The sequence below is a fragment of the Bubalus kerabau genome, chromosome 1, assembly GCF_029407905.1.
Source record: "Bubalus kerabau isolate K-KA32 ecotype Philippines breed swamp buffalo chromosome 1, PCC_UOA_SB_1v2, whole genome shotgun sequence".
NCBI lineage: Eukaryota > Metazoa > Chordata > Mammalia > Artiodactyla > Bovidae > Bubalus > Bubalus kerabau.
In genome coordinates this window covers 48,498,745-48,568,685 of record NC_073624.1, presented here as the reverse complement: position 1 = coordinate 48,568,685, position 69,941 = coordinate 48,498,745, and the positions used below count along the sequence as shown (strand labels likewise).

General features: G+C 50.9%; 2 protein-coding genes across 2 annotated transcripts; both read left to right on the top strand.

Annotated features, from left to right (window-relative positions):
- The first annotated feature begins 20,280 nt into the window (after window positions 1-20,280).
- HMOX1 (heme oxygenase 1) lies at window positions 20,281-27,472 on the top strand. The gene is made up of 5 exons (XM_055574579.1): window positions 20,281-20,489; window positions 21,647-21,767; window positions 23,926-24,417; window positions 25,673-25,772; window positions 26,740-27,472. The coding sequence occupies exons 1-5, from the start codon at window positions 20,464-20,466 to the stop codon at window positions 26,868-26,870; spliced, it is 870 nt and encodes a 289-aa protein (XP_055430554.1). The 5' UTR covers window positions 20,281-20,463; the 3' UTR covers window positions 26,871-27,472.
- Window positions 27,473-29,893: 2,421 nt separating this feature from the next.
- Window positions 29,894-48,307, top strand: MCM5 (minichromosome maintenance complex component 5). The gene is made up of 17 exons (XM_055574568.1): window positions 29,894-29,980; window positions 30,202-30,376; window positions 31,741-31,867; window positions 31,962-32,090; window positions 34,543-34,715; window positions 35,567-35,722; window positions 37,601-37,767; window positions 38,154-38,325; window positions 39,312-39,423; window positions 40,501-40,644; window positions 40,969-41,034; window positions 41,267-41,443; window positions 42,077-42,189; window positions 43,885-44,013; window positions 44,988-45,130; window positions 46,968-47,095; window positions 48,045-48,307. Exons 2-17 carry the CDS (start codon window positions 30,210-30,212, stop codon window positions 48,144-48,146), a joined length of 2,205 nt encoding a protein of 734 aa, XP_055430543.1. The 5' UTR covers window positions 29,894-29,980; window positions 30,202-30,209; the 3' UTR covers window positions 48,147-48,307.
- Window positions 48,308-69,941: the final 21,634 nt, after the last annotated feature.

Here is a 69,941-nt window from a genome sequence, read left to right as displayed (position 1 = left end):
ACTTCTTTTTTTTTTCTTTTTTTCGGTACAAAGCTACAGGCCTCCAGTCTACGTGAAACCTGGCCCAGCCCTAAAGGCCCGCAGGGCTGGCCCACGATGATTCATCCTGAAGATGTCACCTAGCTGAAATGATGACGGCGGCACAGGACGATTCTGGCTCCTGACCACTCAGCACCTGGAATGCTGTGGGGTGCAGGCTGTGGCCTCCTGGAAATTTGGGGTGACGCAGGACAGCCTGGGGATGTGCTGAAGGACAGGAGGCGGGAATTGCCATCTCTGAAATCTTATCTAAGTTCAACCCCACCTGACCCCCCAGGAATCACAGGCCCACAAAACAATCAAAAAACCAGATGGAGACCAGAGGAAATGAAACACCCAGCTAACTCAGGGGGAACTGCCAGCTCACACACTGGCAGTTTGTAGGCCTTGTCAACTCTTATAGGGGGATTTTTTTTCAACTGGGTTTTTTGTCAATGTTCCCCCCACACACACACAAAAAAGTGAAAATTCTCATTCATCTTTGAAAAATTAATACATAAATGAGGATGTCTCTCATGATGAGCTGGCTGGAGCTGAGTTCCATCTCGCTTTGGATGAGGCAATCATCCCAACCCCTTAGCTTCCCTTACTCACACCGCCTCTGGGCCCCTGGAGGCCTCTGAGTTCAGGTTTTCTCATCTAATCCAAAATCTCTGTGTCACAGAGGAGTTCAATGAAGCCCAAAAGGTGAGTGACTTTCCCAATAAGTAACTCATCTGGGACCAGAAAGATCTAGAATCTAAGGGGTGCCGTCCAGGGCCCACCCCAATCCTCTAAAGAACCTCCCTACAGGCTCTGCTGATGCGCAGCCACATGGGCCCACCTGTGTGGGGAGGGGAGCAGGTGGTTCATTGGGAAGACTGAGGAGATGGCCAGTCAGGTGCCTTGTCCAGTCAGAAACGTGCCCTTCTGTGGGGACACAGACGAATGCAACACGGTCCTTGCCCCCTCACCACACCCCCTGTCTCCATCTCTCCTCACCAGGTTCTTCCTCTGTAACATGGGAGTCCTCCTTGTGGCAGGCAGAATTGAGGTCCCATCCCCTGAGTGTGTGGGAAGCTGCAGGTGTGAAGGTTGAAAGGCACTTGGGGAGGAGCATGGGAGAGAAGTGGGCTGATGAGGACGAAGAGGGAGGAGAGACAAGGCGGCCACCAGGAGGAGAGGCCCTGGGAAAAGGGTGTCGATGCTTATAGGGGTATCAGGATGGACCAGGTGACGCTGAGGTAAGAAACAATCCCACCTCTCAGCCACTCCACTGTTTTACTTATTTTCCCCCAATTTTATTTAGATATAATTGACAGACATTTGTATTAAAGGTGTACAATGTGATCATTTTATACACACACACACACACACACACATATAGAATGGATAAACAACAAGGTCCTACTGTATAACACAGAGAATTATACTCAATATCCTATGATAAACCATAAAGGAAAGCAATATTTAAAAAAGAATGTGTATATATATTAATATATATCTGAATCACTTTGCTGTGTAGCAGAAATTAACACAACCCTGTAAGTCAACTATATTGCAATAAAAAATATTAAAACTAAAAAAAAATAGCTTAAAGGAATGGGGTGATTTTTTAATTTGTCTTAGCCAGGTCTTAGTTGCAGCACATGGGATCCAATTCCCTGATGAAGGGTCAAACTTGGGTCTTCTGCTTTGGAAACGAAGAGTCTTAGCCACTGAACCACCAGGGAAGTCCCAGAATGAGGTGATTGAGGGAAAAAATAGTTGACCCATCATGTGGAAAAGCTTCTTTTAAAAACTTTTTTTAATGTCATTTTTTATTAAAAATAAAATAGTTAAAAATTAAAAAAAAAAAACACATCCACAGAAATAATTACTTTTTACTGAGCAATTGCAACAAGTCAGGCACAATGCTGAATATCTGACATGGATAACTTCATTTCACACAAGCTAAGAGGTAGACACTATTAGTATCCTCATTTTACAGATTAAAAAAAAACCCAGGTGCAAAGACATAAAAGACTTGCCTAGATCACGCAGCTTATCACTAATGGAATTCATAACTGGTAATATAGTCTAGATATGTTTAAGCACCAGGCTTTATAAGGAAGTAATAGCATCATTTATAGTAATAAATCCTATTTTCCTTTGCTTAGTGAGCATCTCCCTCTTGACACAAAGGCACTTTTCCTGAAAGTCCTATGTAATCAATCATAGACCTAGTAAAGGCAAATTAAGAATCTGATAATAAGATGTATCTAAACTCTGCCACCAGCTAGCCAGGTCTCAGTGTCCTTATTTTACCTTATGGATTTAACAAGACCACATGGTATTTTTGCCAATGCCCAAAATTATTCAGTTCAGTTCAGTTCAGTCACTCAGTCGTGTCCAACTCTTTGTGACGCCATAAATTGCAGCACGCCAGGCCTCCCTGTCCATCACCAACTCCCAGACTTCACTCAAACTCAGGTCCATCGAGTTGGTGATGCCATCCAGCCATCTCATCCTCTGTCGTCCCCTTCTCCTCCTGCCCCCAATCCCTCCCAGCATCAGTCTTTTCCAATGAGTCAACTCTTCACATGAGGTGGCCAAAATATTGGAGTTTCAGCTTCAGCATCAGTCCTTCCAATGAACACCCAGGACTGATCTTTAGGATGGACTGGTTGGATCTCCTTGCAGTCCAAGGGACTCTCAAGAGTCTTCTCCAACACCACAGTTCAAAAGCATCAGTTCTTTGGCGCTCAGCTTTCTTCACAGTCCAACTCCCACATCCATACATGACTACTGGAAAAACCATAGCCTTGACTAGACGGACCTTTGTTGGCAAAGTAATGTCTCTGCTTTTGAATATGCTATCTAGGTTGGTCATCACTTTCCTTCCAAGGAGTAAGCGTCTTTTAACTTCATGGCTGCAGTCACCATCTGCAGTGATTTGGGAGCCCCCCAAAATAAAGTCTGACACTGTTTCCACTGTTTCCCCATCTATTTCCCATGAAGTGATGGGACCAGATGCCATGATCTTCGTTTTCTGAATGTTGAGTTTTAAGCCAACTTTTTCACTCTCCTCTTTCACCTTCATCAAGAGGCTTTTTAGTTCCTCTTCACTTTCTGCCATAAGGGTGGTGCCATCTGCATATCTGAGGTTATTGATATTTCTCCCGGCAATCTTGATTCCAGCTTGTGCTTCCTCCAGCCCAGCGTTTCTCATGATGTACTCTGCATATAAGTTAAATAAGCAGGGTGACAATATACAGCCTTGATGTATTCCTTTTCTTATTTGGAACCAACCTGTTGTTCCATGTCCAGGTCTAACTGTTGCTTCCTGACCTGCACACAGGTTTCTCAAGAGGCAGATCAGGTGGTCTGGTATTCCCATCTCTCTCAGAATTTTCCAGTTTATTGTGATCCACACAGTCAAAGGCTTTGGCATAGTCAATAAAGCAGAAGTAGATGTTTTTCTGGAACTCTCTTGCTTTTTCGATGATCCAGCAGATGTTGGTAATTTGATCTCTGGTTCCTCTGCCTTTTCTAAAACCAGCTTGAACATCTGGAAGTTCACGGTTCACGTATTGCTGAAGCCTGGCTTGGAGAATTTTGAGCATTACTTTACTAGCATGTGAGATAAATACGATTGTTCAGTAGTTTGAGCATTCTTTGGCATTGCCTTTCTTTGGGATTGGAATGAAAACTGACCTTTTCTAGTCCCGTGGCCACTGCTGAGTTTTCCAAATTTGCTGGCATATTGAGTGCAGCACTTTCACAGCATCATCTTTCAGGATTTGAAATAGCCCAGCTGGAATTCCATCACCTCCACTAGCTTTGTTCGTAGTGATGCTTTCTAAGGCCCACTTGACTTCACATTCCAGGATGTCTGGCTCTAGGTCAGTGATCACACCATCGTGATTATCTGGGTCATGAAGATCTTTTTTGTATGGTTCTTCTGTGTATTCTTGCCACCTCTTCTTAATATCTTCTGCTTCTGTTAGGTCCATATCATTTGTGTCCTTTATCGAACCCATCTTTGCATGAAATGTTCCCTCGGTATCTCTAATTTTCTTGCCAGAATCTAATCAGGAGAAAAAAGACAAATCTAAAACATGAAGCATACATTTTCAAGGCAACTGACCTGACTCTTCAAAACAATTCTTTGTGAGTTAATGTCACAAAAGACACTAAAAAGACAACCAAGAGGAAGACGTGGACCTTGACTGGGTTAGAAGGGAGGAAGCTGTCATTTAAAGAACTGTTTTGGGGGCTTCCTGGGGAAATGGAATGTGGACAGACGAAGGACGTCACAGAGTCAGTGGTCACTTTATTGTGATAATGATACTGTGAGCCCTTGCTCTCACAGATAAAGGGTCATGATCTTCAGTTTACTTATAAACAGTGCTGGAAAAAGGTACAGGCATACCTCTTTTCACTGGGATTGCAGATACTGCATTTTTTTTTTTTTTTTTTCAAATTGAAGGTTTGTGTCAACCCTGTGTTGTCAAGTGATGGTTAGCATTTTTTAGAAAGAAAGTGTTTTTTTCATTGAAGTATAGTTGATTTACAATATTGTGTTAATTTCTTAGCTGTACAGCAGAGTGAATATATATATATCTTATATATATATTTTATATATATTATATATTTTTTGTAAAGCTAAGAAATTAGCATTATAAATATACACATATATACATTCCTTTTGAAATATTCTTTTCCATTATGGTTTATCACAGGATTTAAAAAAATTTTTTTATTGTGGTAAAAGTCACATAATATAAAACATACTGTTTAATCATATTTAACTGTACAGTTCAGTGGCACTAAGTACATTCACACTGTTGTGAAACTCTTGCCATCATCATCTCCTTCCTAAACTAAAACTCTGTCCCCATTAAACACTAACTTCCCACCCCTGGCCCCCTGCATCTACCGATGTACTTTCTGACTCTATGAATGTAACTATTCTAGGAATCTTGTGGAAGTGGAATCAAACAGTATTTGTCTGCAACTAACGTCTATGGGCTTCAGTGGTGGCTCAGATGGTAAAGAATCTGCCTGCAAGCCCAGGTCAGGAAGATCCCCTGGAGAAGGAAATTCTCCAGAATTCTTGCCTGGAGAATCCACTGGACAGAGAAGCCTGTCAGGCTATATAGCCCATGGCATTGCAAAGAGTCGGACACGACTGAGCGACTGAACTGAACTGAACTGAAGCGACTAACACTTTCTTTCAATTTCAGTGTCTATTGAAGTGCAATTTTTTGGTCTTTATTGAATTTGCTATGATATTGCTTCTGTTTTATGTTTTTGGCCATGTAAGATTTCAGCTCCCCAACCAGGGACTGAACCCACACCCCCTGCAGTGGAAGGTGAAGTCTTAACCACTAGACCACCAGGGAAGTCCTGGAGTGCATTTTTAAGGTTAACTGAATTTATGTCGTAAAGACAGATTGTACCTTCTTCTTTTTCCCCTGTGCTACACAGCAGCTTCTCATTAGTGATCTATTTTATACATAGTAGTGTACATATGTCAGTATCATAGGATATCGAATGTAGTTCTCTGTGCTGTACAGTAGGGCCTGGCCATTTATCCATTCTCTGTGTATAAGCTTACATTTGCTAACACCAACCTCTCTCTCCATCTCTCCTGCACACCTTCTCCCTCCTTGGCAACAGTCCATTTTCTCTGTGAGTCTCTTTCTGTTTCATAGATAGGTTTATTTGTGTCATATTTTAGATTCCACATATAAGTGGTATCCTATGGTATTTGTCTTTCTCTGACTTATTTCACTTAGTGTGATATGGAAAGAATTTTCAAATTAAGGTATATACATCTTTTTTTTTTTTAAGACATAATGCTATGGCACACTTAGGTTACGGTACAGTATAAATATAACCTTGATATGCACTGTGCGAGCTTGCATGCTAAGTCACTTCAGTCATGTCCAACTGTTTGTGATCCTATAGATTGTATCCCGCCAGGCTCCTCTGTCCATGGAACTCTCCAGGCAAGAATACTGGAGTGGGTTGCCATGCCCTCCTCCAGGGGATCCTCCCAACCCAGAGATTAAACCCATGTCTCGTACGTCTTCTGCGTTGGCATGCAGGGTTTTTGTCACTAGCAGCACCGGGGAAGCCCCTGATATGCACTGGGAAAACCCGAAAAAATTATGTGACTCCCTTGATTGCAATCTTTCCCTTACGGTAGTGATCCGGATCCAAACCTGCAAAGATCTCCCAAGTTCTGCTGTAGAAGAGAAAAGGAGGGAGAGAAAGAAAAGCAGCAAAGTGTCACCAGTGTGTGACCTCAGGGAAGGGTATGCTGTTCTGTTCAGCTTCTTAAGAGGTCTGAAATGCTTCCACAATGAAAGGGGAGAAAGAGGGTATTCCCTGGCAGTCCAGAGGTTAAGACTTCACCTCCCATTGCAGGGGGTGCTGGTTTGATCACCTAGTTCGGGAACTAAGGCCCCAAGGTTCCACATGCCTCTTGGCCAAAAAACCAAAACTTTAAACAGAAGCAATATTATAAAGACTTAAAAAACTTAATAAAGACTTAAAAAAAATAGACTTAAAAAATTTTTTTTAAGGGAGAAAGGGATTTTCCTGGTGGTCCAGTGGTTAAGAATCCACCTTCCAATGCTGGGAACACAAGTTCGATAACAGACCAGGGAGCAGAGATCCCACATGCCACAACACAACTAAGCCTGCACGCCACAACTCGAGAGAAGCCTTCTTGCCACAACTGAAGAAGCCTGAGCACAGCAGCAAAGATTTGGCATGCTGCAACTAAGACAGAACAAAGCCAAATACATTTTAAAAAAATTTCAAGGGGGAGCGTGGGGAGAGAAGAGGTAGAGGAAGGTGGAACTGGACAAGTCTGATCTCTCAGGGTCCCTTGGGTTTTAGAGTCTGGGACCCTGTGTTCATTTGCTAAGGATGCCAGGACCGTGGTTCATAGACTGGCTGGCAACACACATTCATTCTCCCAGTTCGGAAGGCTGGAAGGGCATGTTGGCAGGGCTGGTTTCCTCTGAGGCCTCTCCCTTGGCTTGCAGGTGACCCTTCCTTTTGCGTGCCCCTAGGGCTATGTGTATCTCTTCTTTTCCTAGGAGGACGCCAGTCACAGTGATTACAGCTACCCTACAGGCGTCGTGTTAACTTCATCTCCAAACACAGTCATCTTCTGAGTACTGGGGGTTAGGGCTTCAACATATGAGTTTTGGAGGGACACAACATTCCCCAAGTGCTACCAAGTCCAGGCTCATACTGCTCACCACACAACAGGCCAGTACATCAAGAAGCAAGTTGCTGGGGCAAGGAATAGTGACTTTCCTTGAAAATCCAGCACACGAGATGGTGTCCCAAAGAACCTTCTTAGCCTAGTTATAATTCAGGTGTCTTTCTTTCCTTATTTATTCTGACTGTGCTGGGTCTTGCAGCATTCAGACTTTTCTCTTGATGTGGAAAGTGGGGGCTACTCTAGTTGCAGTGTGGACTTGTCCCTGTGCTTCACGGCAGGGCCTTGTCGTTTACTTGTTTTATATAAGGAAATACTTTGCCTAAAGATATTCCTTTTGTTGATATTCACAATGCTAGGTAACCCAGCCTGTACCTCCCTGACACCCCAACTTCTTGGATTATGTGGAAGCACCCTGTTTTCTAATTTTCAAATGCAAAGCTCCCAGCGCCGCCCCCCACCAAGGCACTGCTTGTTGGGGGAGCTCACAGTCCCCCTACTCACCCTTCTTGCCTTCCTTTCCTGCTTCTGAGACTGCAATCTCTTTTCTTCTCCTTCATTCCTACCAAGACCTGTGCCTGAACCTGTGCCTGAGGATCTGGGGTGGTGGTAGAGAATTACAGGGCACACAGCACGGGCAGTGCCTTAAAGTTGCATATTTGCTGCCTCTGCCCACAAGCCCAGTGGCCACTCACCACTTTCTCACCCTAAACCTCAGTGTGGCAGCAGGACTGTTTTCTGACTTTCGTGGGCTGACATTCCAGCTGAGGCTGAAGGACCTTCTCAGAAGCCCCTCCCTCTTCACTCTTTCTCCTTCTGTTTCACCTTTTCCTTTTCAGACCCTGTGGGATGGGTGTGAGGCAGGCAAAGTGTGCTCAAAAATCAAAAAGGCAAATTTCTGATATGAATTATGCCCCTCCTCTAGGATGTGAAATCCACTAAGGTTATTTTTGTTTGTTTTAAATACTCATCTTTCCCTTCTGACGAAAAGAAGAGAGGGAGGGACGGAGGCAGGGAGGAAGAAAGAGAAAAGAAACAGAAAGCAACCCAAAGGTTTATTGTAGGTGCTCGCTATTTAGATTAACTATATTTTGAAGGAATGAATATGCCCACTCAGTGGATTTTTGTGTAGCCTTTGAAATGAGGCTTATAAACGGGTTGTGGTAATTTGAGAAAGCAGTTAATTAAAGGGGGAGGCACAAAATAGACATTATCACAACATACAGAATTTGCATAGAAAAAGGCTGTAAAGAAAGACACCTACTTCTTAAACTGTGGTCACTGTTTTTTACCTTTCATCATATTGTATATTTACTCCTTTGTGAGTATGCTACACTTTGCCTAGCATATTAACTCTAATTTGCTCCAAGTGTGAGATTATAAATTTCAGTGAGCCAAGTGGCTGTGCAGCGCTTTCAGATGCTGCTGTAGTTGTGTCCGACTCTTTTGCGACCCAATGGACTGTAGCTCCCCCAGCCTCCTCTGTCCATGGGATTTCCCAGCAAGTATACTGGAGACAGTTGCCATTTCCTTCTCTAGGGGATCTTCCCCACCCAGGGATCGAAACTGCATCTCCTGCAATGGCAGGCGGCTTTTGCAGGCACTGAACCACCAGGGAAGCTCAGTACTTTCATAACTGATAGGTAAAAACAGATTCTTTAAAAAATGTATTTATTTAAAATCCAAAGATGATAACAGATTCATGAAATGGCATTAAGTGAGGGGAGTTTATCTTTGTTCCTCAGTTGTTTTTTTTTTTTTTAATTTTATTTTATTTTTAGACTTTACATAACTGTATTAGTTTTGCCAAATATCAAAATGAATCCGCCACAGGTATACACGTGTTCCTCAGTTTTAAGATGAAGGAACTGAAGACCCAGAGAGACAACCAAGTGTTTACTGAACTGGGCAGAAGGAAATCGCTGATCACTCATTTGTGCCAACCCCACCTTCCCAGGGCTCCAGCAGTTCCCACGCTGCTGGAGGCAGTGAATGGCCAAGTAACTGGCTCCAGGTCATTTGTTAAGGTGCCCTGTGAACCCCTGCCATTCTGAGCTCATTTAAGCCTCCCAGTAGCCAGCCCTGTGCGGTTGGCGCTGGTGTTAGCTGAGCTCAGGAAGGTGAGGAGGTAAGGAGGGGTCAGGGGGTCAAGGGCAGAACGCTGTCCCCTTCCTGCTGACGGCCTGGGCGCCAGCGCACGTGACCGGGCTCCGCCTGCCCTGCTGAGCAATCCTTTCCTAGCACGTCTTGCTGAGTCACGGTCCCCAGCAGCTTTTCGCTGAGTCACGGTCCCGAGATCTGTTTTCGCCGAGTCACGGTTTCCAACTGTTCCCGCCTTAATCCCTGCGGGCAAAGTCCCAGTTTCTAGGAAGGCGGCGGCGACTCCCTGATCACGCCGGTCATGGCTGACGGCTGAGTCGCCCCCAGCGACCCTCTTCCCCTTCCCCCCTCCCGCGGCTCCCCAGCCCGCATCCCTCCCATCCCTGTTTTAGGAAACTTAACAGTTCCCTGCGGCCAGGAACAGCGCTGGGGGCTTCATACTTTAGATTGCTGAGACCAGTGGGGGTGGGCGGGATGATCCTCTTTAAGAGATGGGGATCTAGTCAAAAGCTGGATCGTCTGCGAAACTGCTGGTCCAGATCATGGCCAGACAAGGTCATGGAATACAGGAAGGCAGAGGGCAAAGAAACAGGACGACTAAATGCAAGGGTTAGAACCTGGACTGAGGGAAAGGGCAGTTAAGGACCTTTGGGGCACTTGCTGAAATTTGAACATAAGCTTCAATATAATGAATGTGTGTGAAAGTCAAATTTCCTGATGTTTATAATTGGATCGCAGCTTACCAGAGACAGTCTTCTGGATATACTACATGCTAAATGAGCCAGGAAAAAAAAAATTCATAGATGTATGTCAAAAAGAGCATATATATAATGGAAAGAGAGGGAGAATGAATGGTTAAACAAAAGGGACCAAATTCTAACCTAACAACTAGTGAATCTCAGTGAAAACATACAGGAATTCTCTGTAGTATTTCTGCAACTTCTGTGTATTTGGAATTACTTCAAAGATGATTTTTTGAGAAAAAAGATGAGAAATCTGATGTTCAAAACTCCCAACTGAGAGCAAAGTTTGTCAGGTATTAGTGAGCCTGACCCTATTCAGAACCATCCAGAAATTTTAGACAGGAAAAAGGCTCTTGGGGGCCCTGAAAGGGGAACTAGATGCCACTCTCAGACCAAACAACAGCTAACACTCAATGCAGGCTTCCTGTGCCAGGCCCAGCTTCGAGCTTCTTACAGATCTTGACCTGATTTAATTCTCACCACATCCCCTTGAGCTGATGCTGTTATGACTCCTTGTTTTGCCAGACAAGGAAATAAAAGCTTAGTGTTGAAATATATATACATGATAAGTCATGAATCCCAGATGTGACTGTAGTCCTTTGTGGAAGTGCTGTGATCAGATTGAACCGGGTCCAACCAGGTCTTGGAGCCATAGTCAGGCTCCGTATGGGCCAAGCTTTTTAGCAGTCTGAGCTCCCTAACACTGGACTGCTGCCTGGTCTGGCTGTGGTCTTCAGTCCCTGGACCTGTGTTAATGGATACTGGGCAATGCTAGAAAAAGATATTAGTCTTTCTTCATTGCTCACCACCTCAGGCCCAGGATTTCTAGACAGTTCATTATTGTAGAACTTCAGTATGCTTCACAGCCAGACACACCTGGCCTCCCTCCCAGGTGAGCTATGTGACCACTGGCAGGAAATTTAACCCTGCTAAGCCTCCTTCATTTAATATGAAAAGATCATTTAATAGCTTAAATATAATGAATTTAATATGAAGGGACTGGATATAGGGAGTGTCATGATCCTTGCTATCTTCCAGGATCTTACAGTCAGGATAGAGGCTACTGGGGGACAGGGACCTCAGCCAGGGACCCATAAGGCAAGGGGAAGAACTTCAGGAAAAGTCTGAGCCAAGTTGGTTTGTTTTACAGCTTTATTGAGATGTAACTGATATACAATAAACTCTATATATTAAAGGATGCAAACTGATGAATTTTGACATGAGTATACTGGGAAGCTATCTCCACAATCAATGTAATGAACTTATTCATCACTCCCAAAAGTTTCCTCACGGTTCTTTGTTATCCTCCCCTCCAACAAGAGAACTGCTGATTATATTAGTTTACACTTCCCGGAATTTTATGTATTTCTATATACACTTCATATATAATTTATATATAAGTGTTAGTCACTCATTCATGTCGACTTTGCAACCCTATGGACATAGCCTGCCAGGTTCCTCTGTCCATGGGATTCTCCACACAAGAATACTGGAGTGGGTTGCCATTTTTCTTCTCCAGGGGATCTTCCCGACCCAAGGGTTGAACCCAGGTCTCCTGCATTGCAGGCAGATTCTTTGCCATCTGAGCCACCAGGAATGGCCTATTTATATATAATTTTATATAAATGAAATTATACAGTAAGTACTCTTTTAGGGGAAGGTCTGACTTCTTTTCCTCAGCAGAATCCTTTTGAGATTTTTTCATGTTGTATGGATCAGTGGTGGCTCATTCTGTTTCATTGCTGATTATCCAGTGCATGTTCGTACCACAGTTTGTTTACCCATTTACCTGCAGATGGGCTGTTTTCAGTTTGGGGTTTTGCAGATAAAGCTACTGTGATTATTCATGTACAGGTATGGACATATGCATTCATTTCTTGCAAAAAAATACCTAGGAATGGAATGGCTGGGTTGAATGGCAGGTGTATCTTTAGGCTCTTAAGAAACTGCCAAACTGTTTTTCCAAGTGGTTGTACTGTAAAGGAGGAAGAAAACCTTTCCCTCTACCCTCCTAAGTTCTCCAGCTGGGGCCCGGAAATTAAACTGAGGGAAGATAAATTGACAAGAGAAGCAGACTGTGTTAAAACGCAGAGGGTTCCTTTATGTGGGAGAAACACTGTGCTGAATTAGTCAAAAGATCCTTAGAACTGAGGCTTATGTAGCATCTTAACAGAATAAGGGTGTAGAGAGGTGACAAGATAGAGAAAAAAGAGTTTAGGCTTTGGGGGCAGTAGGAGGGTAAGCATATGGGGGAAACTCGTGGAAGATAAGGGTTAATTTGGAAAGGTTTGTTATGCCAGTTCTTTTGCATGCCATCCCTAGGCTAAGAGTCTAGAGTTGTCTAAGCCTGCTTTCAGACAAATCAGGGGGAAAGCAGAGAAGTGGTTTTCTGACATTTGTTGTTTCTCAGTTGTCTTCAGCTCAAAATAACCCTTATACCAAAGTAGCATAACCCTTATACCAGAGTGTGGTGGGGCACACTCTGGCTTTTGGCCTCTGGCAAGTACCATTTCATGTTCCCACCAGCAGTAAACGTTCTCCTTTGTCTGCATTTTCAATAGCAGGAAGAGTCAGCCCTTAATTTTAGCCATTCGAATAGGTTTATAGTGGTATGTCATACCGGTTTTAACTTGCGTTTCCCTAATGACCTGAGATGCTGGAGAAGACTCCTGAGACTCCCTAGGACTGCAAGGTGATCAAACTAGTCAATCCTAAAGGAAATCAACCCTAAATACTCATTGGAAGAACTGATGCTGAAGCTGAAGCTCCAATACTTTGGCCACCTGATGTGAAGAGCCAACTTACTGGAAAAGACCCTGATGCTGGGAAAGATTGAGGGCAGGAGGAGAAGAAGGCAGCAGAGGATGAGATGGTTGGCATCATCAATTCAATGCACATGAACTTGGGCAAACTCCGGGAAGTGGTGAGGGACAGGGAAGCCTGTTGTGCTGCTATCTGAGGGGCTAAGAAGAGTTGGACATGACTTGGCAACTGGACAACAACAACAAAATGACCTATGAACTTCAATGTCTTTTCATGTGCTTAGTCAGCATCCATCTATTTTCTCCGGTGAATTATTTGCTGAAACTTTCTACCCATTTAAAAGATTCACTTATTTGCCTTGTTATTGAATCATATTGATTCTTTACATATTCTATAGACAAGTCCTTTGTTGAATGTATTTTTGCAAATATTTTCTTCTATTTTATTAAATAGAATAGGTGTCTATTAAAAGACACCTCTTTCTTTTTTGCATCACAGTATCTTTTTTTTTTTTTTTTTTAGTATTTATTTCTTTATTTGGCTGCGCTGGGTCTTAGTTGTGGCAGGCAGGGTCTAGTTCCTCACCAGGGATGGAACCCCAGCCCCCTACACTCGGTGTGAACAGAGTCTTAGCCACTCTAACACCAGGCAAGTCCCAGTCACAGTGTCTTTTAAAAAGCAAAAGTTTTAAATTTTAATGAAGTCCTATTGGTTTTTTTAAAAATATTTTCTGCTCTTTTCTTTTGGTTGTATTGGAGAAATCTTTGCCAAGTCTAAGGTCAGTACGTTTTTCCTTTATGCTTTATTCTATATGCTTTATAGGTTTACCTCTTTCTTGGAGGTCTATTTCTGGGCTGAGTCTTGAAAGGTGAGTAGCCAAGCAAAAGCACCAGAGAGAACATTCTAGGCAAGAGGGACCACTTGAGCAAAGGCCCAGAGGGATGGGAGCTTCTGTAGTTCAGGAGTAGTCAGGTATCCCTGAAACTAGCACACAGGGTGTAAGGGAACGAGAGGGGTGGGATCCCTCCTACTGAAGACGTGGCCTGGGCTGAGGGCAGAGGGCTAGACTGAAAGGCTTGCACTTTATCCCAAGGGCTACGTGGAGCTAATCACGAGTGTTAACCAGGGAAGTGCTGCCAGCACCTCAGTTGCCTTATCAGCCAAATCAGGAGCAGGAAGAGGAGAAGAAGAGATAAGGAATAAACAAGTGTTTCATCTTGCGCCAGGGCAGGCCCTCTTCTCCTGCTCTTTCATGGGGTACCCAGTTCTCCCAGAAGGGAAATGATAATCAACTCCTATTAAATGCTAACATTTCCTGGTGACTGTCTTCCTGCTTCTGGGAGCTCTCCCTCCCCCCTCCTTTTCTGCTTTGTTTTTATTGATATTAAGGTACAGTTACCTTACAGTGTTGTGTCAGTTTCAAGTGGACAGCAAAGTGATTCAGTTATACATTTCTATAAGGAGCCCTTTTATTAGCCATGTTCATCTTTTGTCTGTTACAAGAAGTCCAAACGTTTTTCTCCCATTCTGTCTCTGGGGTGTCAATCTTGTTTATCAGGCCTCTTGCAACCTAGAAAGATTCAGTGTTTTGCAGTCCAGACTGAGGATGGTTTTCATGATTTGGGGCTCGTCTACCTTGCGGAGACCAAGGCTGGGCTCCATGTAGCCTGCACACCACCATGGCATTCCCCGTTCCACCCCATCCCCCTACACTCCCTGGGTTAAGGACTTGCTTGTTCTCTTGGATCCGTGCGGAGCATGGATGCGGTCTGGCTACCCCTGCTTGAGGACACCCAGGCGAGAGTCCACTGATTCTCCTGGAAAACCGGTCCAGCTGAAGCTAAAGATTTCTCACCCCCAACCCTGTGTTCCCCCAGCCTCCGCGGAGGCCTCGCCTCGGTTTTTCACTTTCGTGCCTGAGGAGCCGAAGCCCTGGCCCCTCCCTACTGCCCATACCGCTTCCGTTTTCCAGGCGGGCGGAGGGGTGGCGCCTTCGGAAAGCTGAGTCTCGGTTTCCACGTTCCCCTCGTGCCGTTTCTGCTGTGTCATGGTTGGGAGGGGGACTGGCGGAGACAGGAAAGGCAGATTTTGCTGAGTCACCCCAGCTGCTTCCTCAGCCTCCAGCTGGATGCTTAGGTAAGGGCGGTCTTCCCTGCTGGCAGGAGGAAGTGAAACTTCTAGAAAAGGGTAGACGCTTCCCATTTCACTCAAGTTTTTGCACCGCGTTTGCAAAGCCCTGTCCCATACATCTCAAAAGGGATGTGGCCAAGGTTGAGCTGCTGAAGGTCTCCCATCACAGCCAACTGATCATTCCATCTTCCCAGCTGGTTGAACTCAAACTTTGGAGTTAATCCTTGACAGCTCCTCTTACTCACATCCCACTTCCTATTCTAATCCTAACATGTAAAGCTCTGCCTTTACAATATGCATGCCCTAGGCCACTTACCTCTCTGTTCTTTGCAAGCCAGCATCATCTCTCCTTTGATTTGTGTGGTCAGTTACCTTCTGCCAATGTCCTGTGTCACCCAGAGCAGCCAGTGATTGATCCCAGGAAAACCCAGTGAGACCCCAGCACTCCTCCCTTCCCAGCCCTTGGGTCTCCCCTACTTACAAAGGTCCTACCAATAGCCTGCAGGCCTCACAGGCTACATGTCTCTCCTGCTCCCATCTTCCACCTGCCCCTCCCGTTCTCTGCTGCAGCCACGCTGACCTCCAGGCTGCTGCCTGTCCCTGCCAGGTCTGGGCCACCTGGGGTCTCAACTCTGACTTTTTCCTGTGGCCCCAAACAATGATCCTCCCACACCTCCCAGCCTGTGGAGCCCACCTTGACCTGACTGACTTAGCATCACAATCACTGATTGCTTCCCATACTTTACATCTCTCTGACATCTCCAGCCAGGGAAAGTTCTGTGCTTGCAAGGGTTTATGTGGCTAGACTGGGCCCATCTAGACTGGGGCCTTCCAGAGACTCTGCAGTGATTTCCCTACTTTGAGATCTGTGACCTTAATTACATGTGCAAAGGGTGATTGAGGAGGAGATAGGCTTCAGGTTAGACATTTACAACTGGCCTCCTGCAAAGGGTAATGACCCTATTCAATGATAACAGAACATATTCACAGGTTGTAAGGATTAGGCAAGGACATCCTTGAGGGGCCATGATTCTGCTTACCACAGATAAATGCTTACCTCCTGGGTATGGGGAGGATGAAATGGGACCCTGCTTGGGAGAAAGCTTGGCTCAGAGCAAACTCCAGTGTTTCTTTCCCATTTCCATCTACATATGGCTTTGCTGCTCCCTACCCCCTTTATGGACAATTTCCCTGGGCCCAGACTTCATGAGGACACTGAGCACCCATGTTCTGTCAAAGTGGGCTTCTAGCCTCTTCAGCTTTGTACCTCCAGCTCCACACATAATAAAACTGGCCCATTTCAGCTGCTCAAGTATTTGACTCTGCAAGGGAATCCAGAGAGAGGGTGGTGGGTTCTCTGATGGAATTAAGCTTTATTTGGGGGGCAGGGAACTCCCAAGCAGTTCAGTGGTAAAAAAAAATCTGCTTGAAGTGCAGGAGACGCAGGTTCGATCCCTGGGTCGGGAAGATCCCCGAGATGAGGAAATGGCAACCCACTTCAGTATTCTTGCCTGGGAAATCCCATGGACAGAGGAGCCTGGTGGGCTCCAGTCCATGGGGTCACAAAGAGTTGGACATGGCTTAGTGACTAAAGAACAACAACAACACTTTAATGGTGGAATGCTAGGCATCACGCAGGGAGATGGCAGGAAGGATCTCTCTGTCCACTCCGTCCTGCTTCCCGAAGCTGTCGTGGCAAATATCACAAACACAGTGGTTTGAAACAACACAGATTTATTCTCTGGAGTTCCTGAGGTCAGAAGTCCTGAAATGGGTGGGCAGGGTTGCATCCCTTTTGGAATTCTAGGGGAGAATCTACTTCCTCAACTTTTCCAGCTTTTGGAGGGTACCAGCTTTCCTCGGCTCGTGGCCCCTAATTCCATCTTCAAAGTTAGCAGCACAGCATCTTCCAATATCTCTGTCCTGCTTCCCTCATCACATCACCTTCTGTATCTGTAACCTCCCAGCCTCTCTCTTATAAGGACTTTTCTGATCATATTAGGATAATCCTCTCATTTCAAGATGCTTAACTTAATCCCATCTGCAAAATCCTTTTTGCCATGTAAAATAAGGAACATATTCAGATGTTCTGGGGATTAGGATGTAGACATGGTGGGGGGCATTATTTAGCCTACCACAGGAGGAGAAATAGCATTTAAATCATTCCAGTTGTTTGAGAACAGAGAAGAGGAAGTCAGGAAGCTGAATCAGCATGGGGAAAGGCCACAGGCTCAACAGTGGGACAGAAGATACCAGATCAGCCCTATCCAGCCCCCTCCGCCCTGGGGTTGTCTGTGTGTGTTTGTGTGTGAGTGTTGGCGGGGTGGCGGGGGGGTCTGTTCTGGCTAAGTCAGGGGCTCCCACGGAAGAAGCTGTAGTGAGGAGTGAGCCTGGACTTGGAGCCAGGACCCCTGGGCCACTGAAGGCTCTGTGTGGGGCACAGCCTGGAGAAGTCACTCTCCTCTTGGATCCTCTGCTCCCCCATGTTAAGTATGAGAATGGCAGATCATATGAGCTTTACCTTCTGGGCTTTCTGAATGGACAGGCTGACGGCAAGCATTCAGACTTTCCCACTCTTATCCTGTAAACTCTTGGAGGATAGACTGGCCTCCCATAAAAGGGCATGTGATATGGGGGTCAGAAGTATGGATTCTGGCTTCCAAGTGCTGTGCTTTGAATCCTGGCTTGGCTATTACTAGCTATGTGACTTGGGAAAACGACTTTACCGCTTTGTACCTTAGTATTTACATGGACAAAACAGAGATGAAAATCACAGGGCTTTTGCCAGGATTAAATGCAGTCTTGCACATAAGGGTTCTGTACACAGTAAGTGATCAGTAAAGTCGGACTAAGATCTAAACTTGTAGCTTGATTCCAACTCTTTCTGGCAACCTAGCTGTATGATCATGTTTACCAGAAAGAGATCTTGTGGCATATATTCATTCATTCAATGTTGATTGTCTGCTACTTACCAGGCACAGTTCCAGACTCTGGAGATTCACAAAACAACCCCTGTCGTCCTGGAGCTTACATTCTAATGGAGATATCTGTTTCTAATAATCCTTCTTTCTAGAAAGTTCCTGGCAACTCTTTTTTGAAATCTGCTAGCAGCTCCAGTTCTAGTCCTTACCTCTGTGAATCTTGTGAACCGGGGCGGTAACTGCCATCCTCTGTAGAATGAGCCTTTCAAGGACAACCATGGAGGTGACTTCTGGGCTCTAGCGGGAAAAACCATGGTTTGTTTTTTGGCTTGTCTCGCCTTCTACTGGATTCTGAGACATGACACCCTACCTTGAACTTTTGAAATCTTTGTGTTAGACTGCCTGGATTCAATCCTTATCTTCACCTCTCTGCCACAGTTTCCTCATTTGTAAGATGGGGACAATAATAGTAACAGCCTTATGGAGTTATTACAAGGATTTAATCTGTTAATGGAGAAGGCAATGGCACCCCACTCCAGTACTCTTGCCTGGAAAATCCCATGGATGGAGGAGCCTGATAGGCTGCAGTCCATGGGGTTGCTAAGAGTCGGATATGACTGAGTGACTTCAATTTCACTTTTCACTTTCATTCATTGGAGAAGGAAATGGCAACCCACTCCAGTGTTCTTGCCTGGAGAATCCCAGGGATGGGGGAGCCTGGTGGGCTGCTGTCTATGGGGTCGCACAGAGTCAGACACGACTGAAGTGACTTAGCAGTAGCAGTAGCAATCTGTTAATACATGTGTTTAGTATAGTATCTGACGCACAGGAAGGGCTCAATGAATATTAGCTATTAGTATTGTTATCATTGTTCATTGAAGCAGAAGGTCGATATATAATTTATACCAAGAGCTAGATTCTTTGGCATAGCCCCCCTCTCTAGAAGACTGAGCAGCCCCCATGTCTCTAGATTGATTTGGTGGCTGAAGTTCAGGTCAGTGATCCTGGAAGAGGATGGATCATGGGCCAGAGCTCTGATCTTGGGTCAGATGGACACACTGACCTCCAGTACCTGCTTGGTTCTTCCAGACTGTCTGCAAGCATCAGAGACTTCTACTTACCCCCAGGAAGGACCGCCTCAGCCGCTGTAGTCCCCCAATCCAAGACTCTGTGCTTGATGGCTGGGCTGGCCGTCCTCAAGCTTGTACTCACATTCTTTCAGAAGTGGAGCACTTGCTACCTCTTTTCCAAACAACATCCTTGTCCCGAGTCAAAGTTAAACTTTGTTTTGTTAATCTAGAATCCAGAATTGCAACTTTGGGAAGAGACTTTGGTATTGTCATTTGCATTGTCATCTGGGCTTGCCCAGTGACCTGCTTCCCCTGATCCTAAGTGATCAATCTCATGCCGTATCAATTCCATAGTTGATCACAGGACCAGCTCTGTTCCAGGCCCGGGTGGGTACCACATGTGCGCTTAGTCACTCAGTCATGTCTGATTCTTTGCAACCCCATGGACTGTAGGCCGCCAGGCTCCTCTGTCCATGGGGATTCTCCAGACAAGAATACTAGAGTGAGTTGCCATGGCAATCTTCCCAACCCAGAGATTGAACCCAGGTCTCCCACATTGCAGGCGGATTCTTTATCATTTGAGTCATGAGGATGAGATAACTCAGACTCAATGAGCCCCTACGAAGGTGAGCAGGGAGGTGGTCTGGATGACCAACATCATTGTCCAGCTGGGAACGAAGTGCTAAGAGGGCCTGAAGGAGACAGGCAGAGACTTGAAGTTTGGGTCCCGTTTTCCTGCTTTATGTGTATCCTTGGTCATGTCACTTAATCCCTGCCCCCACCCACCCCCTAGCCTCATTTTCTCTGTCTGTAAAATAGTAGAGATCTACCTCATAGGGTAACTGTAGGGATGAACCATGAAAACAGTACCGTCTTTAGCACTTAGTAGGTGCTCAAGAAAGAAAAAATGGCCAAAAGGAACATGAGGAAGACCCTCAGGCTGCCAGCTGAGGGTCCCAGAAGGAGGTGATAATTAGGGAGCAGGCTGGTGCGGGGGACTGCAGACAGGGTCTGGGGACGGTGAGTCCTTGACATTGCCCTGCAGCCTCCTGCTCTAAGAAGCCCTGCCTCCCAGCTCTCGGGAACCATTCAGATTCCTGGGGTATTCAAGTACCATTTCTGGGCTGGAGGCTCTGAAAGGGGCAAAATCACACTGCTGCACCGATTTCCAGAAGTTTTTTTTTACGTCTTGTTTTAAATAGATTGTTTTCCAAGGGTCATATGACCGCTCCTCCTCCGCCCCCAGGGGCGGGCGGGGCGGCGGCTCCCGCGGGTGTTGCAACTTCGGGCCTCAAAGTGGGGAAAGGCCGGCGGGCGGCGGCCACGTGACTCGCCCCGGCGATAAATAGACGGCGAAGCTGGGACTCGGCACCGTAGCCCTCCCACCTCCTCGATCCAGTTCTGGGACGTCGGAGCCGGAGTTCTCGGAGCCGGAGTTCTCTCAGCCAGAGTTCTCGGAGCCAGCATCGACCCCACACCTACGCAGCCGCAGGATGGAGCGCCCGCAGCCCGACAGCAGGCAAGTGCGGGGCGGGGGACCGGCCTCTCCCGGGCAGGGCAGCTCCCTCTTCTCGCAGAGCTCCCGAGACCGAGCCGGGAAGCAGAAAGCGACCTCGCTGAACGGGCGACGGTCACTTGGGGCTTTGGTGTTAGGAGGAGCTGGGTGCCAATCCCGCTCGGTGGGGCAGCTGGAGAGATGAAAGGTGATTGACATGCCTGGCTCCCTGTGGATGACCCGATGGGAGTGTTGTCTTGGGACCGACTTTGGTTTTGGTTTTGTGCGAGTGCGAGTGCTTGGAGGTAGCGGTCTGCTTAATCCGGTATCCCCGCGACTGTTTGAGCCTGGGTGACAAAGCCTGGCTTTCTTACTGGGGACTCCTCTTGGCCGCATCCACCTCTGGCTAGCTGTCGAATTAAGGAGCACATCACCCCGGCTACTGAGCCCGCGCTTGCAGTATGAGAGTGGCATAGTAGAGGAGGCACAGCAAGCAAGCCAAGGTCTCCTGACTAGCTGGAATTTGGCCCTGGGTTTGTCCACCTCTGAGTCTGGCCCCTCCCATCTTCCAAGAATTTGACCAGCATGTACAGAACAGGGGGTGATGTTCCTGAAGGAGTGCTGGCCAGAAAGGAGAAATGACACTCGTGTGGGAGGTGGATGCAGAGGCAGAAATACTCCCCAAAAGGGACTGTTTCTTTGAGTAAAGCTGAGTTTTACTTGAGCTTTTTCATTACTTAGCTGCGAGCAGAATATTACAATGGATCATGAGATCTGTATCTGAAACCTCAACAAAGTTAATGAGTTAAATCTTGGGTCTAAAAGCCAGTGGAAGCAATTGCAGGTGAATTGAGTGTTCACCCTGCCCACCGATGCTGCTCCCTTCTCTTCTCTATTGAGAATAATTGGCCAGACTTTTCCTGTTGGTTTGCGGGACCCATGTTACAGTGTTTTAATAACTGAAAAGTGTGGCTGGGGTTGCATCTTAAAGGTAGTTGGGAAAGTGGCTGTGTATTAGATGGGAACCTGGGTTTCCGCAGAGAAGCCTGATAAAAGTGGAAATCTCTTTTTTAAGTCCTGCACACAGGCAGGGGTACCCCTCAGAAGCTCACGCTGGAAGAGACTGTGCCCAGAGCCCTGTCCTCGACTCCCTTGTTCACCTCTGTACCTTCTCTCTGCAGCATGCCCCAGGATTTGTCAGAGGCCCTGAAGGAGGCCACCAAGGAGGTTCACACCCAGGCGGAGAATGCAGAGTTCATGAAGAACTTTCAGAAGGGTGAGCTGACCCAAGAAGGTTTTAAGGTATGTGGACTGGAGGTACCAGCCTTGGCAGGGGTACTTTGGGTGGGAGTGCACCCAAAGCGCAGAGCAGTGGTGTTAGTGGGGATGGCTGCTTGGGATGCAGAGGGACCCGATGAGCATGTTCAAGGGAGTCATTTTACAGGTCATGACACTGAGGCTCAGAGTGGAAATGACTTACCCAGGGTCACACAGCAGATTTCACAGCCTGCAATGTGGTATTGTGGAGGGGCTGGGGCAGTGGTACTCTTTAAGTGACCACCTAGTGCCTGCTTGGCATTTTACTCACTTAATTTTAATTAGTGCTTCAGCTTTGATAAGGAAGATGAGGAAGGGAAGGCTCAGAGAGGTTAAGTAACTAACAGAAGGTCACACAGCCTGTAAGAAAATGGGAGAGGCCAAAATCGAGCCAAGGCTGGTTATCTTATCTGCCTCTGAAGGTAAGAGGGGGAGTATGGGTTCGAGCTTGAGTACTTCCATTCCCTAATAGTAAGACTATGGGCATCATCTAATCTCCCCAAGGTACCTTTTCCTCACCTGTGAAATGAGACTTTTCAACAGCAGGGTTTTCTTTTTTTTGGACCACACTGCACAGCATGTGGGCTCTTCGTTTTCCAACCAAGGAGTGAACCCATGCTCCCAGCAGTGGAAGCACAGAGTCCTAACCACTGGACCAAGGGGAATACCTAGCATGATTTCCTTAAGTGCCCATTGTATTTGAGGCATGAATTTTTGCTATTACTCAGCACAGTTGTGAAATTCATGCATGTAGAAGGAAAGCATGTGACAAGAGAACCCGGCAGGTGCTGGGTGTCAGGAGAGGCTTGTTTGGGTTGAACAGTGGGGGTGGGGAGCTGTGGCTCCCCACTCCTGACATCCTGCCTTTGGCTATTGGGAGATGCCCCCTACTTCCAGCAGGAGAGGTGCTTCAGTGAAGGGCAATTTAACATGCAGCCCTAAGGGGCTCACAGCCCTGGGCTGTGTCCTGTGGGTGTGAGTTTAGCCCTTACTCCTTCATTCTGCCCCCACCCCCCTGAAAAAGCTGATGTACAGTTGCTGTAATGGGAGTGGGGAGGTGGCCGCTGGAGTACCCCATACCCAGCCACTGTATGCTTTGGAGCTTCCTTCTTGGCCCCTGAGTTCAGAGTCAGCACAAAGATCCAGGAGAGGACCCAGTGCTCGCTCAGATTGTGCTGATGGAGGTAGCGTTTTTTATCACCACGGTCCAGCTTCAGTGCTGGCTACCAGGTCGCGCCTAGCGCTTTACCTCTGCCATCCTCCCTGAGCTGCACACCTGCCCCATCAGTCTGTGGTCAGATTACCCTTCTTTGCAAGGAAGGGAACCAAGGCTTGTCTAGTGCAGAGTCACTCAGGCCCCAGATTGCCTAGAGAGGGAGAGTGGTTTTATCCACCGTCACCCAGCTGAGGACTGGCCGAGCAGAGTTAGGGCCAGGTCGGTCACAGTTGAAAACCCAGGCTGCTCTGTACCAGGCTGCTTGGGTTTCTGCCCTGGTGAGAGACAGTGCTCCCATGAATGATTAAAGGCTCAGAAATCACCTGAAAACCTCAGCCGGAACATCTAAACTTTGTCCTCTTTCAAACTCAAATTAATGTGTAATGGGAGTTACCCGAGCCAAGGGGCACTGGGCTGTCCCCCAGCCAGCTTTCAGAGGTGATGGGGTTCAGAGGGGTCTTCTGGGGAGAGCTGTGCCCTGCAGATGGATCCCCAGAGGTCAAAAGCCAGGAAGAGGTGCCTGGTGTCTCCTGTAAGCACTTTCATTCAGTTACTTCCTCCAGAAAGCCATGCCTGTGCTTGGCTCCATTTCTGTTTCTTACTAGCTTTGTGACTTCTGTGTCTCATACCCTCTCTGAGCCTTAGTGTCTTTCCTGTAAAATGGGCATAGCCATTCCTTTGTTAGATTTTTCCAAGGATGAAATGAGGATTCGTATTTTTTCCAGTGTGATAAAAAGGTTTCTAGGCTCAGACAGTACACAATGAAAATTTTCTCCTGTGACACTTTCTCTGGCTGCCACATGGGGAGGGTTAGAGGGGCTGGCAGGAGGTGGGAGCCCAGCCTGGGGAGGTGACAAGGATGACTCTGAAGGCGATAGTGCGAAGGGGCTGAATGCTCTGATAACGACGTGCTTGCTCTGGTTTCAGCTGGTGATGGCGTCTTTGTACCACATTTATGTGGCCCTGGAGGAGGAGATCGAACGCAACAAGGAGAACCCCGTCTATACTCCCCTCTACTTCCCAGAGGAGCTGCACCGCCGGGCCGCCCTGGAGCAGGACATGGCCTTCTGGTACGGGCCCCGTTGGCAGGAGGCCATCCCCTACACGCAGGCCACCAAGCGCTATGTTCAGCGACTCCAGGAGGTGGGGCGCACCGAGCCCGAACTGCTGGTGGCCCATGCCTACACCCGCTACCTGGGAGACCTGTCTGGGGGCCAAGTTCTCAAGAAGATTGCTCAAAAGGCTCTGAATCTGCCCAGCTCCGGGGAGGGCCTGGCCTTCTTCACTTTCCCCAATATTGCCAGTGCCACCAAGTTCAAGCAGCTGTACCGCTCCCGCATGAACACTCTGGAGATGACCCCCGAGGTCCGGCAGAGGGTCCTGGACGAGGCCAAGACCGCCTTCCTGCTCAACATCCAGGTGAGGGTCTGGGCTGTGCTGCGTGGCCACCCCTGCCTCCAAGCTGCTCTTCCAGGGACATTTCTCACAGGGTGGGGGGCAGGGGGGTCAAGGGTCATATTTAAGGGCAGAGGCTTGGGGTCTAGGGTTCCAGTTCTGTCACTTACCTGGCGGGGTGATTTTAGGCAAATCCCTTTCTTAATCACTTTGTACTTCAGTTTCCCCATCTGTAAAATGGGGATATAATAGCACTTAGCTCACGGAGTTGTAGTGACTGCTTAAATCAATCAAGTCCCCAAAGCAAGGCATGTCACAGGGTTAGCCCTTGAACATTAGCTACGGTTATTGTATGATGTGAGCGTCACCGTTGTGGCACTCTGTGACAACTCCCTGTGACAACATTCAAGTTGGCTGTGTGCTCATACGTAGCCAGGTTGGCACTGCAGGGTTCACGGATGCCGCAGACCTGGCTTCTGCCATCTGGGCCTCTCAGCCCAGCCAGGAGGCATGATCTGTCTTTCTACAAGTGTCTCAAATCCAGGGGAAGATGGGTTTTGCCTTGAAGGGTGACTTCTTAGGCAGAGCCAGGATGGGTGTTCCCAGTGGGGGTGAGATTCCTTCTAACCCTGATGTTGTAGAATTCTGTCGCTCTCCTCCTATCTGAAGGCCCTGTGGGAACTGGGCTCTTAGTTTATGCTCTCCTGGCTCCTTATTCCCAGCTTGAGACCCCAGAGGAGATTGGTCATAGCACTCGCTATTGAGCAATGTGCATCCTTTGCATACTGCTAAAAAATACCTGGCACACCTGGTCAGTCTTCTGAGAAAAGCTGTATCTTTCAGAAAGGTGGTGTAGAAAGAACAGGTGCTTTGGAGCCAGAGCTCCATGGGAGGGCTGGCCCTTGCCGCTTGACCTCTGGCTTAGCCACCACCCAGGCACTGAATCTATAGAGTGGCAATGACCTGCTCTGTAACCCTAGCTAATGAGTACCACAGAGCATTGAGTGCCTACTTGGGGACCACTCAAGACATGGTAATTTGCAAAGGGACCCAGCATACGGGCATGAGTGGCCATTCAGAATGGCTGTTATTGAGGAGCATTTGGGGAAGAGCCGGCAGGCAAGTTAATGAACTTGTGACGTCTTGACTCTTAACCCGGATGTTCAGTATTTTTGCTGTGATTCTGTTCTGTCCTGCTATTTCACAACCAAACCTCAGACCTCCCATCAGCAGGCCTGGTCTCACCTTTCATGGAGACGTGCACTTTGTTCTCTTGCAGCTATTTGAGGAGTTGCAGGGGCTGCTGACCCAGAAGGCCAAGGACCATGATCCTTCGCAGGCACCAGAGCTTCACAGGCGAGCCGGCAGCAAGGCACAAGGTGAGGGCTTCCCAGTGGGTGTGTGTGGAGGGCACGTGGCCCAACCGTCTGGCTCTGGTGTCTCCGACTCCTCTGTCTTCTCCATGCTTTAAATGGAAAGTCGGAGGTGGAGCCAACCTTCACCCGGATGACCCTTCTGCGCCTCAGTCTCCCCAGTTCTAGAATCAGGGGGGTTGGGCTGGTTCTAGGTCACTTTCAGGTACTCACAGGATACTCTGAAGTCATGACAAGTCCTTCCCCCATCCCCCCCACACACAATTTAGGTCCCTTGGGGGTCTGTTAATGATTCCCAAGCAGAGATCCCCTGACTTGGGGCTGGGGCCCAGGGCAGCTTCTATCCATCCCCCCACTGTGGACGCAGGGTCCTGTCTCGGCTTAGTCCCTCCCTCAGGCCTCTCAGAGAGCTCTCTAGGGGGTGGCAGTGCTGAGAGAACATATGGGAAACTTCCAGAGCACCAGAGTGCTCCACAGATGTCCCCTCCCTCCCTGTGGGTGAGAGTATGGCTTTGGGAGTCAAGGGAGGGGAGTGGTGAAGCTTGGCCACCTGCTTGGCAGGTCATCTCAGGCCTCTGCTCCTGGTGCCACCTTAGCTCACATGTGCCAGGACTACATGCACCCCTCTGTTGGTGGGGTTTTGCAGGGAACACTGGAATGTGGCCATTCCTGATGAGATTACACGGTGGGGATGAGGGGACTCAGCCCTAACACATAAGTTCTCAAACTGTGGTCCCCTGGGTATCCCTGGAGAGTACTTCTCACAATCTGGCCGAAAATGGAAGAGTAGACAGCTTGGAGAAGTAAGCTGCCTATCTTAGGAGGTATCCAAGTAGTGGCTAGAGGGCTACTGGTTTGCATCTAGCGGGGACTTTACTAGACCCTGCTGAGGTGGTTGTGATTTGTTTTTCTATGACATCAAATGGCCCTGCCTCCATCCTCCTGGACTTGACATCATCTCCCTCTCTTTCAGACTCGGCTCCCACCAAGGCGTCCAGGGGGAAGCCCCAGCCCAGCGTCCTCTCCCAGGCACCTCTCCTGCGATGGGTCCTCACACTCAGCTTTCTGGTGGCCACGGTCGCTGTGGGGCTTTACGCCATGTGAATTCAAGTGTGCTGACTCCTGGGGGCCATGAAAACTGTTCGTGGAGAGGGGCAGCCTCTTGGCTAGCTTCCTTCCCTTGAGCTTGGGGCAGGGGGCAGCTATGAGGGCTCCTGCTGTCTCCCTGCATCCCTCTCTTCTGGATAAAAGGAGCCTGAGACATCTCCACCAACCCAAAGTACATCTAGTCAGTGACCTGAACTTCAGAGTGGGACAAGGGGTCTTCCCTGGCCCCTCAGCACTCTCCCCTTCCTGTTCCTGCAGCAGAGCCCAGAAGATGTAGCCAGAGCAACAGCTATTGTGAACCTCCGAAAGCCTTGGGTCTGAGGTCTTCCTTTTGACCTGCTGTGACCGCTTGCCCTATGGGCCATGGCAATTTTTGTATATGTTCAAAGATGTTGTGTCTTATGTTTCCGTCTTGTTTTTGTTGGAGCCACTTTGTGTTCCTGGCTCAGCCTGAACTGTGGTATTCTGTTGTGTGCTGTTCTGTTCTTACAGCAGGGTAGGGGTGGGTTGTGGCGGGCGGGGAGGGAAGTGTTTAACAGGACTGTGGCCTTGATTGCTGACTTTCATGTGAAATAATAAACTAAATGGCCTGATAGTAACTTGATGTGTTTTTCTTGGGCTCTGTTACCCTTGGGGAACTGACCTTTTTTCCTCACATGTTTCTTGAAAGTCTGGTGGGCAGAAGGGGTGAAAGTGCGGGTGACACAGGAACCAGTTTGAGATGTTGTGCTCTGTTCTGAGGGTGGTGGGGGTGACCTTGAAGCAGTCAGTGGCCACGTCTTTGGGGTGAACCCTGCTTGATGGAAGACAGCTTTACCAAGGACGGGATTCACTGTAAAGCTGCAAATTCTGGAATAAGATCTGTCTTGTACAGTGAATTGTAGGGACTAGAGTAAGAACCCTGGTTTTCTTCTTTCTGTAACTGTCTTTGGGGTTAGGTATTAACCCTTCTGGGGCTCAGTTTTGTCACCTTTAACACCAATTCAGAGACCCAGCTCACCTGTCTTGAGAAGCAAATGAGATGCATGTAAAATGCCAACAGCACACAATGTGAACTCTTAATAATGAAACGAGGGAGATCAGTGTTCTGTGATTCTTGCCAAGTGATTCTCTACTGTGCGAGTCACCTCACATGATGTCATCTCATTTGATCCTCAGAAAAACTGAGGAGTTACCACTTCTAGAGGGTCAGGAAGGATTTAAACCAGGTCTGGCCAGCTCTAGATCCAAGCCTTTTCCGTTGTCCGAAGTCCTCAAAGTGTGTTAGTTGCTCAGTAGTGTCTGACTCTTTGTAACCCCCATGGACTATAGCCCACCGGGCTTCTCTGTCCATGGAATTCTCCAATACTGGAGTGGGTAGCCGTTCCCTTCTCCATGGGATCTTCCCAACCCAGGGATTGAACTCCAGTCTCCTATGTTGCAGGCAAATTCTTTCCTGACTGAGCCACCAGGGAAGCCCCGAAGTCTTAAAAGCCACTGAAAGTAAAAATGTAGTCCCCCAACCTGGGAGAGTGGAAGCCCCAGGTTGAAAGTGTATTTAGCAAAGCAAAGGACAAAGCTTTTCCTTAATGAGACTCGAACGTGAACACTGGGATCCAGGAGACCTCTGTCCCTAGTTCTGGCTCTGTGAAGTAAGTCTGGAACCTGGTCAAGTCACTTCACGTCTCCATTTGCTCGCTGGCAAACTAAACCACCTGCATCCCACAGCTGGTAGGAGGGTCTAGTGGCCTCCAAACACCAGTCTATGGATGGTGACATCAGAATACCTGGGTATCATGGACCCCCAACCTGAGAGGCTCTGATTCTGGAGACTTGGAGCAGAACTCTGCAATGGCTAGTTACCAAACGCTTCTTGGGAGATTCCAAATAGCAAAGCAACTAGGTCTAGAAGCCACTGTTTATGTGATGATGTATACCAAGACTAGGCATTCAAAATATTTACTTGTCTGTTTTCACTCAGGCCCAGTTTCCAATTTTCTGTGACAAGGATACCAGTACTCATTGTTTGCAGTGACAAAGAAAGGAAGGAAGAGAGGGAGGGGCGATAGAACCACTTTGAATTCTACCAACAGGAAAATGGTTTAATATTCTGTATTCTATTCACACGGTGGAAGATTAAAGAGCTGTTAACTGAAATGAATTAAAGCTTTGTCTCCTTGCAGAGGGACCTCCCTGAAGGTTCAGATTCATTTGGTATAATTTTGACACCTTTAAACAGACTCATATTTTAAACACTGCCTGTAAAAGTATCAATGTAGACTACAGAATAAAAAGATGGTTCCTGTAGTTATTGTTTCCAGTGAGAATGGAAAAGAAGGGAGGGGAGATTATGCAGTCCTTGTTGCCGCTTGAGAATCCGTCAAGTTTTGCTGGATCTTCCCGTTTTTCTAACCTAGGGTGGGAATCCGGTCGTGAATTTTCGCAAATTTTAAGCATTGCCAAATAATGAAAACTCTTCTACAACTTAAAAAACAAAAACACAAAAACACCATTTAGGCCTAAGAAAACATCCCTGGAGTCCCAAGTCTGACTTTAGTCCTAGAGGGGTTAAGGAGACCAGAGGTGGATTATTTCTGATTAATCCCCAACTTGTTTAGGTGTGAGAGCGGGGAGGGCAGGAGGGCAGCGCCCCCTCCAGACGCTAGGGGACAGCAGGCTCACACCCGACAAGTGACCACACCTCAAGAAGCAAGTACTTCTCAGGGACCTATAGCTTCTTCCGCCCGTGGTTGGAAAGAGGTCATTTCCTCCTGAAAAAGGCTTAAGACGAGTACACAACAAAGCCCTCCCCTCCGCCATCTTTGCGCCCCGCCCCGCCGCTTCCTCCGGGTCAGTTTCGCGCCAAATTGTCCCGCAAGCAAAATGGAGCCCGGAAGGAGGGTATCCCGACGTCCTGCGCCCTGCAGCCAATCCCCTTCAGCAGTTTCTTTGGAGGCGGGACCCGCAGACGCAGAGCGGCCCAATCGCTGGCCTCGGGGTCTCGGCGAACCAATGAGGGCGCAGCGGCCGCGGCGTCCAAACGCTGCATCTGGTTTTTCCCGCGAAACGCGGCAGGAGACCGTGGGGGCTCTTGTGTCTACGGTTCCGGGGAGCGCGGGAAGGCAGAGGTGAGGCTGGCGGAGCTGGGGAGTGGGCCCCTCGGAGCCAGCATTTGGGGCGCAGTAGGGCTGGGCAGGGGTGTCTCATGGGAGAGCTGGGGTCGAGGTCTGGGAGGCGGAACCGGGCTCAAGTCTGCCTCGCACTTGGAGCCGAGGACCTGCGTGTCGCAGGGGACGCCGCACGCCCCCATCTGCCCTCCAGTCTGCTCCATCTCCTTGTTCCGCGTCAGGTGCAGTCATGTCGGGCTTCGACGACCCCGGCATTTTCTACAGTGACAGCTTCGGGGGCGACAACGCGACCGATGAGGGGCAGGCGCGCAAATCGCAGCTGCAGAGGCGCTTCAAGGAGTTCCTGCGGCAGTACCGGGTGGGCACCGACCGTACCGGCTTCACTTTCAAGTACAGGTGCGTGCCGGAGCGGGACAAGAGGGGGGATGCGGTCCCAGCGGTGCTATGTCCCACTCGCTGGGGCCCCGCATCCTCGTGGCGTTTGGTTTTGTACATTTCATATCTGAAGTTAACTTTTGAGTGAGTCACCTGGGCCCTTTGGTTCTTTTCCCAGGATTTGCTTTTATTCATCTGTTTCTTATAGTCTTTGTATGTTATGCCTGCAATACTTTGTAAAGTGAGTTATCTTCAGTTCTCTGGAGATGGTAGTTATGCTTTACCTTACTTGCTCACTCATTCATTCGTTCCAGTCAGTCAACTTCTATTGACTGAGCACCTGCTGCATGCCAGCCACTGTTCTAGGTGGTGAGCTGCAGCACTGAATGAGCTGGGCAAAGCCCCTGCTCCTAGTCATTGTTCAATGGTGACATCCCACCAAATCCTTGTAGGGCCTTAAATGCAGACAGCATGGATTTGCAGGTCCAAACTTGGGCCTGATGCATTATTAGCTCAGTGACTTCCAAGTGACAGTCTCTCTGAGCCTCAGTTTCTTCATCAGTAAAATGGGCATAGCCACTCCTACTTCGATTTATTCATGCACCAGCTGACACTGACCATCTGTGTGCCAAACCCTAGGGTACAAAGATGAAAAGATTCATACTACTTGTCCTCAAGGAGCTTTTGAATCAGTGGGACTGAGGCATAGGCATGCCCAAGTAAATTACAAGGTGATGATTGCCTCAAAGGAGGAGTGTACAAGAGGAGTTAGGGGAGGCTTCAGGTGATGTAGAGCTGAGAGAAGAGTATCTGGTGTGGAAGGCATTTATGATAGCAGGAGGTGCATGCATGGGCAGTATGGGGTGGCCTGTTAAAATAAGGGGCTCTCAGAGCAGGACTGGCTGTTTATGTGGCTCTGGACATAAGGTAGAAAGGGATGAGGCTGAGGAGGTCAGTGGCCCCCAAAAGTGTTTTGGGGATAATAGTCTCACGGGATGCTCTTAAAAAGAGTCTGGTGGTTGATAAGACAGGCATGGTCTCAGCTGCCTTCCATTCCCAGGTTCTAGCTGTGTGCCCTGTTAGTATCTGAGAGAGGGTTAAAGGCTCCAGGGAGTCCAGTGAAAGGACTGGTTTGCAGTGAGAGTCTCCCAGACTCGTCTGTGAACTTTGAATTGTTCTTTGATGATGACTTGGACTGCTTCTATGGAGCTTGCTTTGGAAGATGCTTCTGTGGAGGGGGGAGCGGATGGTTTGCTGGGTTATAGCAGATCCACCTGGAGCTCGATGTGTTTGGGAAGCTAGTGGTGTGGGCAGACTCAGAGTGTGGGTGCGCCTCTGCCAGTATTGCCTCCTCTTCTCTGTGCCCGTCCCTGCACCTACTCCAGGGATGAACTCAAGCGGCATTATAACCTGGGGGAGTACTGGATCGAGGTGGAGATGGAGGACCTGGCCAGCTTCGATGAGGAGCTGGCTGACTACTTGTACAAGCAGCCAGCCGAACACTTGCAGCTGGTGAGTGGGACCCCTGCCCCAGGACTGTTGCCCCGGAACCCCCAGAGCTGGCCCCACTCTGGTCACTCACAGCCTGTCCCCTCCCTATCTCCAGCTGGAGGAAGCTGCCAAGGAGGTGGCTGACGAGGTGACCCGGCCGCGGCCTGCTGGTGATGAGGTACTCCAGGACATCCAGGTCATGCTCAAGTCGGACGCCAGCCCGTCCAGCATCCGTAGCCTGAAGGTGGGTCCCCTCGGAGGGTGGCCGTGGTGGCTGTGTGTGTGGAGGGGTTTTGGAGAGAGACCTGAGTGCCAGCTGTGTGACCCTGAGCAACTCACTCAACCTTTCTGAGCCTGTTTCTGCCTCTGAAAAATTAGCTCCTTGAACAAATGTTTGCTGAGCTCCTTCTGTGGGCAGGACATGAGTTGGGTCCTGGAGGAGCAGCAGTGAACTCAAGGACAAGCTTCTTTCCCTGGGAGACTGGATAAATGGTTAACATCACCACAATAACTGTAGGTGACTGTGAGAGCAATGGGAGAAATTGGAAAGTGATGAGAACGCACAGGGCCCCTCTGGAAAAGATAGAGAAGGCTGCTTTCCAGAGGGGACATCTGAGTGGAGACCTGTGGGTGAGAACGAGCAGCGTGCAAACAGCTGGGAGGGCACACGGGGTGGGGAGAGGAGGGCAGGGCATAGCTAGTGTAAAGCTTGCAAGGTGAGGGGCCAGGGCGTGTACCAGGCTGAGGGAAGGATGGTCAGCGTGACTGGCGAGTGATGGGGCCACGGGAAAGCTGGGCAGGGCCAGTCTGCCACCCAGCAAACACTTTCTGAGTGCCTCACACCGGATGCTGGGTTTGACTCTCACTGTAGACAGACGGTAGGTACCTGGTTCCGTGGAGGTTATAGTGAGAGAAACAGACAAGGAGCACTGAGCTGGTTTCAGGTCCCAGGACATGAGCCATGAAGAAGAAAAAACGGGATCAACGTGAGGGGCCGGGTGGCGGTTGGAGAAGGCGTCTCTGAAGAAGTGGTGTTGGCACGAGTCCGAAGGATGTGTGACCCTGTGACAGCTCAAGGGAGGGGTGTTCCGGGCTCAAGGAGAAGCAGGTGCAAAGGCACTGGGGTGGGGACAGCAGCCGTTCCAAGGGCTAGACAAGGGGCAGATGGCAGCCACCATGACTGGACCCCAGGGAGTGAGGGCAGGGAAGAGGAGTGGAGGGAGCGAGTGGAGAGCCAGGTGGCCAGGGCCTTAGCTGCTGTGGAAAGGAGATCGGATTGAGGGCTACGTAGGAGGATGGGCTGATTCCGTCTTTAAAAGCGTCCTCTGGCTGCCAAGTGAAAGGAGAATTTATAAAGCGGGCAGGAGTGGGACCCAGGGGAGTTTGCTGAGGAGGACGTGAGGGTCGAACGTTGGTTCTTCTGTCAGAAGGTGGTTGTGAGAAGCAGATGAAAGGATGCACGCTCCTGTGCCTGGTGAGCTCTGGGCCCAGCTTGTGCCAGCAAAAGGCCACGCGCTGGCCTCTGCTGCAGCCCTCATGTCCTGCTGCGCAGTTCAGGTCCCCACCAGATCTTCCTTGGTTGGCACCATGGCGCGTCTGTTACAGGAGCAGGGCCAGGCTGCGGGCTCTCAAAGCTGTGGCGTGTGCCAGCTTTGTCTCTGCGCTGCACCAGGCTGGGGGGGCCAGGGGGAAGGTGCAGGCGGGCCCGCGCTTGAAACCGAGCATCATGTCTGCCTGTCCTTGGAGGCGGATTTGGGCTTGTTTTGTGGGGCAGCTGTTCCGTCAGAAAAGCAAACCTCAGCCCCACTTGAACAGATTTCCTCTTCTCAGCCCCATTGGAAAACCAGTGACTGGCCTGCTTGGGTGGGCGTTCTGTGACAGAGGAGGAGCCCTCTCTAGAAGGATCGCTCATCAGGGTGGCCTTGGGGCTGAGGCAGCCCCAGTCCTTTCCAACCCTGGGATCCTGGGGGCTCAGATCCCTGCACTCTGTAGAGTGTTTTCCAGAAGCAAGCTCTGAGGTGGGTGTCAGCAGTTCTGGGGTCCCCTGGGCATGTGTGCCCCTGGTCTCAGTCACCAGAGAGGGTCAGCCTCCTTCCTTCTCCCCTCTCTACCCCCCTGGCTTCAGAGGGAGCATCAGCTTGAACCCATAGCCTACCTGCCTGTCCCAGAACACCTGCTGGAAATAGGAAGAAAAGATGATGATAAAAGGAACTTTTCTTGTTTTATTTTGCTTTTTATTATAAAAATATCACACACACAAAAGTAGTGAGAGGGGCATCCCTGATGGCCCAGTGACTAAGACTCTGCTTCCAGTGCAGGGGACCGGGCTTCAATCCCTGATCAGGAAACTAGATCCCACATGCTGCAATTAAATATATATATACACACACACATATATATGTATATATACACTAAGTGCCACAATTAAGACCAGGCACTACCAAATAAATAAATATATATATTTTAAAAAGTAGCAAGAGTAGTGTAATGACCCCATCTGCCTCATCTGGGTTCAACAGCTGTTAATATTTTGCCTTATTTCCTTTCTCCTCTTTTCTGCTAAAGGATTTTAAAGTAAATGACAGACATGGCACTTTATGCCTTGAGCAGACATTAGAATAGAAGAGATTCTTGATGTGTGATCTCGGGGTCCCTGGCCCCCCTCACCCAGCCCCCTCCCTGCGGCTCTGTTGCAGTCGGACACAATGTCACACCTGGTGAAGATCCCGGGCATCGTGATCGCGGCCTCGGGGGTCCGCGCCAAGGCCACCCGCATCTCCATCCAGTGTCGCAGCTGCCACGGCACGCTTACCAACATCGCCATGCGCCCCGGCCTGGAGGGCTACGCCCTGCCCCGGAAGTGCAACACGTGAGTGGGCTTCGCGGGCCCTGTGGCACCCTGGGGGGTGACGGGCAGATGTCTGAGCAGAGGTGTGAAGGATGAGGAGGAAGCCCTGCAGCCGGGAGGGGCCGGGGCCGCGGCGTGCCCTGTGGGCGTAGGCCCAAGTGGACGTCCTGGATCTTGGGGTTGAGAACGGGATGGTGTCCCCCTGCCCCTCTGTGGTGGTGAGTTCTGTCCCTCCAGGGAACCCAGGCAGCCTGTGCAGGGGGCTGGGGTGGGGGGTCCACCTGGAATCTTCAAACCCTGGCTCGCTGGGGCAGGTCTGGAGCAGAGGCCCAGGAACATGCCAGGCTCCTTGGTTTACATGTGGCCTGTGGCTGCGTTGCCTGTGGCCTCATGGCCCACAGACGGAAAATATGTGTCTCTGGCTTCTTTCAGAACATGATTGCTGACCCTGATCTTCAGGGCCCTCACCCCTTCTGGCTCCTGGTTCCCCTCTGCTTCCTAATCTCAGGCTTAGCCACACTTCTCTTTTCTACACTTAATTCCTTTTTGATCTGGGTTTTTGAGTACCCTGAGTGCAGAGGACATGCAGATGTGTGTTTCCACTGAACCCCAGACTCCAGTCTGGCTGCCTGCCAGACATGTGGCTGTCTAACACGGCTTAATGGGAGAGCCAGGTTCCAAGCAGGCCTCCCCAACCCTAACCCCGTGTATTCCCCCTACTGAGCCACCCTCCTCTAGCGATTTCCCTGAGCTTGTCCTAGAGACCCTGAACTTGCCACTGGCCAGGCTTGTTGCTGACTTGTGTGATGAGTTCCCTGGGCTTCGGGCTCTGGGGATAGCTCTGGTGACTCTTTTCTCCTCTCGCCTTACAGGGATCAGGCTGGGCGCCCCAAGTGTCCACTGGACCCATACTTCATCATGCCGGACAAGTGCAAGTGCGTGGACTTCCAGACCCTGAAGCTGCAGGAGCTGCCGGACGCCGTGCCGCATGGGGAGATGCCCCGGCATATGCAGCTCTACTGTGACCGGTGAGCGGGCCCCTGGCTGTGCCCCCCCACACCGGGTCAGGGCTGTGAGCAGGCTGGCTGGCCATGCCTCCTGCCCCTAAGTCGGGCCATATGTGGACCCTGAGTGCAGTGGGGAGCAGGGAATAGGGCTGGTTATGGAAACTTGCTCTGTGCCTGGTGCTTCCTCCAGGCTTTTCCTCCCTTCGTCTCCATTATTCTGCAGGAGCGGGTCAGTCTCACGTGTGACCAGCTCCCTGAGTGGAGGGGTCTGGCTTCTGCCGCCTGCATTCTTCCTTCAGAGTCTCCCTGGCACTCTTAGAACCAGGAGGCCTGAGGTGGCACAGCTGGTCGGCCAAGGGTGGGGAGGACCCTCTTCCCAGGCTGACGCCCACCCCGGGCTTTATGTTAAGAGTCTTCTTGGATGTTGCTGGGTAATCAGAAAGTGGGGAGAGGGTGCTAGGCTGGCCTGGTCCCCTTCCAGGGACCTGGGAGGATGGCGTGGAGATAGGGACAGGGCTTCTTCACCTGGGCTCACGCACCGTGATACCTCAAGCAGGTAGTCTGTGCATCGCCTTTTGGACGAGGGGATCCACAGGTTGTTAGCTGCCTCAGCGACAGTGGAAGGTGTAGAGGTCAGACTGCTGAGCAGGTGACGTGAGCTCACTGAGCCTCAGTCTCCTCACCAGGAAAATGGGGACAGTGACGGGCCTTAATCTCTCATCACTGCTGGGAGGTTTAAAGTAGAAAATGCACGTGAAGTGTTTACTACAGTTCCTTCATACAAATTAAGTATCTGGTGTTAGATTATTTGTGCAGTCTGGGGTTAGATTTAAAGCTGAAGAAGTGGAATCTGGGAAGAGAGGAGTCCCAGAATGTTAACAGTGACACTAAGGGTCCTTTAGGGATGGGACTCTACTTTGCCTAACGCCCTTCTGGGTCTGGTACCTTACTTGATCCCACAGTAACCCAGCAGGTGAGATCACTTTATTAAAGCTCTCCAGGGTCAGAGACGGAGAATGCAATGGCACCCCACTCCAGTACTCTTGCCTGGAAAATCCCATGGACGGAGGAGTCTGGTAGGCTGTGGTCCATGGGGTCGCTAAGAGTCGGACACAACTGAGTGACTTCACTTTGACTTTTCACTTTCATGCATTGGAGAAGGAAATGGCAACCCACTCCAGTGTTCTTGCCTGGAGAATCCCAGGGACGGGCGAACCTGGTGGGCTGCCATCTATGGGGTTGCATAGAGTCGGACACGACTGAAGTGACTTAGCAGTAGGGTCAGAGAGGTGCAGTGACTTCTTTGAGGTCACACGGCTCGTAAGTGGCAGAGTACGAATACATGCCCCAGCATCCTGTCCAGTCGGCATTGGAGCATGGTTCTGGCTGGAGGGGCTTGGAGACTTCCTTGTTGCAGCATTTTTTTTTTTTTAAAGAGGAGATTAAAATCCAGGTGCAAAATGACTTGCCTGAGCTTTATGAAGCTGTGAAGAGGCAAAAATTGGGAGTGGCCCTTGCAGGGAGGCTGGGAGGGCATCAGGAGGAAGGCTTCCCCTGAGATGGCTGAGGGGAGCCTTGCAGTGCTTCTGACATCAGGCCAGGTGGAGATGGGGACCCTGAGGAGCTGAGGGTGGGCCTTCTGATCCTAACCAGTCAGGCCGCTGCCCATGACCAAGGATTGTCCTCCTCCGGGCAGCTATGCCGTCCAAACATGGGCTGGGTCGTGGTGAGAGGGTGAGAGCCCTGGGACAGGGCAGCGGCTAGAGCCAAATCAGCTCGTGAAGCCTCCTGTAGAGATGCTGAGGTGAACGGCGAGTGTGACGGGATGGTAGGAGCCAGGGGCTCCTGCCCCCACCAGACTCTCACCTTCTTCCTCCTTCCTCCCCACCTTCCTCTTAGGTACCTGTGTGACAAGGTCGTCCCTGGGAACAGGGTCACCATCATGGGCATCTACTCCATCAAGAAGTTTGGCCTGACCTCCAACAGGGGCCGCGACAGAGTGGGCGTGGGCATCCGGAGTGCCTACATCCGGGTCCTGGGCATCCAGGTGGACACAGATGGCTCCGGTGAGTGGGCTTTGGGCCGACTCCCCTTGTCCCTCCCCGGGTCTCCTAGTCCCCCTGTCTGTACCCCCACCCCTACACTCTGTTCTGCACGGCAGCCAGGGAGAGCAGTGCTTTCCTAACCAAAGATACCTGTCACTACCCTCAGCAAGGTAGAAGATATCCTGAGGGCCCCTCTGATCTGGCCTCTAACTCCTCACCTCCCTTCCAGGTCCTCCCCTTGCTCACTGGAGCCTGCAGCACACAAGCCCAGCCCTCAGGCGAGCGGTGGGGTCTGTCTGTGCTCAGACTGATGCTCATGCTGCCCGGCTCTGAGGGCCTTGCCCGCTGGGAGGCCTGGGGCTGGGAGGGTGGGCCCTCATGCACCCACGTCCCCTCTGCCCGCCCAGGCCGCACCTTTGCTGGCGCCATGACCCCACAGGAGGAGGAGGAGTTCCGGCGGCTGGCCGCCCTCCCCAACGTCTACGAGCTCATCTCCAAGAGCATTGCCCCCTCCATCTTCGGAGGCACCGACATGAAGAAGGCCATCGCCTGCCTGCTCTTCGGGGGCTCCCGAAAGAGGTGGGGGTCCAAGCCTTCCCAGGTCCAGGGAGGGGACGGGTGACTTGCCCACAACAGGGCAGCTGCCGGATGGGCAGGACGGGAATACTCTTTCCATTTGCCTGGGACCCTCAGTCCCGCCTCCTACTCTCAGGCACCCTTCCCACCTCCCAGGGTTGCTGTCAGCTGGCGGGGGGCCAATCCATGCCCTCTCTGCAGAGCAGTCCCCCCGACCCTGGGTAGGTGGTGCAACTTGGGGGACCTGGCAGATGCAGTGGAGAGAGCTCTGGGCGTGGAGTCTGGAGAACCGGGGATTAAATCTCTGATAACTACTTACTGTGCAATTTTAGGCAAGAGACACCACCCTTTTGTACCCAGATGTCCATATGAATACGACAGATGGAAGCCTAACACTCAGGGGACATCATGTGTCCTTTTGAGATTCTGAAACAGTAGAGATATAGAGTGATAATGTTACTGGCAGCTACCAGTTACTGAATTCTTACCATGTGCCAGACAGTCTTCTGAATGTTTTCATCTGTTTGCAGCCCAGTTCCCAAGTTAGCCCTATGAGAAAGCTATGGTTGAGCCCATTTCATAGATGAGGAAACTGAGGCATAGAGCATTAAAGAGACTGCTAACAGGCACATGTCCTGGCCTGGAGCCTGCCCTCGTGGTGTCTGCTCCACGGTATCGCCAGCGGTGCGCTGGCAGCTCCCATCTCTCCAGCTGGGGCAGGTGTTTATCAGATGCTGTCTGTGTGTGCCCGAGCCCAGCTCTTGGTGTCATTTCCTTTGACCCTCCCATCCCTGTGTGGCAGGTTACCACAGAGGAGGCTAGGAGATAGAGCTGGCTAGAAATGTGGCTCTCAGGCCAGAGCCCCCGCCTCCCACCTACTCCAGGGCTCATGACATGGTGGGGCGGGAGTGATAGCCAGACCGCTGTGACCAACCAGCCCCCGCTGGATTCTCCTGTTGCTCACCTGGCCTTCGTGCCCGTCTCCCCAGGCTCCCAGATGGCCTCACTCGCCGAGGAGACATCAACCTGTTGATGCTGGGGGACCCCGGGACGGCCAAGTCCCAGCTGCTGAAGTTCGTGGAGAAGTGCTCACCCATTGGGGTGAGTGTCCCGGATGACCTCTGCCTGCCCTGGCTTCCCCACAGGGATAAAGCTGCAGGAGGGGCCACAGGGGAGAGAGTGTCCAGTCAGCCGGGTCCCCTGTGTGGTGATCAGCACATCTGGGGGATCGGAGTGGGTGAGGATGGCCGCGTGGTCTCATGGGGGGAAGTGTGGCCTCTGGGTAGACGCGGGGTGGGCCAGGTGTCCTCTGCCAGTGCTGCCCAGTGGAGACATGTGGACTCTAGCTGTGAGCCTCGAGGAGTGTACGTTTCCTAGTAGCCTCTTAGAAAAGCAAAAGGAAGTGGTGATGGGCTTCCCAGATGGCTCAGTGGTCAAGAATCGCCCTGCTAATGCAGGAGACACAGGTTCTATTCCTGGGTCGGAGAGATCTCCTGCAGAAGGAAACTGCAAACCACTCCAGTATTGACTGGGAAATTCCATGCACAGAGGACCCTGGTGGGCTGTATATAGTCTGTGAGCTTGCAAAAGAGTTGGACATGACTGAGCTTACAAGTACACAATCTTAATTCTGTTTAAGCTGTGTAAAATGTTATTATTTCAGCATGTGGTTTAACGTAAGAGAACCTGAAGAAGATACCTTGCATTCTTTTTAGCACTAACTTTGAAATTCCTGTGTATTTCATACACTTAAGCACACCTTGCTTTGGACTTGCCACAATTCAAAGGCCCCTTGGCAGCATGTAGTTCTCAGGTCTCTACAAAGATGATGGTTCTCAGGGTGGGGAAGCTTTTCAGAGAGTCCGGAGTTCACCTTACTGGGAGGGTGTCACTTCTCTCAGCCTCAGTTTACTGCTCAGTGAGCCCAGCTCCTGGGGGCCGATTCATGAGACAGTCGGGCTCAGGTGAGTGATGGATGTGAACAGCCCTGGGGAGAAACTCCAGGCCAGCTGGGGCTGGTGGCCCCCATCAGAGGAGGAACGCTGAGATTGTCTGTGCTCTGCACCCCGCCATGATGTGTGACCCTGGGCGAGCTCCAGCTCTGGGGGCCCCTTGACTCACCGGGGTCAGAGCCTGGGGGCTGTGTTGGGCCCTGACCCTCCCGTGGCCCTCCCCCAGGTGTACACGTCTGGGAAAGGCAGCAGCGCCGCCGGCCTGACAGCCTCGGTGATGAGGGACCCCTCGACCCGGAACTTCATCATGGAGGGCGGGGCCATGGTCCTGGCCGACGGGGGCGTCGTCTGTATTGATGAGTTTGACAAGGTGAGCCCTGCAGGGCGAGGGCGTGGCTCAGTGCTGGTGGCACCTGGTGGCCGTGGGCTGGGGGTGTGAATGGCAGAAACCCCCTTTGATGACGTAGAGACCTCCCATCACTACAGGGGCCTAACTAAAGCTCTCGGAGCCTAGAGAGTGGGGAGACGAGAGCCAAGCCCACATGTTATCCGCATGACTAGAGGTGACCTGGTTCCTGCCATTGGCTGGCACGGAGCAGGGACTTAGGAACAGTAGCTCCTGTAGGGTGTCCTGTTCCCGCTGCACCCCAGCCCCCTCACCTGGGGCTGGTGGACATTCCTCTCTTCCACACAGATGCGAGAGGACGACCGTGTGGCAATCCACGAGGCCATGGAGCAGCAGACCATCTCTATCGCCAAGGTGAGCGCCCTCCCCGGGGCCCACTCAGCCACAGAGCTGCCTGGCCGGGCCATGCCCCGGGCGCTGGGAGGGCTGGGGCCTGGCCCCACCCTCAGGCTGTCCTGAGTGCCAGGCCTCTGTTGACTGCAGCAGTGGCCCTGGAATCGTGTATGTGTGTGTGTGTGTGACCTGAGAAGGCTGTGAGCCCGAGTTCTCGTTTCTCTCCTCTGCTGCCCCCGTACTCCCCTCTCAGGCTGGCATCACCACCACCCTCAACTCCCGCTGCTCCGTCTTGGCTGCTGCCAACTCGGTGTTTGGCCGCTGGGATGAGACAAAGGGGGAGGACAACATCGACTTCATGCCCACCATCCTGTCCCGCTTCGACATGATCTTCATCGTCAAGGATGAGCATAATGAGGAGAGGGATGTGGTGCGTAGGACGCCGGGCTCCTCCCAGGCCTGCAGGTCTCGGGTGGGGAAAGGGTGGGCAGGCTAGGGGCTTCTAGGGTCCAGAGTCCTGGCTACCAGATCAGCCTGTCAGTGGGCCCCCAAGGAGGTGGGTTGCAGACTGCAGAAACACTACACTGGGGGCCCCTGGTCCTGCCTCTCCTGTGGACCACATGTGGTTTGATTTGGGGTCTTTCATTCCCTGGGCGTCGTTCCTTTGTATGTGGAACAAGGGGGTTGACCTTTGATTGCAAGTATTAGAACCCCAGTTCCGTTTAGTCTTTCTGGAGGAACTCAAGAGAAGGGCTTGTGTTACAGGCAAGCCTGGAGATACAAGGCCCATCTGGGTCTGGTCTCAGGGTTGTCTGCCTCTGCCTCGGTCTCCCTGGGTGGAGTTTTGTTCTCGGGCAGCCTCGCCCCGCCTCAGGGCAGCAGGGAGGGCCCTGGCAGCTCTGGATGTTGTTTTACCAGCTGACAGCCCCCAAGGAGAGAAGGGCCATCTCCTTTCCACTGGTTCTAGCCCTGGGAGCTCTCCCTCCCTGCCTGCTCCAGCTCTGTGTTGGAACCTGGCTCGGGAAGGCCTGTGGGCTGACCCTGGGTCCCCTCTGCCTCCCAGATGCTGGCCAAACACGTCATCACGCTGCATGTGAGCGCACTGACACAGGCCCAGGCCGTGGAGGGCGAGATTGACCTGGCCAAGCTGAAGAAGTTCATCGCCTACTGCCGTGCGTGAGTAGCACACGCTGGCCCCTGGGCGTGGGGTTGCCAGTCTTCCCTGGTTGGGGAGAGCCCTTTCAGGATACCTGAGATGAGCCCTTAGGGTTTAGCTCTGCTTCTTCCTCCCCCTACAGTCACCCACTCCGTGGTTCTTGGCATCAGGCTTCCCCGTTTCTAAAATGAGGGTGGAGGGTTTAGATGGTCTTGAAGGCACCCTTGACTCTGATGTATGGGGAGGCATTGTGGACATGGTCTCTGGTAACACCTGCCCCCACTGTGTGGCCTTAGGCAAATCAGCTGACCTCTGAGCCTCACTTTCCTGGGGGTGGTTGTACCCTTACGTTTTTCTAAGAATCACACAAGATGACGCATGAGCGCTTGGCACGGCCCTGTGCCAAATAAACACTCAGTGAACAGCAGATGCAGCCGTAAATATTGTTGTTCTCACAGACTGCCAGCGATGGTAGTCATACATATAGTGATTATTCTGTGCCAGGTGTTATTCTGAACATTTTTTTTTTAATTTTTTAAAACTTGGGTAGTGCTGCACAGCTTGCAAGATCTCAGTTCCTTGACCAGGGATTGAACCTGGGCCCTAATAGTGAAAGCACTGAATCCTAACCATTAGACCACCAGGAAACTCTGATTATTATATATACATAATTGAACTTTATCCCTCTCCCCAAACCTGTGAGGGTGGCATATTGTTATCCCATTTTACAGATGGGGAAGCTGAGGCAAGGAAAGGTTAAGTAACTTGTCCAAGTTTGCAGGCAGGAGCTAGTGGAGCCAGGATTTGAACCCAGGTGCTTGGCTCCACGGGCTGTGCTTTTGGCTCCTGTGCCAAGGTTCTGGACACGCACCTCCTCTGTCTCTTATTGGAGCTAAACCCCGGGTGGAGGGATCTTGGAGCACCTTTCTGATGGGAGGTGAAGTCCTGCATCTGGGTTGGTGCCTCCTTACCACTTTTGTCCCAGTGACGCAGTGCCCAGTGGTCCCGGGGTCTTCGTCATGGTTATGAGCTCTTCACGGCCCCACCCTTGGAGTCTTGGGCCATTGTGAGTGAGTCTGAGAGCCCTGAGTTTTTGTTCTCCCTTGATGCCAGGTCCCAGGGGGCCTTGGGGAGTTTCCTCCCTCCCTCTGGGCTCGGTCACTCAGTCATGTCTAACTCGGAGACCCCACGGACAGTAGCTCTCCAGGTTCCTCTGTCCATGGGATTCTCCAGGCAAGAATACTGGAGTGGATTGCCATGCCCTCCTCCAGGGGATCTTCCCAACCCAGGGGTCGAGCCCAGGTCTCCTGCATTGCAGGCAGATTTTTTACCATTTGAGCCACCAGGGAAGCCCTGGAGTAGGTGATCTGAGGTTCCCCTAAACCAGTGACTGTCAGTTGGCTTGGGGTGGGGCTGTGGGGTGGAGGGGATAGAGTGCAGGTGGATCTGACCAAATGTCCCCCGCTGCCACCCTTCCCGCCCCTCACCCCCTAGTCTGGCATGCTTCCAGCCCCTGGACAGCAGTCACCAGTAGCCTCTCGTGGGTATCATTGTGCATCTCACCCCTGAATGTGTTGGGGGGAAGCACTGCTGTGAGCCTGCCATCTGGTGGGCCCAGAAACTGTCTGCAAGCCAGCAGAGGCCGGCCAGGGTGGGTACCCCAAGATTCCTTCCCTCTCTCATGGCAGCTGCTCTCCCCAACCCCTGTCCTGCAGGAAGTGTGGCCCCCGGCTATCAGCAGAGGCCGCAGAGAAGCTGAAGAATCGGTATATCATCATGCGGAGTGGGGCCCGTCAGCACGAGAGGGACAGCGACCGGCGCTCCAGTATCCCCATCACCGTCCGGTGAGCGGGCTGGGTGGGCTGATGCACAGCCTCAGCTTACAGGGCGTGGTGTGCCCTGCAAGTCTGGGGCTGGGACCCACTGCTGACCACTGGTGCCGGCCATGGTCAGGCTGCTGGGCAGGGACCACTCCTTTAGGAGTAAAAACAGTGGCCTCCCTAATTATCTGTATCTTTTGCTTTGTTTACTGTTGGGAAAATCTGGAAGCCTCTCTTCTGAATTCTGTCTAGCTTTCCCCATTTTAGGGAAGCCTGAGGGTGAGGGAAGGTCCAGGGATGGGAGTCAGGAGACCTGGTCCTTGCCTCCTGCCCACCATGTGACAGCTGAGAGATTGCTTTCCTTTTCTGGGCCTCAGTTGTCTTAGTTGTTACCTCTCTTCACTGTGGTGAGTTTATCCAATTGAGTGACTAAGAGCTTAAGCCTACCTCATTTGAATCCTGCTTCCGGCACTGATTAGATAGAAGTGGGTTTTGCTCTATATAATGGAAGGTCCAAATAAAGTCACTTAAGTGAATTGGGAATTTATTTCCACCTTAGGTGAAAATGTTTGAGGGCAGGTGGTCTAAGATCATGTGATGGTTCTTCAGTCATCAGCAGCAATTTGCGCTCCTTCAGGCTCACCCTTATTCTCATTGTCCAGTGTGGCTGCTGGAACTCCAGTCATTACCCCTGCATTCCAGGTGGCAGGAGAGGGAGGAAAAGAAGTGCCTTTTTTTTAAGGACACTTCCTAAAGTTCCCATAAAATGTTTGGACATAAAACATACTGGCTATATCTTAGTCACACAGACATACCTGGATGCAATGAAGACTGGGAAATGTCTTGCAGCTGGGTACCATGTGCTGGAATAGAAGTTGGGGTTCCATTACTAAGAGAGATAGATCACAGGGACAAGCAGCAGCCTTCGCTGTGAAGGGGCTGGACAGAAGAGGGACGATGGACTGAGTGCACCCTGGCGTCCCGTTGCTCCCACACAGGCAGCTGGAGGCCATCGTGCGCATCGCCGAGGCCCTCAGCAAGATGAAGCTGCAGCCCTTTGCCACAGAGGCAGACGTGGAGGAGGCGCTGAGGCTCTTCCAGGTGTCCACGCTGGACGCCGCCTTGTCTGGCACCCTGTCAGGTGAGCAGGTGTGGGGAGACAGGCCGGGTGGTCGGTGGACTCGGGGTGGGGCTCATGCGGGATGCCTGCTCTGCTGGTTGCTTCTCTGCACTTGCTGAGGTCTCTGTGCTTCCTCCTGCGAAGAAGCCACACCGCACCCCCCGTCCCCACCCCCACCAGCCATTTTCTTCCAAGATGGGAAGAACAGCCTCTGGAGACCCTGGAGCACAATCCTCTTAGGCCCAGTCCATTATTAAGGCTCACAGTTTTATCATTGGTTAAGAACAGCACTCACCAGCCCTATTTGTTGAGTTGTAACCGTTTGAGCGCTTCCGACGCTCTTCCCCCGTTTTACTTACAGCCGCCCCCAGAAGCCAGGTTGGGTGCTTAGTCCTTCCCCTGTTAGAGATGAGAAAACTGACACTGAGAGAGGCCTCTTCACAGTGCCCAAGGTTGGTTGCCGTTCTCCCAGCTAGAGTGCAGGTCTCCTGACCCCGAGTCCAGCGTGGGTCAGGCTGCCGTCAGTCCTGCCACCTGCTTCAGGCTAAGCCTCTGAGCGGACTTCCCAGAGCGTTGGCTCCGTGCCAGGCTCCCCTGGGACGAATGTGTTCCCTCGCCAGCAGACAGGGCTTAGTGTCTGCCAGGCTGTTTCAGGTGCCGGGAGGGCAGGAGCAAGCAGATCCCTTGAGTCCCACCTTGCAAGGCCCCCTTTCTCCTGGGGAAACACACCAGAGGCAGACATGCCAAACTCAGGGAGCCGAGAGTGCAGAGGGGAGAACTCCAGCAGGTCAGGCATGTTGGAGAGGGGTGGGGCTGTGTCCCCGTCGGGTGGCCCAAGATGGGCTCTCAGGAGGTGGCAGGAAGCAGGGATGGGCATGAGTGGACACCTGGCTCCCTGGAGTGTGGGGATGGACCCCTGGGTAGAGGAAGAGCTGAGTGGCAAGACCCCAGGGACAACAGGTTCAAGGGTCAGTGTGGCTGGAGCCGGGGAGGTGGGTGGGGGCTGATTGCCTCTGCCCTCCCCTTGGTGATGACGACTCAATCTCTGCCCTGGAGGGGCTTCCTGTCCCGTGAGATATTTGGTTATGGGGGGCTCCCTCGGATGTTTGAGGGCACAGGGTGGGTATGATTTGGGGCAGGGTAATTAGAGTTGGGCTTTGCAGGCTGTATAAGAGTTTGCCTCGTGAACTCATTTCAACTCTCAGCGGCTTCTCCCCTCCCACCTCGCCCCTTTCTGTAGCTGAAACACCAAGGCGTCTGCAGGCCTGGGTCAACAGAGGAGACCCCCTTCCAGCAGTTGTCGGAAATCAGCAGCTGCTTGCCAGGGCTGCTTGGGATGCCTCACTGATGTGGTCTCCAGGACAGTGCTCCTGAGTCACTGCGGGTCCCCTCTAGCTTTCCATTCTGATGTAGCCGCCTCCAGGAAGTCTTCCTGACTTGTCTAGCCGCCTGGGGCCCAGGTGCTGTCCTCAGCTCGAGGCCCTCCTCACAGCCCTCCAGTGGCTGCTCCACTCACCAGAATCGGGAAAACTTAGGCTGTGCCCTCTAGCCTGTGGGACCTGGCCCCCATGTGGCCCCCACTCTGGCCATGTCCCTGGCCCTACGACTAGATTTTGAATGAAGTGGGCATGTTTCCCACCTCTGAATCTTCCCACCTCTACCTGCAGCATCCTTCTGCTCATGCCTGCCCTGTCCTTGACTCCAGGCCTCTGTCCATCGTCTCGCTCAGGCCTTGGCTGTCCCCAGGCTCCCTCTCTGTCTTCCTCTCATGTTCTCTCCGGGGACTGGCTGGCTCTTCCCCGCTGTGGGCAGACTGAGGTCCCCACCTGCCGACCCGCCTCCCTCCTCGCGCCCACAGGGGTGGAAGGCTTCACCAGCCAGGAGGACCAGGAGCTGCTGAGCCGCATCGAGAAGCAGCTCAAGCGCCGCTTTGCCATCGGCTCCCAGGTGTCTGAGCACAGCATCATCCAGGACTTCACCAAGCAGGTGGGCCTCCAGGGCCGGGTTCCCACCCACCCTGTACCATGCCCTGCGCTCAGCAGACAGGCTTGGGGTGGGGTAGGGGTGGCTGTTTTCTAGGACCAGGCCTGTCCCCAGCGCTCTCCTTTCTTGACTTTCTTTGTTGCATTAAAGGGAGAGGACGGGGTCTGAGGTTCTGCTGGGACCTCCCAGGCTCCCCCAGCCCTTTGTCTCTCCCTTCCCCTCCTTCCCTGCCCTTTGTGGGGTTGGGGGTGCAGAACCAGAGGGTGAGCCTTCCAGCCCGCTGGGGACAGAGCTCTTGATCCCATAGATGGTGGAAGGGCCTTCTAAAATCTGTGGGGAACTTGTCACCATCTTTGAAGTCACATGGACAGTCTAGTTTCTGGGCTCAGCTCCCTTTCGTGTATGTCATCTCCTCTTCATCCTTAGGGCAGTTTATGTGGTAGGTGGTACCCCACCCATTCGAGAGGTGAGCAGACCAAGAGTTAGAGGAGTTTGGGGATGTCTGGAGTGGTAAAGAATCCGCCTACCAGTGCAGGGAGGCTCAGGAGACCTCGGTTCAATCCCTGGGATGGGAAGAGCCCCTGGAGGAGGAAATGGCAACCCACTCCAGTATTCTTGCTGGGAAATCCCGTGGACAGAGGAGCCTGCTGGGCTCCAGTCCATGCAGCAAGTAGTAAGTGACTTAGCCTCTCTGTGCCTTCGTTTCCTCCCCTGTAAAATGTAAAGTGATCACGTACCAGCTGCTCAGGGATGTTGAGGGGTGGAATGAGTAAGAACGTGAAGATTTAGAACAAAGCTTGGTAGGTAGTAGGTGCCTAGGACGAGTGAGCCCATTTAGGATGCAAAGTGGTAGGTTGTGAAGGCTGGAAAGTCCCATGAGCAGGGGGTGCCTGGGCTCCTGAACGGTGGGGTGTCTGGGGGCACGCCTCTCACCCCGCCCCGTGTTCCGCAGAAATACCCGGAGCACGCCATCCACAAGGTCCTGCAGCTCATGCTGCGGCGGGGTGAGATCCAACACCGCATGCAGCGCAAGGTCCTCTACCGCCTCAAGTGAGCCTGCGGTCGCCGCTGCCACCTCCAGCCACCCTCGCACTCTGGACGGAGGGACCCCACCGCCCCCTGCCTCGCCGCCTCTGGTGTCTGCCCTGGCTGCAGATCCAGGATATGTGCTTTTGGAAATTTATAGAAGTAATAAAGCCATGGTGTGTTTGTGGATATCTGTGGGCTTCTGCACCGGGTTGCAAGGACAGGCATTGGAGCCTGGCAGACCTGGGTTTCTGACCTGCCTGTGCCCCTTGGGCTCTGGGCAGGGTGCGTGCTGTGCGCGCTGGTGAGAATCAGCAAGACCCAGAGTATAAGGGTGCTTACAAGAGCCCAAAGCTGCTCCCCAGCAGCTAATGTGTGGTCAGGAGCTATGGTTCCACATCAGATTCACTGAACCGTTCTGCACCTCAGTTTCTTCATCTGTACATGGCGGTGAGTTCCAAGGGATGTGTTTAGGAGAAGAGTGAACGTCCAGAAGGAACCAGGCAGTGTGCTGAGATTGATCCAGGCATTTGTATCCAGGTACCTGGATTCCCACCGGGCCTTAGAACAAAGTAGATAAGAGTACTGGGATTCAGTAGGCTGGCTCTCTCCCGCTGGGCCACCTCAGACTGTGTGACCCTGAGTGAGATGCCTGACTTCTGTGGGCCTGAGGCTTTTTTCTTAAGCCATTGAAATTGTATTTTATCTTTTGAATTTTGGCTGTGCTGGGTCTTTGTTGCAGTATGCGTGCTTAGTTGCCCTGTGGCATGTGGAATCTTGGTTTCCAAACTGGGGGATTGAACCCGTGTTCCCTGTATTGCAAGGTGGACTAACCACCAGACCACCAGGGATATGTGTGTGTGTGTTTTTTGACGTTTCATTTTCTTGGTCTAGTTAGCTTCCACCACACGTAATTACATGCTTTGTGTTCTTGTCACGAGAAATTTAAAGATCTATCCTCTTGGCAACTTTCACATACCCAGTATATCTCATAACTGCAGTCATTATGCCATACATTACATTTCCATGACTTAATGTATTGTGTGCCTGGAGGTTTGTGCCTTGTAACCCCCTTCACCCGTGTGTGGTCCCTGCCGGCACTTAACCGCCTCAGCCCGCGGACCATCTCACCTCTGTTCTGTGTCTCTGAGCTTGGTATTTTTTGATTCCACATATAACTACAGTCATGCAATATTACTTTCTGCATCTTGCTTAGTTTGCCTAATACAATGCCCTCAAGGTCCATCCATGGCACACGTGGCAGGATCTCATTATTTTTTAATGGCTGGAGAGTATTCCGCTGTATGTATGTATGACATTTTTATCGTTCTGTCGATGAGCACAGGTTGTATTCATACCTGGTGTACTGTAGATAATGCTGAAAGGAAAATGGGGGTGCAGATACCTTTTTAAATTAATGTGTCATATTTTCTTCAGATAAGTACCCAGAAGTATCTATCTGTTGGATTATACAGTAATTCTGTTTTTGCTTTTTGAGGAGCCTCCATACTCTGTTTCCCTGAGCGCCTGTCCCAGTTTCCCTTCGTATCAACAGTGTGCAAGCGCCCCCTTTTCTCCGCGTCTCCACCAGCACTCTTGTTTGTTGTGTTTTTGCTAATGGCCCTTCTGACAGGTGTGAGGTGATATCATTGTAGTATTGACTTGCCTTTCCCTGATGATCAGTGATATTGAACAGCTTTTCTGGACCTGTTGGCCATCTGTATGTCTTTTGGGCAGGTACTTATTCAGATCTACCCATCTTTTAATTGGATTGTTGGGGGTTTTTATTTTTTGCTGTTGTATGAGTTCTGTATGTACTTTGGATATTAGCTCTTTATCAGATATGACTCGTATGTTTCCCCTGTTCCATAGGTGCCTTTGTTCATTTTGTTGGTCGTTTTCTCTGCTGTACAGAAGCTTTTCAGTGATGTTGTCCCATTTGTTCTTTTTTTTTTTTTTTCCTTTGGGTATCAAATTCAAAAAATATCACTGAGATGGATGTCAAGGAGCTTACTGCCTGTGTTTTCGTTTAGGAATTTTATGGTTTTAGTCTTAACGTTTAAGCCATTAATGCATTGCATTAATTTTTGTGTAAGGTGTAAGACGGTGCCCCAGTTTCTTTTGCATGAGGCTGCCCAGTCTTTGCCGCACCATCTATTGAAAGAGACTGTCCTTTCCCTATTGCATATTCTTGGCTCCTTTGTTGTAAGTCAGTTGACCATGGATAAGTGGGTTATTTCTGGGCTAGCTGTTCTGTTCCATTGATCTACGTGCACCTGAGTTTTATCACTAAATGGAGGTTGTAGGAGTCATCACCGTGAGCTGTGAGGTTTGAGTAGTAGAAAGCGCTAGTAATAGTAATATTTGAGAAAATCAGCAATGCCATTTTTTTGCTCATTATTTTGCTTAATTTTGAAATGACAATTTGAGTATATTTTGTTTTTAAAAAGTTAGAATTCACAAAATTTTAAAAAAATCAATTCATTCGCTCGGTTGTGACCGCATGGACTGCAGCACACCAGGCTTCCCTGTCCTTCACTATCTCTTGGAGTTACTCAAACTCATGTCCGTTGAGTCGGTGATGCCATCCAACCATCTCATCCTCTCTCTCCCACTTCTCTTGCCCTCAATCTTTTCCAGCATCAGTGTCTTTTCCAACGAGTTGGCTCTTCGCATCAGGTGGCCAAAGTACTGGAGTTTCAGCTTCAGCATCAGTTCTTCCAATGTATATTCAGGGTTGATTTCCTTTAGGATTGACTGGTTTGATCTTCTGGCTGGCCATGGGACTCTCGGGAGTCTTGTCCAGCACCAGAATTCAAAAGTATCAATTCTTTGACACTCAGCCTTCTTTCTGGTCCAACTCATCCGTACATGACTTCTGGAAAAACCATAGCTTTTGACTGTGTAAGGTATTTGATATTGAAAATACATTTGGAAATAGAAAAAAAACTCAAAGCATGAATGTACCAATACACATTAAGCATCTTATTCTAATAAATTATTGAAGTGTTTAAAAATAACTACCATGTAAAAAGGAAGACAGTCATGAGAAATTCAAAGACGATTTGCTTTTCCTAAAAACGTGAACAGGAAGACTTGATGCCTCATTGTACTCATTGTTGAATCACAAGTGTATTTTTGTGCAACAATCTCCTGCTGCTTAAAGCTGTTTGCGACGGACGATGCTGTTCCAGGAAATGGAGAGGTCAAGGGACTAAGTCAGCTTTGCTGACTCACCCGTGTTCAAAGCCCTTTCCTGCTTGGATAATTGGAGGAGCACCTTTCTCACGGCTCTCTGTTGTCTTGTCTGGATGCTGACCTTCTTGAGAGCATCTGAGCACTTCCGTTTCCTCTCAGCCTTTCATCTTGTTCAGGCGGAGACCGCTTCATCCATCGCAGGACCCAGCCTTCCATTCCTTTGTTGAAGGAGTGTTGAGCATTAGTACTGCAACAGGGCTGGTCTGCATGTCTAGGAGGTGGAGAGGGAGCTTTCTTCTGGGAATGTGCTCCCCGAGGTCTCAGCCAGTGAGGGTTAGTGCCCAAACCCATGGAGACTGTAGAAAAGGAATTTTTCCAAGTCCTTCACACACATTTGAAGCTGGGGTGCACTCGCTCCCATAGCAGTCGTGGCTGCTGTTACAGATGGGGAAACAGGCTCAGAGAGGGAGGGTCAGTGAGCGAGGGCGGGGTCAGGATCTAAACCCAGCTGGGCTCTGAGCCCGCCTGCCACGCCAACTTCACTTCAGCCTGGCAGAGGTGTCTGTCCAGGGGAAAGTCCGCTGCCAGCCATGGTCACAATACCCAAGGGGCAGACGGCACTGCTGTGGCAGGCCTGGCACAGAGGGACCAAATAGGAGTGCCACTAGCATGGCTCTGGCTGCTGGGGCGGGAGTGGGGCTCATGCTGAGGATGTGAACAGGAGCAGCTGGGAGCTGGGAGCACCCAGGCTGGGAGACATGCAGGGCTGGGCCCAGGGTCTTGGTGAAAATCCGAGAAGGGTCCTAACACACGTTCCATTCCATCCTCAGCTGCTCCCTCTCCTGAGCCCTCACTGCTCTCAGATCTCCCTCCCCTTGTCTAAAGAGAGCCCTCCTGCAGACCTCTTCCTCCACTGGGCAAGTCCCGTAATCTCTCACCTGTAAAATGGAGGCAACAATAGTCCTCCCCTGCTGTGGGGACTCGCTGAGATGCCAGATGTCCCGTCAGGCCCGTGCCTGGCACAAAGGAGGGGATCCCAGGAGAGGCTGGGTGTCTGGTGTTCTCTGCCTTATGGCTTCTGTATTGTTTCCACCTCTTCCTACCCAGAATGGCCCAGCTCCTCTCCTAGTGCCCTTTGTCCCCCCATCCATCCCTGGCTTCTGTGGGTCTTTGAACTTAGGTTTCCACTAAGAGAACTACCCTGTACCCTCATCTCCAGTCAAAAAGCCTGCAGAAAGAGCATGAGTGAGGAGAGAGCAGAGGAGGGTCTGTGATTCAGCACCTCTGTCCAGGGGTTTGGAAATTTACATCATTGCAATTGTCCTAAGTCAGATATGGTTTAATCAGCCCCATAGTGGGGCCGCCCCAGTGGCTCAGGCGGTAAAGAATCTGCCTGCAGTGTAGGAGACGTGGGTTCGATCCCTGGGTTGGGAAGATCCCCTGGAGATGGGAGTGGCTACCCACTCCAGTATTCTTCACTGGAGAATTCTATGGACAGAGGAGCCTGGTGGGCTACAGTCCATGGGTCGCAAACAGCTGGACATAACTGAGCGCACACACATACTCGCAGTGGCAACTTCTCCATATGATCTTCCCTTGTTAGTTCACACATACACTGAATCAAGAGTTTCACAGTGCAGATGTGCTAAGACCTGTTTTATAAAGGAAAATGCAGTGAAGTTTATATCAGTCTGACTTGTTATTCATTGGAAATGAACGGTCCACACTTGAGATGTGTTATTTTAGAGAAGTGCTTGCAAATAGCAGCCTAAAACCCATTCTCTACTCCTTAAGAAATAAAATCACAAAAAATACTGGGTTTTAAAAGATGCAGGGGACAAGCATTCTACCTCTAGCTCATGAAAGGAGTCTATATTTTTTCATGCCATTGTTGTTCAGCTGCTAAGTTGTGTCCAATTCTTTGCCACCCCATGGACTGCAGCACACCAGGCTTCCCTGTCCTTCACTATCTCCTGGAGCTTGCTCAAAGTCCTGTCCATTGAGTTGGTTATGCCATCCAACCATCTCATCCTCTGTCACCCACTTCTCCTCCTGGCCTCAATCTTTCCCAGCATCAGGGTTTTTTCCAGTGAGTCAGCTCTTTGTGTCAGGTTTCCAAAGTATGGGAGTTTCAGCTTCAGCGTCAGTCCTTCCAATGTATTCAGGGTTGATTTCCTTAAGGATTGACTGGTTTGATCTCCTTGCTGACCAAGGGCCTCTCAAGAGCCTTGTCCACAGTTTGAAAACATCAATTCTTCAGCGCTCAGACTTCTTTCTGGTCTAATTCTCCCATACATGACTACTGGAAAAACCATAGCTTTGAGTATAAGACCTTTTTGGCAAAGCGATGTCTCTGCTTTGGATGCCATAACAACTTTTATGGTAGTTGTTTTATTGCTAAATCGTGTCTGACTCTATATAAAATATAACAACTTTTATATATGAACTTAAACACACATACATACGTCAGTTTTGTATTTGATAATGAATGATGTAAATGGAAACTTCATGTCTGGATGAGCCAGAGTAGACATTTGTTTAATCATGGTCTGGCCAAAGAATACATTAAAAGGCTTTCTAATACAACTTTTGATAGAATATAGATTAAAAAGAAGGGCTTCTCTTGTAGCTCAGTTGGTAAAGAATCTGCCTGCAGTGCAGGAGACCCGGGTTCAGTTCCTGGGTCAGGGAGATCCCCTGGAGAAGGAAATGGCAACCCACTCCAGTATTCTTGCCTGGAAAATCCCACAAACAGAGGAACCTGGCAAGCTACAGTCCACAAGGTCGCAAGAGTTGGATACAACTTACTGACTAAACCACCACCAGATCAAAAAGAACCATTTTTCACTTAAACTATGAGGCAATAAAGGCATAGTTTTGAAGAGCATGGACTCAGAGCCAGGCGGCCTGGTCTCCAGTCCCAGCTCTGCCACTTTCTAGATAATGACCTTGGGCCACTTAACCACCCTCTCTGAACCTTGATTTTCCCACCTGGCAAATGGGGATGATACTGCCTCCTCAGGAGAGATGTGGGGATTCCATGGGTTAGCGTTTATAAAATAAACCGGATTGTGCCTGGTACACCAGAAGTGTTCAGGATGTGGGCTAATACTATATAAAACAAACATTTCAAAGTGGGTTCCAAGTGCATGGCACATATTACTGTTCATGAATCAAAAAGGGCTAAGGGATACACTTCTGCCCACCACACAAGGCTGGGTTGTTAGGTGGGGCGGGGAGGGTTGGAGGGATAGGTAAAACCTAGGGAAAGTGAAGACTGACCGTTTTGCCCACAGAGTGGGTTTTTGCAGATGCTAAGGCAGAATGGTGCCAGGTAAGGACCTCTTAGGGACTTGAGATGAGGGAAGAAGGAAAGGCATTCAGCAGAGAGAGAGGACTCAGCAGTCAGAAATGTGTGGCATTGGGATTGAGGGGAGCCAAAGCCCCTGTCCCAGCAGCTTAGGGTTCACAGAGGACATCTAGAGGCAGGCCCTAGGGGTTACTGGGAGCACGCTTCTTTTGAGGTCCATGGTCTTCTGGGGTTTCCTTTGCCCTGTGCTGTTCCCTGGCAGTTTGTGTAAAGATTGAGTCTAGTTCCCCAACACAGTGCTTGTTGAATGAATGAACGGTAATGCCCCTTACTTACTGAGCGCTGCTGTGTGCTAGGCACTCACATTCTATGAGCTGATCCTCCCTGAGGCCCTGTGAGCTTGTGCTTTATTACCTTCATAGATGAGGAAAACAAGCACAGAGGGGTTAAATAACTCCCTCAAGGTCACACTGCTAGAGAGTGGTAGCAGTGGAATCAAACTGAGGATTCTCATGTACAGTGGAGCTACCTGATACGTCTGTCAGACAAAAGACAAGATTGATGTTTTACTGTCCATAGCATCTCAAGACCTCTGAGACCTTTGCTGGAATCTCTTCTCTAACAGGCCTCTGCGGCCCCAGAAAGGACTTCGTTCTGGGGCACGGACGGGGTGGGAGGCCTGGGCCCAGGATGGACCTTGGAAGCTGGAAGGGCAGGCGAAGCTGCTCACTGGAAGGCCTGAATGTTCAGTTTGCTCTCTGGGGAGACGCCTCCTGGGTGTGTTCGGGAATTTGGGGTGGGTAGGTGGGGGGTGGCGATGCCAGCTTCCTCACTGCTGTGGGAAGGGTGCTCACAGCCAGACCTCCGCTCCCAGAGAGCCCTGAGGGCAGGGGGTCTGGTGGAGCTGGGCCAGGTGGCTAGTGAAATCTTCGCCTGAAGATGCAGATTGGTAATGCGGGGATGGAGTTCAGATGCTATCAGGAGGGTGAACCCCAACTCAGGCAGAAGCCAGGCAGAGGCAGAGAGACAGAGGAGGAGCCCACATCCTAAACTGGTCGGAAAAGCTTCTGTGCTGGCACTGACTGCTCCAGCCCAAACCCTGCCCAGAAGCTGAGAGCTGCCATGAGGATTAGCAGGTTAATACACACAAAACACTTAGCTCCTGACACAGAGTAAAACTTGTTAAATGTTCATAGACATAAGGAACCAAGGTGCATTGGCTCCTGCTAACAGATGGGCTGTGTTGTGGGGTAGCAAGCTCCCTGTCTCTGTAGGCAATCAAGCACCCATTGAACAATGGGCTTGTTCTTCCAAATTTGGGGTCTAGGATTCTCCCAGGCTACTTGCTAATCAGAGCTTACTATGCACCAGGGACTCACACCCACTAATTACATATGTTACTGTTTCCCCTCTCGCATGCCAGGTGCACAGTAGGAACTCGGTAAACGCTGATTAAATGAATGAGCGGCAATGCAAGGTTATTTTCACTTTACAGGTGGGAAATCATGGGTTGGACTTTAAGAATGTCCCAGCCCATAAGTGGAGGGTCCAGCTTACTAACCTAGGGTGTTCTTGTTAGGAGACACTGTTGGTGCTTTCAGGGGATTCTTGTCTGTCCCACCATTTCTTCTCACCCCCTTCCACCCTCTCGCTTTGTTCTTTATGGAACCAGCTCAGCCTGTGTTTCTGAGTCACTTGACCTGCCTCATTCCAGAGCCTGATAGCAGTGCTGTCTGTCTATCACTGAGAATTTGTCTCTTTCCTCTAGGTTGCCCGTCGTACTGGCATAGAGTGACTTGTAGTACGTCACCCTCTCTGGATCTCAGTTTCCTTGACTGTAACACATGTACGTCATTCTTGGTGTTAGCACCAAAAGTCCTGCATCCCAGAACTACCCCCTGCCCGCCATCCTGGGCAAACCAGAACAGTCGGTCACCCTACCAATGGGGGAAACAAAAGCCCACCTCAGAGAGTCATGGTCAGAGTTGAACGGCACATGCAAAAACACTCAGCTTGGTCCCCGTTACAGGACCAGCACTCCATGCACCAGTGGGAGAGGCAAGTACCGATCCTTCCTGAGAGCCAGGCGGGGCCTGGATCCCGAGCCTGGATCCCAACATCGCCACACCCTGGCTGTGTGCCCTGAGTTCAGTTTATCTCCGTGGGGCTCTGTTTCCTCAGATTTGTAAAGAGGCTGATAGTCATGCAGACTGAGCAAGTGTGGGGAGGATGAAGTGAGCGAGCACTTCTTTCCCGCCTAGCAGGTGGGGTGCATGCCTGCTCAGTCGCGTCTGACGCTTTGCAGCCCTGTGGACCGTAGCCGTAGCCTGCCAGGCTCCTCTGCCCATGGGCTTCTCCAGGCAAGGATACTAGGCTGCCACACCCTTCTCCAGGAGATCTTCCCAACCCAGGGATCGAACCTGCATCTGTCTCTTGCATTGGTAGGCAGATTCTTTATACTAGTGCCACCTAGGAAGCCCCTAGCAGGTGGTACCCGTGGTTAATAATGTTACTAAGTCATGGTCAAGAACTGCATAACTTTTGCCAAGTGCTATATATTGGGCTGGAGAAGGCAATGGCACCCCACTCCAGTACTCTTGCCTGGAAAATCCCATGGACCAAGGAGGCTGGTGGGCTACAGTCCATGGGGTCGCTAAGAGTCGGACACGACTGAGCGACTTCACTTTCACTTTTCACTTGCATGCCTTGAAGAAGGAAATGGCAACCCCCTCCAGTGTTCTTGCCTGGAGAATCCCAGGGATGGCGGAGCCTGGTGGGCTGCCATCTATGGGGTCACACAGAGTCGGACGCGACTGAAGTGGCTTAGCATATATTGGGCCAGGGGCCCCAGAGGAACCAGTGGGCCTCTTGTCTTTAGCTTTGGTCTTATCTTTAAAAATTTTTTTAAGTTTATTTTTATTTTTGGCTGTGCTGGGTCTTCGTTGCTGTCCTTGGGCTTTCTGTAGTTGCAGCGAGTGTGGACTGCTCTCCAGTTGTGGTCTGAGGGCTTCTTGTTGCCGTGGCTTCTCTTGTGGAGCACCGGCTATAGGATGCACGGGCTTCAGTAGCTGTGGCCCATGAGCTTAGTTGCCCTTGAGGCATGTGGGATTTTCCTAGACCATGGTTCAAACCTGTGTCCCTTGCACTGGCAGGCAAACTCTTAACTACTGGACCCCCAGGGAGGTCTCTGGTCCTTTTTTTTTAAAATCTATTTCTTTCTTTTTCATTTTTTAACCTGGTCCTTTTTGGAAATAACCCCAAGAAATGGGATGTTTTTGAAAAAGTGAAGCCTCCTGTTCTCCCAGGGCTGTGAGGAGGGCAGTATCCAGGAGGGGGCGCCAGAGCACCATTCACAGCGGCAGTGTGACTCCCTCCCTCCTCTCCTCCCCCGCTGCCTGCCTGCTGTCACCAGTGGCTTCCCTGGGACCTCCGGTCCCTCCCTGGGAATCCAGAAACTCCCTGGCTGGGACTCAGCCTGGAGAATCCTCTAGGCTCCGAGTATTCACCGCTTGCTTTAATTAGAGAAAGGTTTCACCGTGTCCCAGACCCTGGGGGGACACCTGAAATACTTCATCTCATTTAATCTTCAGGTGTTCCAGGGAAAAAAGTTATCCTCGTCTCTGATTCCAGATGAGAAAACCGAGGTGCCATGAGATTAAGTCACAGCCGTGGGTGCTGCCAGGATTCAAACCCAGGGGCATCTTACCCCCACGTCTTTGCCAGCTGCCTCTGAGAAGCCTGGTCTTAGAAGGACTTTACAGTCTTAGAGGCTTGAAAGGCCTAGACCCATAGAAATTTTTTATTCAAATCAACTATATATATATATATATATTTACACTTAGGTAATACCTGACTGAAAAAACCAAAAATTTTCATTTTATTGAAAATGATTTACATTGTGTTAATTTCTGCTGCCCAGCAAAGTGAATCACTTATGCGCACACGCACATTCTTTTTCATATTCTCTTCCATTGTGGCTTATTACAGGATATTGAATATAATTCCCTGTGACATGCAGTAGAACTTTATTTTTGCCCTATATACCTCCCTGGGGAAATGTGATAATCAGAAGAGATGGATGTAACGGGAAGAGATTATTACCTTATCACACAGCCTCTCATGGTTTGTGCCTGGTGGTGGATCTGATCTCTTGTGGGTTAATGCCTTCCCATTGAAAGAATATGGCATTCACTCATTCTTGCATTTCTGTTGTAGAGATATTAATAGTACCTCCAATGTAGGATTGTGATGGGGATTAAATGCTTTAATATGTGTACAGTTTTTAGGAGAGTGCTTGGCACATGGTAGATACTATATAAAAGTTTCTATTATTATCATCATCAATCTTTTTTAGCTCATTTAAGAAAATTTACTGAGCATCCACTGTGTTTCTTGGGACTAGAGAGAACAAAGCTTGTTTATTCCTGACTTGGGGGATAAAGGCCCAGAAAAGGGCATCAGTGCCAGGCCTGTGAGCAAGCACCAAGTGCTAAGTTATCTTCCAAGAGGAAGGGACTCCTTGTAGGTCCAGCGTGTGGATCCTGGGGTGGCCTTGTGCTTTGAGATGGAGCCGAGGGAGCTGGCTGGGGCTGGCGGCGGCTGGCTGCAGTTCCATAAGCCCCCCAGCCCCGGAGCCAGAGTGCTGCCCTGCTGGCTCTGTTCACAGCCCCCAGGTACACCCTGCTTCCCCAGCAGGAGGGCTGGGGTGAGGAGGGGGAGGAGGAACATGACAGAGCAGCTGCCTCAAGTCTGGAAGCATCATCCCCCACCTTCCCGGGGGAGGAAGACGAGAGACCGGCCTCCGGCGCCAACCCCAGGCATCAGCTGAACAGCTTCCAACCGCCATCTCGTCCCCTGGCCCAAGCCACCAGCTCAGCCCTTTCCTTAAGCCCAGTCTGGTTTCACCTCGCTCTGCTGGGGGCTGGGGGCTGGAAAAGAGTGAATGCGGTTGGGAGCAGGCTGGGCTGCATGAACATAGAAATGATGGGTCAGGAAGGAAGGCCAGGGAACTGCACTAAGGAGAGGGGCAGCGGGAGAGAGGATGGAGGGGAAGGTGGCTCCCGGGGCAGGGTCCTTGGGTGAGGGTGGCGGAGGCCCAGGCCAAGCCCCTAGGTGGCCTCTGTCCATTTGTGATCCCCTTCACATGGAAGAGAAACTGACCACTGGAGCTTGAGAGAACCTGGGCAATATCAGATCACCACCCCTGTGTTACAGTTGCAGAGACTGGGGCCCAGAGAGGACATGTAACTTCCTCACAGACACACAGCCAGCTAGAAGCTTCCCCAGAGTCAGAACCCTGAATTCTTGACTCTTAGTCCAGTGCTCCTCGTGTGATAACACGTTGCTTTTTGAGGCCTCAGGGCCTCCTGTTTTATTGGATAAAACCTCATCTTGCTGGGGGGCATGTTGCTGCCGCTGCCTGTGTGTGTAACCTGCACTCCATCCTGTTCTCCCACCTCCATCTTCCTCCCTCCGGGGAAGGGCACAGCCAGGTGCAGACTCAGTTCAGCTTTTCCACTCACAGGACCCAGGGCTGGTGCCAAGGAGCTGAGAGCAGCCTCCCGTACCCACTGGCCTGGGGGTTGGGGCCTGTGGTGGGCGCCCTCCTGGATGGCCTGGATGATCCACCTCCTGGATGGCTTGCGCTCTCATGTCATCCACCCCCTTGAGCAGGGGCTGATTTAGCGACTTGAGTCTAAAAGTAGAATATGGATTACCACTTCTGAGATTTGGTTACGAAAGAGGGTTGCTTGTATCAGGGTGGCCTATCCCTCTCTCCCTTTCTCTCTTGCTTGCTGGGGGCTGGCTGCCACATTGTGAGCTGCCTGGCTGTGCCAATAGCCTGCCAGCGCCACAGACCCACCAATAGCCATGGGAGTGAGCTTGGAAGCTTCCCCAGACAAGCCTTCAGATGAGACCATGGTCCTGGCTGACACCCTGACTGTAACCTCATAAGAGACCCCGAGCCAGAGAACCCATCTGAACTGTGCCCAGATTCCTGATCCTAAAAACTCTAATAAATGTATGTTGTTTTATGCTACTAAGTTTTGGGGAAATTTGCTGTACAGCCGCAGACAACTTAATACAACCAACCACCACCACTTCCTGGAGCCGTTTCAGCCCTCTCTTCTGCTCCTATCTCCACTCCCTCCACTCCCTCCCACTCCCCTGAGACCTAAGGGAGAATTCACAGTCTCGAGTTCTAGTGCTCCACATGGTATTGCCTGACCTTGACCTGACCTTGGGGAAGTCATCCCACCCTCTCTTCCGTAAAGCTGTTTACTCACTAGTAATAACTTGCCCAGGTGCATAGGTCTGTGCACAGGGCCTTTCCCACCTACTCTCTCACCTTGACCTTCATAACCATTTGGAGATGCCTTTGGGACAGGTCTCCACATCCCTAAATGACAGAAGAATGGACTGAGCCTCAAGTGAGAGATGTTTTGTGGAGGACACACAGTGAGGATACAGCCAAGCCCAGGCAAGTTCCCCGACTCCAGCTCAGGGCCGTGTGTGACGTGGTGCCAGCATTTCCTCAGATGACAGCAATGAAGATGAGGGCCAGCCTCTGCCTGTGACACATGCCGCACTGAACACACCCTCCACGTAGCATGCCTCCTGTGCTGCAGAAGCTGCAAAACTCCACAACTACATTTTCCAGGCTCTCCTGCAGGTAGCAGGGCAGCTGTAACATAAATCCTGCCATAAAGAACAGTTGCGTGAACTAGCATTTGGAGCTGAGTTCTGTGGGGAAAGAGCACAGAGCACCCATTTCCTTGCGTGGACTGTAGTGGAGCAGGCATGGTTATGGCTGGCAGCCAAGGGGTGACTTCCTTCTTGCACAGCTTTCTGATGGTGGCCCAGTTCTAGTGTGTTTTGGGCCATTGTTCCAGGACACTCAGCCACTTAATATGCTTTTAAAAAATTTCTTTTTGATTAGACTAGCTAGAATAGAATCTGTTGCCGCTGAAGCCTGGGAGATAGTCACATCTTCTCCAGTGTATGAGTGACAAGGTCACTGCAAATCCCAACTCCGCAACTTCCCCCATCTTCTGGGAAAGCAAGAGCTTCCCTTTTCTTGGTATCCACATACCAGTCCCAGGGGAGCTCTCTGATTGGCTCTGTTGGGCATGCCCTTCTCTGTTGGACCAATCACAGTTGCCAGAGAGATGAGGTCAATGACTGACTGGTCAGATCTGGCTCATTTCCTGCTCTTGTGGCCAGGGGACAGGGCTGGTCCCCAGAAGAAGAGGATGAGAAAGCTTGGGCACAGATAGAGCATTAACTAACAAGTCTGTGTGACACTCCATGCCAAAGGGAAGCACTATTAATGAAGCCATCACTGTAATTAAGCCCAGAGGGCAGGAGATTATTACAGGCATCCCGGAGTCCCAGATCATGGACAATCACATGCGCTCCCCACCCCTGCCATGCTGGAGGGATGCAGAACTCGCTTCATCTCTACCCCTTGACAATGCTTCAGGTGGGAAGGGGGAGACTGAGGCTCAGAAGAAATGAGGTGCCTGGGAGGCCAGGAGACAGAGAAAGAGATGGGAGTTTGGATCCAGGCCTCCCAATTCCCATCCATTGCTGGACCAGGAAGCAGACAGACCTGGGCTCCGAGTCACTCTGCCGAGGTCTCTGTCTCAGCCCCAGTGCTCTCATCCACGGAATGAAGACGACGATGGCTTCAGTGGGACAGCCTGTGTGTGCCTACCCCAGGGCCTGGCCACAGCAGGCTCTTCCCCATGACACTGACGGTGGTACTTGATTCCTTCTGCTGCACATCTTTCCCGTTGCCACGGTGACCACACTAATGGGAAGTCGGGCTTATTTTAGAACTTGGTCCATCCAGTGGTGGCTTTGTCCCCAGGCCCTCCTGCAGCAGCCTTTGTCCTGTGGGCCCGTCTCCCGATGCTTGAGCCGAGAGAGGGGTGGGCGGAGGAAAGGGGAGCTCCTCTAGGCCTCCACCTCAGCCCCCTCCGTCCCCTCTCGCCAGCCCCTAAGCACGGCCTCCCCACCTCTGCTGGAGGCTGAGGCTTGCGTTCCAGTCCTGTTTCTGCTGTGGGCCTGCTGGAGACCTCTGGGGCCTCTGTCTCCTTGAGAGTGAAAAGGAAATGATATTTTTGCTGGGCTTCCCCAAAGGGAAGGAGAATGTCTAGCACCATGAGGTTCAGATGTCAATCCTGCCCAACCCCCTGCAAATTCTGAGAGCAGCTTCTCCGGCTCCCCTCCCCAGGGCCCTGTGGCTCCACTTCCTCTGAACACAGCTTCTGGAGCTTCTTGGGGGCCCCCTCTGCTCTGTGACTCCCGCCAGATGTGGAAGTGAGCCTTCTCTTCAGTTTCTCTGAAAACCCTTCTCTCCTGTGTGATGAAACAGACTTCACGGAGGATGTGGGGAGGGCTGTGGGGATGGGAGGGTTTGCTCTGAACCCAAACCTGTGGCTTCATGTTTTCCTGAGAAGCCCCATGTTCTTACTGTTCCTTTGGCGCTGCCCATCCACCCAGGCCCACCTGCAGGCAGTCCTGGTCTTATGTAGTCTCCAGGGCAAGGTCCAGAGAGGGAGCAACTTACCAGGGGACACACAGCAAGTTAGTGGTAATTACCCACCCATCCTTTCCCCACTCTCCTGGCTTTCTGTTCACCACCTCAGGAGTGAGGGCCAAGAGGGAAAAGGTTTGAGATGCCCCAGGCAGGGGACCCAGATGGAGACCATCATCTCCTAGGCAACCAAGTCACTGCTTCTCAGACAGAAGATGAAGAGTATATAAAAATCACCCTGTTCTTAGCCCAGGAACTGCTGCTTGTCTGATGTTCTCCACCATCCATCCATTCGTCCATCTTTCCATCTGTCCATCCATCCATCTCTCCACCCCTCTGTCTGTCCATCTATCTGTCCATCCATCATCCATCCATCCATCTACCAACCATCCATCCTTCTGTCCACCCATCTATCTATCTGTCCATCTGTCCATCCATCCACCCATTTCAACAAGTACTAAACATTGTGTGTACTTTGGACAAAGCAGTTAAAGTAGCGCACTTAGGTTATTTTGGTCTTTTCTCTCTCCTTCCCTCTTTCCCACCTTCCTTGTCACTCCACTCCCACTCTCCATTTAGGGGAAGAACACGGAACTTGGAACTGGAAGTCTGTTGTTCAAGTTTTGTCTCTGCCACTTAGTAGCTACATGAACTGGGCACTTAATTTTCCTGAACATCTGGGAACTGCATTTTCCTCATTTTGAAAATGGGGCTGAAGAACCTTACAGGATTGTTATAGCGATACAACGGAACCACATGTGTGCCTCTCCTGGTGCCCAGAGCAGCGTGCATGCACAGAAGTGTCGGTTGCACTCTCCTTTCTCGTGCATTGATCACAGAGTAACCAGAAATGTTAAAATAGAAAGAAAGGAGAAGCCCCTAGAGTCCCACTGGCTCCCTCGGTTGTGCATGCTAAGTCGCTGCAGTCGTGTCCGACTCAGAACACTGGAGTGGGTTGCCATGCCCTCCTCCAGGCTCCCTTGGAGGCCCTCCGTCAATTTCCCACATCTCTCTCCAGTCCTAATTCACATGCAGACATCATTTTCATGCAGGTTTGATTGTACTGTAGATGCAATCTGGGGTCCCAGCCCTTCTCCTAGTATCATATCACTTGAGATGTTCAAAGAGTCTTTGATAAGCCTCTGTGATAAAGAATGTCAGTGAAAAAAAGTCATGAGAAACGGGAACTTGGCTGGGAGACAGAGCCTGAGTGAGATATACGGGCCCTTCTGGGGCTGAAGAAGCACACGGAGGGCCCCTAGGGTAGTTGTGATGGAAATGGCTGTGAACCAGCCACCAGAACCTCACTGAACCTCAGTTCCCCCATCTATGAAATGGGACCATTGAGTTAGCTGAGCCATGAGGCTTCTTGAGGCTCTGAGGTTCTGGGCATCGGTGACCCATGAACTGGCCAGAATATTTTTGGCACACCAGATGCTATGGGGGATAAGATGGGAAGAGGCATGGACCCTGCCCTCAGGGACCTTTCAGTCCAATTGGAGCCACAAAGCTAGGATACAAAATCCAAACTCAAGAACTCTAATTCAAGAATTATAAGGAGGAAAAGAATAGAATTCCAACCACAGCAACGCAAAAAGCGACACTGGAAACTACTCTTGTCCCAAGTGCTGGAACAGGACTCCTGCTTCCAGAGGCTCTGAGGAAGTCAAGAGCTGCTCTGGAAGCTGAGATGGGACCTTCCTTGCCTCAGTGTCCCCAGAGGCCGGCACAAAGCCCGGTGAGCCTGCGGTGAAGGAAGATTTTGTCCCACGTGAGCCCTGCCCGGGCACTGTGAGAAATTTATGCAGAAAGGTCTGGAAACCTCACTGTGGGAGTCGCAAGAGAAGGGACTGGGCTGCTTTACCTGGAGACAGGAAAGCTCAGGGGACACTGATCACTGCCTTCAAATATTTACAGGACACCATGTGGAAGATGGATTAGATGCATGCCGGTGGCCTGGGGGCAGGACTGGGGGCAGTGGGAGGAAGGAGCATAAGCCTGTGCTCAACTCAGCTCTAGAGGGAGCCCCCATACCCCTGAACTCTGTCTGGGGGTCATCACAGCAGACGTGCACACTTGCTGTCTACCTATCTTGCACCCCACAGGCTTTGTGTCAACGGATCTGTGTGTTCGTATCTGTTTAATCCTCACAACAGCCCTACCAAGCAGGTGCTACCATTGTCCTCACTTTACAGCTGAGACATCGAGCTATAGAGGGTAAGGCACCTCTTAGGGGTGGGATTTGAATCCAGGCGATGAACATCCTGGCTGTGGGGCCATGTGAGCAGAGGTGAGAAGGGATGCAAGAGAGCGGGTTGGGGGTGGGGGGCGGGGTGACAATAAACTAGGAATTTGGGAGTAACATATACACACTACTGTGTACGAAGTAAACAACTTGGATGGTAAAAAATCTGAAAAAGAATATGTATATTTATGTATTATATGAATATGTAAATAAATACTATATATGTAAATATAAAATATGTATTTATATATATGGAAGTGTTAGTCACTTAGTCATGGCTGACTCTTGCAACATTATGGACTGTACCTGCCAGGCTCCTCTGTCCATGGGATTCTCCAGGCAAGAATACTGGAGTGGGTTGCCATTTGCTTCTCCAGGGGATCTTCCCAACCCAGACATCAAATCCAGGTCTCCTGTACCACAGGCAGATTCTTTACTGTCTGATCTGAAACTAACACAACATTATCAATCAACTATACTTCAATTCGGGCTTCCCTGGTGGCTCAGACAGTTAAGAATCTGCCTGCAATGTGGGAGACTTGGGTTCAATCCCTGGGTTGGGAAGATCCCCTGGAGAAGCAAATGGCAACCCACTCCAGTATTCTTGCCTGGAGAATGTCCATGGATAAAGGAGCCTGGCAGGCTGCAGTCCATGGGGTTGCAAAGAGTCGGACATGCCTGAGCTACTAAGCAGAGCAGATACTTCAATTTAACAAAAATTAACCAAAAAAAAAAAGGGAAGAGAGAGAGCAGGGGAAGGGCTGGGTGAGATGGGTCCTGAGGCCCCTGTGGCTCTAGAGGCTCATCAGGGATGGCTCCCTGAAAGAGGTGTCCTCAGGCTGATACTTGCAGATTGGGGAAGCTCAATGGGGAGGAGCAGCAGGGGTGTCTCCAGGCCAGGGAAGGGGTAGGTGTGGAGACCTGGAGGTGGGAACCTGGAGTGAGTGTGAGGGTTGGGCAGGGACCAATGGGCCAGGGCTGAAGCTGCTTATGGAGATGTAAAGCCACAGGCAGAGTCCCTTGTTTGTCTTCTGAGGGCTCTTCCTGTCAGTCACCAGCTTACCACAACTGCTTGTTGACTAGCTTCATCCCTCTGTCCTTCCAAACTCCCTGCTGCTCAGTCGCTTCAGTCGTATCCGACTCTGTGTGACCCTATAGATGGCAGCCCACCAGGCTCCATCGTCCCTGGGATTCTCCAGGCAAGAATACTGGAGTGGGTTGCCATTGCCTTCTCCAGTGCATGAAAAGAGAAAAGTGAAAGTGAAGTCGCTCAGTCGTGTCCGACTCTTAGCGACCTCATGGACTGCAGCCTACCAGGCTCCTCCGTCCATGGGATTTTCCAGGCAAGAGTACTGGAGTGGGGTGCCATTGCCTTCTCCTCCTGTCCAATCCCTCTACAATCTGATGGAATCCAAATCTCATCAAGCTGCTCCTGCTCAGGAACACTCCATGGCTCCCCATTGCCCGAGTACAAAGTTCTGGCTCCTCCTTTTGGTGTTGTTTCCCACCCTCTTCAGCCCCATCTACCACGTGTCTTATGCTCCAGCTCCAGCAGACAGCTCACCATCCCCTAACATGTCTCATGATTTTGATGCCCACTGTGCCTTTGCTCTTGTGCTGGCTACTGTGTCTGCCCCTCCAGAACCACCTTGCCCTTCTTTCCCTGCTTCCTGTCCTGGAGGCTGACCTACAGAGCCAGTGTAGAGGTTTCCAGTGGCTGCTGTAACAAGTGACCACACACAGTAGTAAAGCAGAAAAATTTTTTCTCTTACAGTTATGGAGATCAGAACCTCAGTTAGGCTCATAGAGCTAAAGCCAAGGTGTCAGCAGGGCTGGTTTCTCCTGTAGACTCTAGGAGAACCCGTGTCCTTGCCTCTTCTGGCTTCTGGAGGCTGCCTGCTTTCCTTGGTTCATGGCCCCCTTTCTCCATCTTCACAGCCAGCAGTGGAGTCTCTTCAAGCCTCTCTCTGTCTCTCTCTGCCTCTCAGGATTCATCTTCATATCTCCCTTCTCTGATTCTGACCTTCCTGCCTCCTTCTTTAAGCACCCAGGTGGCGCTAGTGGTAAAGAACCTGCCCTACAATGCAGGAGAGACTTAAGAGATGGGGGTTCAATCCCTGGGTCGGGAAGATCCCCTGGAGGAGGGAATGGAAACCCACTCCAGTATTCTTCCCTGGAGAATCCCATCGATAGAGGAGCCTGGTGGGCTACAGTCCATGGGGTCGCAAAGAGTCAGACATGACTGAAGCGGCTTAGCATGCAAGCACAGCCTGGATGATCCAGGATAATCTCACCTCAAGGCCCTTGACTGAATCCTATCAAGCTCCTTTGCCCTGTAAGATTCCAGGGGTGCCTCTGTGGACGCCCTGGGGGAGCATGACTCCGCCCACCACAGATGCATCAGCAGGCTCCCTGTCCTTTGTCTCCCTGTTGGGTTTGACCAGCGTGTATCGGGGACACTGGAGGTGGATGTTGGGAGCAGTGAGCTTGGGGACCTGTTCTGGGCGCCCTTCCAGGGGGCTGCTATGTCGGCTGCATCCCTGCAGAGGCTGCACCTCCCAGCCTGGCCCAGCAGAGCTCTCTCTTCCTCTTGCCAGTCATGGATGTGGGTTTTTGCTCTCAGGGCCCTGGCCCTCCTCAGCCTTGCCCCCACCTTCACTGGTCACCCTGGTTAAAGTTTCCCTGGTGGCCTGTGCCGGCCTGGCACGGGGTATGGCAAGTGCAGCTCCTGGGCTGCAGATGGGGCTTTCCCGATAGCTTAGCTGGTAAAGAATCTGCCTGCAACGTAGGAGACCCCAGTTCGATTCCTGGGTTGGGAAGTTTGGCTGGAGAATGGATAGGTGCAGATTTAAGGAAGATCCTGCTCTCAGGGCAGTGTCAGCTCCTCACCCTTTCACCCCAGCCCGGCCTTGTGCTTGTATCACTTTTCCTGTCTGGACCCTGCTCTTCCTTCAGCCTGATGTCCCTCTCCTGCCTGCCTGTTCCGGGGAGGACACCACCTTCTCCTGGGTGATGGCTCCTCCCCTTCCAGTCCTGTGGCTGCCAGCACAGCGATGGTCCAGAGGGGATGTCCCCTGTCCACCCTGAAGGCCAAGTCCTCGCTGCCCCTCCCTGGACGGTGAACTCAAGGGCAGCTGCTGCTCCTTCTTCAGGCCCATGTCCTCGAGCCCAGTGCAGGCACTTGGGGGAGAAGAGCAGACTGTAGACACAGAGGTGAAGGAGCCAGGGCACCCAGGTTGGGATCCCTGCTCTGTGTTACTAAGTCTATGATCTTGGGCTAGTTACTGGGCCTCTCCATGCCTCAGTTTCCACATCTGTAAAGTGGGAGCAGAGATGCCTCATAGGGTTGCTTTGATGATGAAATGAGACGATGCTGTAAAAGAATAGCCTGGTGCCTGGTACACAGTGAAGGCTCAATCCATGTCAGCATCAGTGCTGTGGTCATTGCTAGGGACTCAGGCACTGTGGGCTGGCTTTAATAAAACTGGGAGGCAGGAGAGAAAGGGAGATTTAGATAGATAGAGCGGGGAGGGGATTGGAAAGGGCTTTATGAGTGGGAGAGGAGGCAGAGACGGGGCATGAAGCTGGGGAGTGAAGGCTGCAGGTGGCAGGAGAGGGGAGGCCGAGAGAGCCAGGGCATCAGTCAAGGTGTGCCTGGGTCTGGTGAGAACTGCTCCATCACAGGGTGACATGTGCCAGCCAGCTGCTCTCAAAATAGCAGTTCCTGCTGGGGCTGGTGCTGGGGGAGGGGTAGGGCTGAAAACCTTCTCTGGACACATCCTGGGGCCCTGGGCTCTTCTGTCTTCCTGAGCCTGGCAGGGTGCCACAGTGACCTGTGTCTTGAGTGGCTGGGACGGGGGCTTGGGAGTCCCTTCTGCAGGGTCTGTGTGTGTGTGTTTGTGTGTGTATGTGGGCTGGGATGGGGAGAGTGCCTTCCTAGCTTAGGCATGGGAGGTGTGCCGAGGACAGGCAGGGAATGGCCATAATAATAATGATAATCCCCATGGTGATCCCTTTCATGGCCACCATCCAGAATGAGGCAGGCACAGCAAAGTTGCCCAGCCACATTCATTTCCCTTCCTCCTTTTGAAAGAAGGCCAGGTGTGTTTGGGGCTGTGAACACACCCACTTCCCAGACTCCTTTGCAGCTAGGTTGATCATGTGACCATGTGACCTGCCTCTGGCCAGCGAGATGCAAATGGGAGTCAGCTAGGAGAGCCCTGGGAGAGCCCTGGGAAAGCCAGTGTTCTCCTGCTTGGTCCTTAGCTCTTGGGTCTGTGCGTCTCTGCTGATGTCCTTCCCTCCTGCCACAGATGGGTCTTTTCCAACTGGTAGAGGAAGACAAGGCAGGAAAGAGCCCAGGTCATTTGGAAAACAGTATCTGGGCTATCATAAGAAGAAGAGAGACGCTGGGCCACATTGCTCTGGGTTTGCCCCCAGCTCTTCCATGCCCTCTCTGACCTTCCTGACCCTCAGACGTGTCACCTGGGAAATGGGGATAAGAGTGTCTTGCAGTCCTAGTGGCCCT

Bases quoted from the DNA above. Each gene is read 5' to 3' on its own strand.
- HMOX1 (XM_055574579.1), top strand. From the start codon at position 20,464: ATGGAGCGCCCGCAGCCCGACAGCAG. The intron at 20,490-21,646 runs GCAAGTGCGGGG...TTCTCTCTGCAG, and splicing joins CGCCCGCAGCCCGACAGCAG to CATGCCCCAGGATTTGTCAG. The intron at 25,773-26,739 runs GTGAGGGCTTCC...CCTCTCTTTCAG, and splicing joins AGCCGGCAGCAAGGCACAAG to ACTCGGCTCCCACCAAGGCG.
- MCM5 (XM_055574568.1), top strand. From the start codon at position 30,210: ATGTCGGGCTTCGACGACCCCGGCATTTTCTACAGTGACAGCTTCGGG. The intron at 34,716-35,566 runs GTGAGTGGGCTT...CTCGCCTTACAG, and splicing joins CTGCCCCGGAAGTGCAACAC to GGATCAGGCTGGGCGCCCCA. The intron at 45,131-46,967 runs GTGAGCAGGTGT...TCGCGCCCACAG, and splicing joins CTTGTCTGGCACCCTGTCAG to GGGTGGAAGGCTTCACCAGC.